A 72,089-nucleotide genomic window follows, 5' to 3' on the forward strand; every position below is an offset into this window, starting at 1 on the left:
TCAAATTCGGACTTAGCATCAGTTTTATGGGAAACCATTGTGCATCTCATCGCGGTATCACGTTGGTTCGAAACTTTACTGCCGGCTCTCCAACCATATATGATGTTGTACTGTTTAGGTACTTCTGTGTAAAATTAACAATTAATATTCCATTTTTAACAGATTCAAAATACTCTATGCTCATATCACGTTCCCATAAATCCATAGGCACAGCTTAATCGCATCCCAAATATTAGCTCAGCCTTAGCGCCGCCCCAGCGCCAAGCACCCGCGTTTTTGCTACAACCCCCCTTAACACTACTAACTTACACGTGCATCTACAGTAACAGAACTCACTCGATAACCTACCTTATTATAGTACTTTTAAGGTACTCTTATACTTTTACGAACGGTGTAAAAATTTGTATTGGTTTTGTAAAATGTACTGATTTTCGTTTGTTTTTTGGCTTAAGTGGGTAGACGGTGATTTGGTTGCAGTGTCAAGAAAAGGTGTCTTTATTGGGATTATTTGCACATTTTAATAAACAGTTTTGGGTAGCTTTTAGCGACCGGTAAATATTATTCGTGAATGTCAAAATCATTTTTTTGTCGAAAAAACAAATTCTCCTTTAGCTTTGATACACAAACGCAAACGTTTGTTAAAATCATCATGAATATTCCGCAGCAAAAAAAATGTCAATGTATATTTTGGCCATAATGTAAGTACATACATAATTATATCTGTAAGCAAGGAGGATATAATAAGATAGAGTGGTACTGTCATAGTAAATTTTGTAACCACTGTAAATTCACTGCCATCTATCGACATACTTTAAAACTAAAAATGAAGATTTATAAAAATACGTTAAAATGTATTTAAACATGGATACATTTTTTTGGATTTTGACCCATGTTCTTTCACTGATATGCGTTAAAATTATAAATAACAAACGAAACCGTCAACGCCCTCTATACGAGAATAGGCCAAAACTAGTGGCGCCATCTGATCGAGAATCAAATTTTCGTGATTTTCGAGGCACGTTTTTTCCTTAGACTGTATCCATCTATTACGGAGTTATCTATCTTTGCTGTAAGTCTATGGTCAAGAGCTGTCCTGTTAATCTGCCTGTTACACACCCGCCGTATAACACTACCCAACTACCCCTTAGGTTATTGTCTATGTTGTATAAGCCCTAACATGAGACTCGGAAAATCTAGACGGACTGATATCAGCCTTTAGAATTTCACGGCGGGCGGCGTAGCGTGAAGATACTACGAGTGATAAATTAGCTAGGGTTATTGGCTTGAGCTGATGATAGGTAGGAAGATTTTAAACAACTTATACACGATTGGACTATAAAATATACAGGATGGTCCAAAATACGTTGACAATTTTTTAAGGAATATTTTTCTTACACGAGTACACTTCTTTTACAAAATTTAACTAAAAAATGTTACGAACATCGTTTAACAAGCGCAAACATTTGTTAAAATTATCAACAATTATGTACATACAATAAGGAATCTTTGTGAACGTATTTTTGGCCACACTGTACGTAACATTCTGTTTCTTTGTGTGTAGAAATTAAGAGGCTGCAACTGCTGCATCTGATCATTAAGTCCCCGGCAAGCTCGGTTCTCCATACAAACGTAGTTACGCTCTCATTTTAAAACGACTTGCTTGATTGCTCTGAAACTTTGTACTTACAATGGGATAAGGTATATCTAGATCCGTAATTAGTTTATGTACCTTCAGATACCATAGTAAAAAAATACAGCCAATTTAAGTTTTTCATGCAAAACTTGTTTTTGCTCTATTTCGTTTGTTTTAAAAACTGGAGCTATAGAAACTTATTACACACCTAGATATACCTCATGTCATTATATTTGCAAAGTTTCGTTACAATCCAACACGTAGTTTTAAAATGAGAACGAAACTCCGTTTGTATGAGAAGGTGAAATTCGGCCGAGCTTGCCTGGGACTCTTAAGGCTTTTAACATTTACAAATAAGTTCCAAAAGTCCAGAATCTCAATCGGGCCACACTACCGGAGCCTGATTCATATTTAACAACTTGTTAGGGTTTTTGATCTTATTTTGATACGGCATTGAAGATCACTGACGCTGATGGTGCGAGTGATCTTCAATGCCATATCAAACCGCTGGTGGAAGCGAAATGAAGTGAAAGCTGTGCGCGAGATGCGTGCCAATCTGCCAATCACCATTCAAGACGCTCCTCAAAGTCGTATCAAAACCATAACAAAATGTTAGATTAGAATCGACCTCAATGCGCCTGTAGGCATGCTCAAATACAGTAAGAAATCTTATAATATTATTTTGCTTTCAACCATTTTATCACGATCACTTCAATACTCGTGACAAACAAAATTATGAAAAATAAAATCAGCATAACTGCGCCGTGTGCGCACCTAATGCGTATTTGCGTACTCGGGTATAGCAATAATGCTCTACCTACTTACTTATATTATACAGGCCAGCTATAACGCTTTTCCCACATTATACAGGCCGGCAATAAAGCTTTACCTACATTATACGGGATAGCAAATACTATACATTAAACAGGGCAAAGCTAATGGGTTCGAGTGGCTTTAAAATGATGAACTTGGAGTCATGGATGTCCTTCGTTGTTTTACGTTGTAGGTATCGTTTTTCCAGCACTTACCCTGCTGCTGGGTTTTCTTTTTTTTCAATATTATATTATTTATATTATTTACACACTTTGTAACTGCGAAATGACGGAGTTTACCTTATTAATTTTGAATGCAATCTTAGTACTGGTATACCGTTTGTGTCCGTATATGATTTACTGACAAATAATAATTGTCAAAAGTAATTGTCATTTGATCGCGTCCAGCAACACGTCTGCGGAATGAGCCCGACCGGGCATCAGGCGGAGATGAGAGACGTGTGCAGGGAATCACGCAATAGCATTGTATGTAATCCACAAATCCACATCTCTTCTCCGCTCTGCTAGATTACAACTGGACGTTGTGACGGAAGGGTAACTGAAGATGTTAAACATACTTACATAATTTTATTTTAGTCAATCATAACTTTTCATTAAAAAAAATTTAATAGCGGGTAATTGTGTATTGGGACTATTGGGTGATATTTAAACCTGCGGGCGGGGGGTATAATTATGGAGAAGGGATAATTTTCAGCGACATGTGAAAGATAATTATCTGTCGTATGTATTTGGACCGTTTTTCGAGACATTAGAGCTTCATCTATATATATTCCGTCGCCGGCTCCAACATATTCAAAGAAAATAAAATAAAATCTTCATATTGGCGCGATGATTGTCATAATTTTCACATACGTATGCCAAGAAGCCCGTTATGTAGCTCGCAATGTTCCTGCTGATATCCTCCCAAATCTATAGCTTACTGCTGACAGAACATCGAAGGAAATGTTGTCATTATTTAGATTTTAATGTTTTTTGATATTCGGTTGAGCCGGCCAATCCCAATATTGGAAGAAAATCGTGTCTACGTTGGTTAGGTATGGCTGTTTTTCTATCCGACTAACGAACAAGTATAGAGCCTGAAACCCTTCTACGGGTTTCTTTTGTTACCGGCAATTTTTTGGCATATGGTTAACATATATATCTTTATGATTACTGGATACAGGCCATATCAGTTGCCATAACTGCCTGCCTGCTTATTAAATAATAATATATCCTAAAGGTTTATCCTAGGGATTAGAAACGAATTGATCGAGAATTCATGGCACCTAAGTGACAAGCTACCTAACGGTGAGACATTCATAATAAGAAGAAGATTCGTTTCCCTAATTCCTTCTGGTTTTGAATGAATGAAATCGTTTATTCACAATGAACATATGGTAACATAAGATCTTAACTTATATACATTGCTTCCCACTATACATTCAGTCAAGATAGACATGTGAAAATATTTGTCAGTGATATATATATGTCACTCAGTCTGATAAAATGTGAATTAAATACAATTACACGATTAATTACAATTTGGCGCAAATATTTATAATAGTACATAATTAATTTAATAAGAGATCAATAGTGATGATAATCAGATTAACAGAAAAAAGAAATTACAATTAAAATTAGAATAAGTCAAGTTCTTTTAAATACATGTAAATTAAATGTCAGTCAATATTCAAAATGTATACAATAAAAATTCGCTAATACTATAAAAACATTTATCAATCAATATTTTATACAATTTTGTTTTAAATTCGTTTATAGGCGATGTCTTTATGTCAGCTGGTATTTTATTAAATATAGTAATACACATGTTGTGAGCGCTTTTTTTTCTTAGTACTAATTTGCTACTAGTTGGTAATGCTAACCTACAGCGTCTATGTGACCGTGTTGTTTCGCCAAAATGCCTCGCCTTTTTACTTAGTTGAGCCAATCTCGTAGTAAATTTCCATGCCCTACACATACAAAACATCAATAAAACTCCCGTACCCGTCACCGTATATTTGCATTCAACCCCCGTTTCGATTTCCCCTGCGATACACCTAGTATACCTAGTATCGAGTATGTATACCTAGTATTGAGTTTCGAGTACCGGTGATATTCCGAAATTGCCCGCCCGCCGTATCCAAATCGAGAATCAACTCTTTTTATTCAGTGTATTGGGGGGAGTATTCTGGAAGTATCGGTTGACGTTTTTCTTTTTTTTTTCTTTCTTGTTTATTACAATAAATTGTATAATTTTTCTAGTTAAGTTAACTTCTAGTGTTAACTTCTTGTTTTTTTTGATGCCAAATCTCGTAGAACAAAACTAGAGACAGGTAAAACCTATGCTGGCGCTATCTATGAAAATATTTGAACCCCATTTGTTATAATAGGTATGGTATGGAGTAGCTGTAGGTTTCGTAAAAATGTTGCTTGCAACAATGTCGAAACGAAATATCCGGAACCTATTACAACAAAATTGCCGTTAAATATTCCGTAATTAATATTTTGCATCGCCAACTCCATGTTAGTAGAGCAACTATCATAAAATACGTACCGAGTTTTGTGAGTTCAAGTGTAAATGTAACATGGTAAATATATAGTTTTTGTAATGTAACTGATTATCTTAGCTTGATTTTATAAATCATTTCTAGACGGTTTATTAAAAAAAAAACCGGCCAAGTGCGAGTCGGACTCGCGTTCCAAGGGTTTCGTACATTAGACAATTTTTAACAATGCATTTTTTTATGTGAAACGTGAGTGAATTGCCTTTAAAAAACCGGTAGGGGTCGGATCAAAAACTAAGTAATTAAGTCCGACTCACGCTTGACTGCACATTTCTAATAGGTTTTCCTGTCATCTTTAGGTAAAGAACTATTTTGTATATTTTTGTCAAAATTTTTGACTCAGTTGGTAATTGTTTGACTATTTTCATGAATAACTTCTATACTGTTTAAAATAAAATTATAAAAAAAATATATCTGAGATACTCACAATAAGCCCTTTCATTTGATATATAACACGATATATGTAGTTTAAAAAACTTTATTTTTTAATTTTCTCATTTTCTCCCCAAAAGTGGTCCCCATGTTTAAAATTCATTTGTTTACGTTACATGTCGATCTTTGGGTCATAAACTTACATATGTGTACCAAATTTCAACTTAATTGGTCCAGTAGTTTCGGAGAAAATAGGCTCGAACTGAATGACTTGATCGGATTGGCTTGAAACTTTCAACCACGCAACTACCCATGTCAGAATACTACCGCCAATTCAGCTGTAAACGATTTTTGCGTATCAAACGTAGGCGTATAAGATTTTATTACCGAGCCGGCGTTGCCGTTTAACAAAAGCGATCGTCTAATAAAACAGTTCCAATCATTTGCATAGTAAAATGTTTTAGTCCGGGGAGACTAGGGAGTTCGATTAGAAATTGCTTGGATTTAAATGATAATGGTTGCGGATATAAAAGAAAATAGGGTAGGTATTTGACTACTTGTCAAATCAGTTTCTTTTTTCGAACTGTCAAAACGATTATCTCAATAACCGTGACAGCTAGACAGTTGAAATTTTCACAGATGATGTATTTCTGTTGCCGCTATAACAACAAGTACTAAAAAGTACGAAACCCTCGGTGCGCGAGTCCGACTCGCACTTGGCCGGTTTTTTTTCAGTTTGGTTCTCGCCGGTGGCTATGCCGTGTACATGCCTACAAGACCTACCCAAGGCATATATTTGACTCCAGAAAATTTTAGAATATTTAGCATTTATTATATTGATAGTGGCCAACCTCTGTATTTCCTAGTTTTATTTGCAAGGTGTAAATTTCTGTTGCCGAATTATCCGCTAGATGTCGCTGTGCCGTTCGTGAAAAATCTTAGTTCGCGGTTTTTCCGGGAAACATTGACCTATGGCCGGTACTTCAGAACTATCAGGTTTTTACTTTATTCGATTTATTACATTGTTGTATGGTCAATAAGTGCTCTTAGTTTTAAGCCTTTTTTAGGGTTCCGTAGTCAACTAGGAACCCTTAGTTTCGCCAAGTCTGTATGACTTTTCATTAGTAGCTATCATTCTGCCGATCTGTAGTCGTTTGTTTATCAATACAAGTTTTAGTCGGCCGTGAGGTTGTGAGTGTCGTGACACTGTCGCTTATCACAAAAATAGCCAAACGGCAGCCGCGACATTTTTCGTCACTGTCGAGTCAAATAAACCTTCAGTAATAAAAAAAAAATTGTTGTTCAACTCCTGGCTTTTTTGACTTCTTTTAAGTAACACCCGTAAGTCGTATTTAGAGAGGATTACTTTCTTTTCAACAGTGTATTTATTGAAAGCATGATAAAAAGTCCAAACCATTTGGATGGTAAAATGTTTGAACTTTGTTCAGTGTCTAGGGAATAGGGATAAAGAAGGGAGTAAAGATTGGAAAGTGACATGTAAATTAGATTGGGATTGGGAATGGAAAAATACAGAGGGTCTACCGCCGACATCAATGCTATTTGCCTCTCTGTCGCTCTTGCATATCCGAGCGACAGAAAGGCGATAACGTTTTTAATTTTTCGATGTTCGCGGTAGGAAAACGTCTCCTAAGATCAACTGTGAATGGTTTCAAAAGCTCATGTAGCAAAAACTTTGATTGATAACTTCTGAGACAGAAAGTGGGTAACACATTTCGGAAAAAAGTCACTTCTGTGGACAATACATTAAAAGTTAACGACCCAGGCACACAATATATCACCTTTTTCTTAGTTGACCCTTAAGTACTAAAAAATTATCCTGCCTTTACAGGCCCTTACGGGTGGCTTGGATTCTCTTAACTTTGCGATGTCTACAGGAAAGACACGAACTAGTTAGGCATAGTATAAAATGTGTATGATCATTATACCTAAAACATAAATCAAGTCCCTTTGAAATAATCTTTTTACTTATTACAATGAAGAAACAGTAAGGCCGGTTGTAGACGTCCGGTGTTTTAGCCGGACAATTGTCCGGGTTCGGCGACGACATCTTGTTTTCTTGGGTGTAGGTAGCTGTCGGCATATACAAAATTGGACGTAGTCGCGTAACACGGTCCGGTTTCCGGCGAAAACACCGGACGACTACAACCGGCCTAAGACTGTCCGTACACCGACTGCCATAAACAATACTAGATTCGCCGGTTTCACGCCGCGATGACGGACTCCGCTTCCGTTTCCGGATTCCTACCCGAGGTGTAAATCGCACTTATATCGCAATAAATAATACTGCAGGACTACGATATACAATTTAAAATAATATAGGTATAAGAGGCCTGGTTCCCACTATGTCCTATAGACGAGTATTCTTGCCAGACCCTTATAGGCAATATAGGCATGTTCAAACTTTCTATTTATGAAGTACAACTATGAAAACGGATTATATAAAAAGTTAGTTTTGTTAGTAACATTTTAGCCTTAATATTATGTTAGTAACATATATCTAATTAGATCTACCAATGACTACTTCTGTCCAGTACCTAATAAGCGGGCAGTCAAGACGCTTATATCGATTATATCGCGTATATTGAATTTATACTACATCCCGACTTCCCGACGTTTCGAACCGTTTACAGCGTTCGTGGTCAACGGGTGACTGAGCACGAACGCTGTAAAGGGTTCGAAACGTCGGGATGTAGTATAAATTCAATATACGCGATATAATCCGTTTTCATCGTTTTATTTCATGAGTAACTACCGCGGTAAACGAAGACAATAAGTAATATAAACTTTCTATTTATTTTAAGCCGATGAAAGCCTTAGTATGAATGTACAGTCAGTAGCAGAAGTTGCTAAGCGGGCGAGGTGTTCAAAATTACCTTGACACGTTATTATTCTCTTAACAATAAAGTCGCGTCAAGATCATTTTGAACACCTCCCCCGCTTAGCAACTTCTGCTGCTGACTACCCAAATCGTTAACTTTCGTAATGTCTACCGGAAATATGCTCTTAGCCAGAACGTTTTTGACCCAAACATACGTTTCTCTTCGTATCATTTTTGACTCAAACAATATACTTACGTTTCCCTACGTATCGTTAACAAAGTTACTTTGCATTTATTTCAAAAGTTACCCACAAACTAAACAGCTGTGACTGTTCATACCATAAACTTATACTTATGAGCTGCTAATTAAAGTTTTTATTCGACAAACGTTCTTCAAGCTATTGTTAACACCGCCGAGAAATGCGCGGTTACTTATCAATATGAAATATACAAACAATTAAGACGCTTGAATTTAATTAAGTTAATTAAGAAATTAAGATAAACAAATAAAGGTTCCGACCGACCGTTCCGTTCTTATTCTCTTAACAATAAAGTCGCGTCAAGATCATTTTGAACACCTCGCCCGCTTAGCAACTTCTGCTGCTGACTACCCAAATCGTTAACTTTCGTAATGTCTACCGGAAATATGCTCTTAGCCAGAACGTTTTTGACCCAAACATACGTTTCTCTTCGTATCATTTTTGACTCAAACAATATACTTACGTTTCCCTACGTATCGTTAAACAAGTTACTATGCATTTATTTCAAGTTACCCACAAACTAAACAGCTGTGACTGTTCATACCATAAACTTATACTTATGAGCTGCTAATTAAAGTTTTTATTCGACAAACGTTCTTCAAGCTATTGTTAACACCGCCGAGAAATGCGCGGTTACTTATCAATATGAAATATACAAACAATTAAGACGCTTGAATTTAATTAAGTTAATTAAGAAATTAAGATAAACAAATAAAGGTTCCGACCGGAAACAGTCTCGGAAGCGTTGTAACAAACTGAAACGTCAGAATAATAAATGTATTACTATTGGTTTGACTTTGCGAGTGAGTTTCGATCGAGATAGGTACAGCGATGTCTTTATTGCAAATATTTAACTGAAAAATTAGGTTCAGTTTCGCTCTATAATTAAATTTATTTTCATAGTTTAACTTAATTAGGTAAAATACCTTGCCGCTGCTACGTTTTTAACCTAGATACCCAAAAAATGTTAAAGGCGGAGGTTCGGTTCAATATTTTTTTTCGTGAAATGAAATGAAATGAAATTTATTATTCATAACACACAGTTATAGGTCAATACATAATTAGATTATTTCACATTTCACGTTTGGTATAAAGTGTTACGATTATTTACTATACCAAGGTACGGTTTAAATGCTAACTGTCACAGTTGAACCTCAAATATCACAATATATAGCTGTTAGCATATGAGTTATGAGGCATCTTTTGAGTCAACCAATGATAGAAAAATCATTTTATTTGTTTGAAACTAATCGAGGTGATAGGTACGTAACTTGGTATTAAAAATTTGTTTCAAAGGTATATATTTTTTGTTTTAGATTAAAACATATAAACACTTGTATTATTCTACATGCCTGTACCCGTACCATGAGTCACTGACAGTGTCAAAACTGACATATTATGCGCTAACGTCTACGTAATTTACTTACATCTCGCTCGCACTAATATGCGAGTACGAACGAGATGCATATATAAAGTAAGTTACGTTCTCGATAGCCCTTAAGTCAGTGCCAAACTGGTGGTAGCCACAATGTTATTAGATTGAATCTAACTGAAAAGTCACAATCTTACTTTCGAGTTTCAACAGTACCACGCCCCACAAAAGGCCTCCGATCATAAATTTCAATTAGGGAACCGTAGGTGTCAAAAGGTGATCAAACCTTATCTTGCATCTGTTTAATGCCGACTTATTCGACCAGTGGCTAAATTTAGAACTAAACCTCAATATCATTTCGACGTTTGTAAGTAAGGGCGATATTTATCTGTATCTGTAGTACTTTTTTTATAGTGGGGCCTTAGGGCGCAAAGTTGATGTTTGTTCATTGTTTGTTTATTGTTTAGGTTTGTTACAACTGTCAGGCGGAACGTGTAGGGTAGATTAGAATGTCAGTCATAGTGCGTTTGTGTTGTGCAGTTGGTGTTTTGGAGTTACAAGGTTGGTAATATTGTGTGTTAGGATCGTTGCTTATTTTCTATGTATTTAACTAGATTTTGTTATAAAGTTCAACATTGTGTCATAAACAAAAGTTCAAAATAAATGAAAATATAGCTAAAACCATGAAACTAAAATTATAATCATTTTAATTCAGTACAATAGTAACGCGTCTTCTAACTCTCTAACAGATATAGGTCTCTGATACTATTAAAAAATATGTGTTGTATCTTTCTACCTCTATCAGGGGTGCGAAACTCTTCGCTTCGGGCAAACTCGGCTCCGTTCAGCTCAGCATTGCTCCGAGCAATTATTAGGGTTGGCACAACTTGACGTCACTTTGCGTGCACGACCACAGATAAGATAATGACCCTAAATAGCCGAAAGGGATAGTGCCATATATTAGAAAGGGATAGCATGATTCGACCCTGAACCGCTGTCAAGCTTCGGGTTTGTAGGAAGTTTCCATTCTGTACGGTAGTACTATTATTTATTCTGTGCCTCTATTGTATACTGTTGTGTAATCTCTATTTCAGTGAAATGTCTACTAACCAAATTCAAACAAAATAGCAGTTACTCCTAACGGCGCCTTCCAAATTTAAATGGCCATAACAGTTCCCAGTAGCCCCGCCCCCCGCACAAAGTAATCGGTATTGTACAAAGTCGGTATACCGGTACGCGGAACCGGTATTACCGCGTACTCGTAAAGTTCAGTCGCCGTCTGGGTTTAACTATCTGTTGAGTTTTCAGTAACTACAAAGAGGTTGAGACGTAATGTACAATTGTAAGGAAAAGTGCTGCTAAATTTCAGTTTGTAATTAATTTAGATATCCTAATAAAAAAAAGTACAGTTTAAGTAAACTGTATCATATCAAAAACATTTTCATGTAAAATGTTGTAAAGACGAGAACATATGGCTCGCACTGTCAAAAAGTTATTAGAGCCAAGGTATTAACTAACAACTAACCTAACTCTACAAGCCCTAACTTCACAAACTCTACAACTTATGTCGAGAACGCCCCAAATGTAAACACATATTACTTTATACATTATTAATATGACTCAATTCGCGACACCTTACTCCAAGCCAAATATGTGTTGTGGTCACATGGGCGTAAGGTAAAAAAAATATTTACTGTTCTTTACTTTTCTGCTATACAATAATTCTTGTAGTAACAAAACCGCCAAGGTACTTATTTTGAAGAAGGTGTAGAGTTTGTGAAGGGATCCCTTTGTTTTAAAATAATTATTGAAAGTCATAATGTTATGATTGTCAAATTATCATTAGTCATAATTCTGAAACCGTTAAATTTTCAAGATTTTTGTAAGGTTGTCCTTATAGATAGGTAAGGTTAGGTTTGTTTTATGGCAATCCTGAAAAGTTACGCGTTTCTGAGAGAAAACAAATTATGACTAACGAAAATGTGGACAAACAATACAAAATTAAAATGTTATGGGACACAATAGAGACCCGTTTGTGAAGTCCACTATACTCGTACCAAAGAGGATATAATAAGATAGAGCGGTACTGTCATAGTAAATTGTGTAACCACTGTAAATTCACTGCCATCTATCGACATACTTTAAAACAAAAAATGAAGATTTATAAAAATACGTTAAAATGTATTTAAATATGGATAAATGATTTTTTTATTTGCACTAATTATTTTTATATATTTTTGACCCATGTTCTTTCACTGATATGCGTTAAAATTATAAATAACAAACGAAACCGTCAACGCCCTCTATACGAGAGTAGGCTAAAACTGGTGGCGCCATCTGATCGAGAATCAAATTTTCGTGATTTTCGAGGCATGTTTTTTCCTTAGACTGTATCCATCTATTACGGAGTTTTATCTATCTTTGCTCGTACAGGTAAAGCTTTCGTGCGCGACAGTGCGCCAGGGGGCGGGGCGAGCGCCGAGTCGTTTTACAGCGTTTCACGGTACGGCTGTAATTGGGCTCGAGTCAAAGCGATACGTCTGAGCTTGTATAGCGCAGCGTACTACGTAGGCGAACAACACGCGAACGCGAAGCGCAGCGATGCACAAATCAGCTTCGTGCAGCAGCCAAGCCTTCAGCCATTTCGTAGCTGACTATAAAAACTTACCAATATATCTATAATTCACGTATGTTTTTGCCACAAACTCAATAATAACATTATAACATACAACCCCAAACTACTGCCACACGACAACTTCCGACGGATGATTCCTGTCGTGAATCATGGCCGCCCCCGCCTATAGAAAACTAATTCTGATAAGGGTGACAACGTTTTAGGGGCGATAGTCATCCTTGCAATGTAAATTTACAGGTATAGTTATGCATTCTTGGCTAGTTTTACATGATATTTAAGTAGGTATCTAAGTAAAATAGGTATATATGTAATCTTTTTGTCCCAAACTCAATAATCACAAAATAAGACGCCAACTTCCGACGGTTGATTTGATTCCTGCCTTGAATTATGGCCGCCCCCGCCTATAGAAAACTAATGCTGACAAGTGACAACTTTTAGGGGCGATTATCATCCTTGCAATGTACATTTACAGTTAGTAATGCATTCTTGTCTAGTTTTACATGATATAACTACTTATATCATGTAAAACTAGACAAGAATGATGATGATGATTCCTACGTATCTAAGTAAAATAGGTATATATATATAATGTTTTTGTCCGAAATTCAATAATAACAAATTAAAACGCCAACTTCCGACGGATGATTCTTGCCTCGAATTATGGCCGCCCCCGCCTACAGAAAACTAATGCTGATAAGAGTGTCAACGTTTTAGGGGTGATAATCATCCTTATAATGTAAATTTAGAGAAATAATACATTCTACCCTGGGTTTGCTTGACGCCTTAGAAAATAGAATAAAATTTGTCTTTTATTTCAGTTATTTTAAAGGTGTTCGAAATATACCTGTGTATATTTTTCCGCTACATTTAACATATTTTTTGACTCGAAAACGTATTTACATCCCTGAAACTATATATTATTATTATTATTCCAAGTTTCATATTCGAGCTTTAAAACAACCCTCCACTACCGTTGTGTCTAGGTTTCTACATAATTATATTACTCTCCTTGCCGACCTTGCCACTACATATATATACCTACTCTTACACTTATGAAATAATTATACAATTTGCTTTGAATTTACTTTAAAACTCTCATAACATAATTAGCAGAGCTCGCCTAAAGCGTAGAGAAATAAGTAAGCTTATAGTGATCACTCCATACATAGATAAAAACAAATTTATAATAAGTTTTAAGCGAGCTTTTTTTGCCAAGCCGAAAATTTTATAACTACATCTTATAAAACATAATTTTTAAGAAAAAAAAACCGACTTCAATGGGGGATGCCGCTGAAAGCATTCTTAGATTCCAGACAATGAAATGAAAAAGACAGCATCTTTTGCCTAATTATGTAGAAAAGGAGGTAAACCGACCCACTTTTCTAGTAGCATTTCGTTTTTGTAAGGGTCGCAGTTCTAACCTAACCTAACCTACTTTTCTGTTAGCATTTCGTTTCTGTAAGGGTCACAGCTCTAACCTAACCTAACCTACTTTTCTGATAGCAGTTCTGTTCTGTGAGAATCGCAGTTCAAAACACACCCACCCACCAAACCCACTTTTCTAGTAGCATTTCCGGGTCCGGGTCTGGGTCCGGATCCGAGTCCGGGTCCGTGTCCGGCTGTCCGGGTCCAGGTTTGGGTCAGAGTTCGGTCCGGGTCCGGGTCCGAGTTGGGGTCCATGTTCAGACCCGGGTCCGGGTCCGAGTCCGGGTCCAAGTTTGGGTTTGGGTCCATAAGGAAGAGAACAAATCGCCAAACGTGAACTATGTGTCATTGAATAGTTCCATTCTGATCATCATCAGCAGTTCCACTTCATCAAATGTCACTTTTTTAAATGTAAATGCTGGATTTGTTGATGAAAATACAAAAATCACTATATGTATGCCTTTCACATTTGAGGAGTTCCCTCGGTTCCTCGTGGGTCTCATCATCAGAACTCGAGCTTGACAAAAATATGTCTTAAAAACTTAAGTTGCTTAACAAACATAAAGAAGTGGACAAATCGCCAAACGTAAACTATGCGTCATTAAAGAGTTCCATTCTGATCATCATCAGCAGTTCCACTTCATCAAATGTCACTTTTTAAAATGGAAATGCTGGATTTGTTGACAAAAATGGCTATATGTATGCCTTTCACATTTGAGGAGTTCCCTCGATTCCTCATGGATCCCATCATCAGAACTCGAGCTTGACAAAAATGTTTCTTGAAAACCCAACTTGCTTAACAAACATAACGAAGAGGACAAATCGCCAAACGTGAACTATGCGTCATTGAAGAGTTCCGTTCTGATCATCATCAGCAGTTCCACTTCATCAAATGTCACTTTTTAAAATGGAAGTGCTGGATTTGTTTATAAAAATACAAAAATCACTATATGTATGCCTTTCATATTTGAGGAGTTCCCTCGATTCCTCATGGATCCCATCATCAGAACTCGAGCTTGACAAAAATGTTTCTTGAAAACCTAACTTGCTTAACAAACATAACGAAGAGGACAAATCGCCAAACGTGAACTATGCGTCATTGAAGAGTTCCGTTCTGATCATCATCAGCAGTTCCACTTCATCAAATGTCACTTTTTTAAATGTAAGTGCTTGATTTGTTGATGAAAATACTAAAATCACTATATGTATGCCTTTAACATTTGAGGAGTTCCCTCGATTCCTCATGGATCCCATCATCAGAACTGCTTTTTGACAAAAACGGGACCAATCTGTATGTATATACTTACAATCAAAAAAAGAATTTTCAAAATCGGTCCAGAAATGACGGAGTTATGGAGTAACCAACATTAAAAAAAAAAAAAAAACAAAAAAAAAAAACAACCGAATTGAGAACCTTTGAAATCTTGAAGTCGGTTAAAAAGTCCCCGCGCCGCGTTTCTCTGACTGAAACTCAAAAACTACCGAACGCGGATTTTGGTGCGGTTTTCACTTCTTCAGGAAGGTTTAAGAGTATAATCATGCGTCATGCGCGGGGCGGGTCGCTAGTTTGTAATAAAATTTAGGCTTAATAAGTACCTTAATATGGGTATAGTAGTTACTATTTCTCTATGCCAAAAGCTACAATAATACGTAAGTAAGAAGGCGTAAATATTCGGTTATCTCTCCATGGGTCATAAAGCTTAATGTATGGCTCACTTAGCGATAAACCAATTCGGGGCAGGTTGACGGGGTAAACAGGGGAGGGGAAACAATGTAAATAAATTAGGGGCTACGGTGATCTGTAATACTAGGTACTTAAAATAATAGAGTAAAAAAACAAGGTCCTTGAAATAAATAGTAGGCTAATTGGAAATATGTAGTTATTTAAAAAGCAGCTGCAAATCCATATTAGTTTTATTTATTAAGGTCGATCATTAAAGTCAGGAAAAGCAAATTTAAATTTGAACGTATGGGGTCCAAATTCCGATACATTCCACGATCCTTCTCTTTCCGAACAGACTCTAGACAATATGGTTTTATTTCATTTGTTTTAAAACCAAACGAAACAAAAGAAATGCTACTTTGTACCAACTGAAAATGGTCTAAATTATATTAAAAGTATTCAGTATTCAGTATTCAGTCATTTATTGCCTTCATAGGTACATAATAAGATGTTACATAATAATTTTGATCAGCTATGAACCCTGTAGGGCACTGCAACTTAATACTCACTAATTAACTACATTCTTACCTACGTAACTTACTAACTAAGTAATTAGTAATAAGTAGCTAAGGATCACGATTATAGGTTACAATACATAATATATTAATTTTGACATTCCAATTAAAGATTATATTACATGTTATTGAATTTCACATTAGATAAGAGATCAAATATTATTAAATTTACATTAAAATGGAATTTTACATTGCGATTGGAGATTAAATATGGACATATTAAATATTTTATTATATTATATTTCATAGTTTCATTAGTTATTACATTATATTTCATATAGTTACATCTTCATTTAAGAATTCTAGTACAGAGTAAAAAGCTTTTTCAATTAAATATGCTTCGAGTTGGGTTTTAAATGCACCTATGTTACTCAGTTCTTGGATCTTATTTGGGATTTTGTTAAATATTTTTATTGCCATGGCAGAAGGACCAGTGCTAACCATCTTCAAGTAATTCGTTCTATGATTAGGATCGTGGGCTTTAGGAAATTTTTAAAAATATACATCATTGAATGCCGCTTTAAATTGATAAAAATCACACTAACATAGCTTCCGTAATAGCGTCGAGTATTGAAGTAGCAATGAAATATGATCAATTTTTTTATGTACCTACCTAAAACTCACTGGAAAAATTGCATTAAACGAAACGCCAAGCTTCAAACGCCAGTGCAGGAAGGCTTTGGATATGAAAATGTCATAAAAAATTCACAATAGGCTATTGGCACCCGTCACGAGGGGCGGGGATAAAAATCAATTTCCTGCGAGGCTTGTTCGATTGTTATTAAAATATGCTGCTGTAGTTATTATTGGTCTAGTACGTACTTGATTCAGATGGTTGGTAAGGTAATGCGGATGTAAAAAAGTAGATTTTATTTTACCGCTTTGTCGGAATAATTGACTTATACATATATCCAGGCCAAATTGCAGCTTTCTAGCACTAAAGATCACAGAACAAAGCCTCGGACGGACAGACAGATAGACAAACAGACATGGCGAAATTATAAGGGCTCCTAGTTGACTACGGAACCCTTAAAAGAAGCTTACATCTTACATTACATGTATGCTGCATTTTCACATGCCCTAAGGCCGAACATATCATTGGGTCAATAATGTACACTTAATAATATCTACTTTACCATATGTTCTCGTGAATAAACTTTCATTTCATTTACAGCTCTTATGATGGCAGAATTTCTTTGTGTGTAGATAAAGAAAAACCTAAATAGCCATTCTTTTTCAGTTTTTCAGGAAGCATATTCATTGAGTTTAATATAATAGAAAAAATTGAATTATTTATGTATTTCATAACTGGTTTTAACTACCTTTAGTATTTTATATTTACTTTTCTACAAAATTTCGCTTACCTATAAAATGTTCCCCTGTTTTCCAAACAATAGGCGTGTGTGTCCGCCATGTTGTTTTTTCCGGCCACAAATTCAAGTAAGTGGCCATTCGTATTAGAGGGGAACAGAATACCTACGGCGCCGTTACGGCCCACTCTTCCCTTCCTACCTACGTTACCATTAAAAACATTTTCATTGCTTCTTTAAAGTAATAATTTCGTGAATATTTATGTAATAATGTACATAAATTGCTGTCTCTTTTTAACCAATCTTAAAAAAGGAGATTTCGTCCGTATTTTTCATGCAAAATAGGTAAGTATTCGAAGAAAGTCGAATAGCAAATTACAGCTTAATTAGTTTTCGCATTTTTATAATAAATTGATAAATTGAATTGACTTCTATCAAACATTTAAATACTTACGATTTACGACTAAGTATTAACATACATTTAGGTGTTTGAGTTTGTGAATTTTTAAACGGCAAGGAGCATCAAAACATAAAGCAATCGTTTCTTAGGATAATTTGATAGTTAGGGGGTTTACGTTAAAATAATAAAAAAACTCCAGGTAGGTAACATTTCGCTTGCAACCGACAACATTCAAAAGCCATATCAAATGTCAACCTTTCAAATCAACGTTCGTTTTTAAATTTGGAACCGCCGAAAAATGGCCGCCAGACATCGCGCTTTCCAATTTCCACGTCTAGGCATATCACGCGTCCACGTGGCTGACTTGCCCTGTTCTCCCCTATCAACTAAAGGCTACAGAATAGTCAATGTCAAAAATATGTTCACACGTTTGAACCTTACGTCATTGTAATAAGACTTAAAATGTAAACGAAACTTTTGGGTTGATTTTAAATGTTGTGGCGTTTACGCTGTTTTAATGTTGGCTGGATATTTTTTCGCGTTTTATTGCAATCGCTGTCGTTTTATTGACGTGTGTGTGCGTTTTGTTGTTCGGTTTTGGGCGTTAGTGTCGCTTGACTAAAATTGATAACTCTGATTCCATTGTTCCGTGCTTGAATTACTGCAGACATTGATGCACACTATTCGTCAGGCATCTTATAAAAACAAATAAGATACGTAATAAATATTAAGGGTCAAAAACCGGTTTCTTTTCTGTGGACAATTTTGTGTTGGAACATGCCTAAAAGGATCCGGCAAGAAAATTAAGTTTATTTATTTTAAGATACCTATCTATAGGAAACATTAACCATAACTCACACTAAAGATATTTTGCAATGACTGATTTTTATTTCATAAAGAAATAATAAAACTTGACTAAAATATCGTATACTACAAAAATTACATTCGTTTCTCATACACCTACATAAAGGAAGTTTAATTATTTTTCCAACAAAACGACAAAATCAAGCTTAATCACCCTTTGCAATATTTATCATTCAATCTCACACCAAGCATCGCCAAAACGTCAAACTTATAAAACAATAATTGACACTTACGTCATTTGTAAACTAAACGCGGCCTCATAAAGCCATCTCCCCACATTACAAACACGCGGCGATAAATAGTTGTAATGCAGGAGTCAGATCGCGATATCGCGCGATCGCATTACCGAGCGGCGGGCGATAATACGCGGCACGCGGGCGCTTATGAAATCTGAGCTTTGTGGTGATGGGGAGCGTAATAGACGCGACAGTGCGAATGGCTTTGACTAAGTAGTAACTTTTAACCCGACTAAGTTTTGGGTTTGGGCCGATTTTTTTTACGTTGTAGCTTTTTTTCGTCTGAATCTGTACAATATAAGCACCATTTCACCGTATATCTCCGTAATCTAAATTGGTACAGAAGGCCTATTACTCGGTGAATGAGACCTGACATTTAAAAAAATAAACTTTTATCTTTACCCAAATTGTCATTGTAATTTCTATTAATGGAATTCTGTATTTTTTATTCTTTACTGTTAAGTGAAATGCCAATACATATACGATTATTACTGAATAAATTATATGATATGATATCCAAACAATCTTACTCTGAGTTACGAAAAGTATGTAGGTACCTTTGGATCAACGAAGAAGTTACATACACTTTGTTCGGGTCAAGTTTTTGATTTCGTATTTATTCCGCCCACAATGACAAGCTCTTCAAACCAGACAAATATCCAAATCTAACATATTTTTTTTACAATTTTTTTTCTTAAAATTATTATTATACAATAATAATTTTAAGAAAAAAAACCGACTTCCATGTGGGATGCTGGTGAAAGATTATTGTTGATGGTGGACGATTCCATACAATGAAATGATCAAGACAGCATCTGCTTGCCTAATTATGTTGAAAAGGAGATACAAGCAACCACTTTTCTAATAGAATTTCGTTTGTGAGGTTCGCCGTTCCAACCTAACCCAATTTCCTGATAGCAGTTCGGTTCTGTGAGATCGCAGTTCAAACCTAACCTTACTCACTTTTATAGTATCATTTCCGGGTCTGGGTCCATGTCTGGGTTCGAATTCGGGTCCTGAAATGACGGAGATATGGAGTAACAAACATAAAAAAAATATACAACCGAATTGATAACCTCCTTTTGAGATTTGGAAGTCGGTTAAAAGTCGGCCCTAATGCCTCTCAGAGACTGCCTCGCGTATCCACAAACCTAATCTAACCGAGGTTGAATGAACTACCCCTCGTTAAGCGCCCCTTGTAAAAGCGCGTGAATGGGCTAATCCCTATCGCCTAAAGTGAATCAATTAAAGATAAGCAAATATGCCATTGTGGGGATATTTGTTGGGAGAGGAAATTAACTTTTGCGCGATCCGTCATCTGTGACGCACCCTTTGGTTTAGTGTTATTTGATAGTGCTGTGATTTTTGCAAGGAAAAGCGTATGGTTTGTAATTAATGTAGTTTATATTCATGGTGAAGTGTTAAGACAAAACATACAAAACTTCTACTCGCTCTATTGTAAAAAATATACAAAGATTTTTTAGCAACGAAAACTTAGTGGATACTTAGGTACCGGACAAAGATATATCAATCAATCAATCAATAATAATTTATTTCGAACAAAAGTAGTATAGGTATGTTATGTAAATCTTCATGCAAAGTTTCATGTAATTCTAGCCTGTCGTTTTAAATAACAACGTAACTTTCACGCCTCTATTGTCAAGGCGTTAAGTACGTGTTCAGATATTTTTGAGCACCTCGGCCGCTCCGATATATCTGATGGCGACTGTAGGTACATTAATAAAATAAATAATTAAAATAGCCTTTATTACTGAGATAGGGTACAGTTATTTTTAAGTTTGAACATTATTAGATTATATCTCGCAACTAAGTTTGCCTCCAGGCAAAGGCCTCCTCTATATCTCTCCATTCTCTCCAGTGGGTCCTGTAGAGTTATTGAGCCCAAGTAATGTACCCACTTTTTTCTGCCTAAACATAAACTCTGTTAAAGTTTTAAATGAAATTAGCTGGAAGATATTTGATGAGAAACCTGTCTATCCAAAGCTATAAATCTAAGCGAGAGCACATCCACCATATTAGCTTTCCGCTTTCTTTGATTAGCGTTTCGAGCACCTGTCGAAGTCATTAATAACGTAACGTAGATGCGTTCGTGATGTATTAGCAGGCGTACCTTGTTTCCACTGGCACACGATAACCGTTCTTTTTCACCACACCAGCGGTGGCAGCATAGTTGCATTTTTATCATCTGTCATAGAGGCATAGAGTGCCTATCACTTTCGCACTTACATACTTGTTAGAACGTGACAGGTGCCGGTGACAGGCGATAAAAATGTGACCGTGCTCAGCCCGCTGCTCGTACAGGCTTATTATATTTCATAAACTGATGAGAAAGTTGAATTTTATCCACAAGAGTGGCCAAGTAACCTGATGCTAATTTTGAGTTGTTTTCTCATTTTGACTGATAGTATTAGCTTTTAAGTGATGATTTTAATGATAAATATTTAATAACGTTCATTTGAATAAGATTTGTGTTGTCTCAGTTAATATTTCTCTCGCGTTGATGTGGTGAAAAATTTTGTGTTTCACCCGGGAGCAAAGTTTGCGTAACCCTCATGACTTGAAACCCTCGAAAGATTCCACTTTTCATCTATCCATCCACTCATATCCTCTTAAAGCGGTCTGTGCAAAAAATGTATTTGAATAGACTTATATTGACCGGGATATAGACCGTGATTACCTTATCGGGAGCTCATAAATAATACAAAAGGCAATCACGGTCTATATCCCGGTCAATATAAGTCTAGTGAAACTAACCGTGAATCTTTCAAAACTAATTGTAATTGAATAAATGTCAAGATATGAGTGCGAACACACACTGCGATTTTTCTCCGTCAGTAAAACGCGATATGAGTATCGCAACGCTACTGCTTCGCTGGCGCGCTGATGGATTCAATACGCGTGTACGCGGTTTAATGACGCGGAAGTGCTTAGTAGGAGACAAAGAGAATATACAAATAAAAGATTTTGAATGAAATCATGCGGAAAAAACTCACTTGAATAAAATAACACACTACAAAATATTAAACACATTTTTCGTAACATCTGTGGTCCCGACACATTTTTTCTTTTCGTTTGGCGTGTGTCGATGTAAGTACGATTGTCATCTTGGCTAGGGCTCGTCAGTCGTGAGTCGTGATTTATTTCTTTCTTTCTAGCACCTATTCACCTAGCAAAGTATGGCCAAAAGTAAGTAAAGGGTAAAATACTTTTTTAATGTGAGTTAAGGTGGACATGACGTCACATCTGTCCTGTGGACATCATAAAATAAACGGACTTAAAAGCCTAATATTCGTACTTTCTTCTTATAGGCATGTAAAATGTATCGTTAACTTTTGTAATGTCCTCAGAAAAGACGCCGGTTTTCCCGAACGTTTTTGACCCACAAATTTTGGTCCAATACCATTAGATTAACTATTTTATTAGTTTTACTTTTATTATAGTTTTAAGTATTTATAATTAGTCTGATATGGGTGTACTATTTACTGTACGTGTTGCCTGAAAATAAAACTTTATTTATTTTTATTTTATTAGAAAGAAATATTCTCCTATTTTTTTAGTTATATAACATTCCTAATGTTGGGGCCACACTAACAGGAAACGCCGGGAAACGCGTTAATTATCGCGTTAGTTCGACGTTTTTCATACGGCCACACTGGGATTATCGCGATAACCAACCGAGTTTCCCGCCGTTTCCCGAGTGTGGCCCCGGCACGTGACCTAAGTATCGTAATCTGGAAGAAAATAATATTTCATCTCTACAATAATTAATGAAAATCTTATTAATAACTACGGTCATCACCTACATTTCTTTAATTGTAAAAAGTTACCCTAATTAAGTTATTACGATATAAATCTCACGTCTAAACTATAAGCCGACCTCCATTAATAATTCATAACCAAATTAATAATAATAACAATAAGCCTATTATTACTATTCGTTATCCGTGGGGGATTTATTAACCGATATTAATAAAAAATTCAAATGAGGCTTACAGGCGTAAGCCGGGATTTTAGTTGTTTGGTGTTCTCACATTAAAAAAGTAATAAATTGTAATTTGGTGGTGGGTGGTGTGTGTGTGAAAAGTCAATAGTTGGATCCTGGGGGAACGTTTTATGATTTTGTGTCATTACGATGTTTTTGTAATGTTAGACCCATAACTTTGTAAAGCCATTGCTATTAGGTGCCGTGAAACTGTACAATTTTGGCCTGGAGGGTAAATTTAAACTTGATAACAACAAAGAACCAAATATTAAACGTTAAAGGTATAGTTCAAATTTAGACCACACCTGAATTACTGCTGCAGTAATGCGGCGCGACATTACTGCCGACTGTATTGCTCCCGCAAATATCAAAAATCCGATCAGCAACATCGGTTTTGAAATTTGCGGTAGTAATACAATCGGCAGTAATAATGTGCGCGCTGTTGTGGTACTGCTGAAGTTTATTTAAGCGCAAGGGATTCATGGCGAGCCACGATAGCTAAAAAGTTCGAATCCGGCCTTCACTTCTCTTTAATATATGTATGACATCTATGTTCGCAATGTCCTATTTATAATATTTATTTATACAACATAAACATATATGTATACGAGTATTTAATATAAATAATACGTAAGCATAATACATACATTTATCCCAATTTTTTTACATGCAGATACGTCTGATGCGAGCCCACATACATACATACATTACATTTACACATTTATTATAGTATATTAAAAAAAATACATAGACATACACATACCTACATAAGAAATCAGATGACACAAATGAAAAAACTAAGAATTTAAATACCATTTTTTTTTTATGATATAGGAGGCAAATCACCTCCATCACCTGATGGTAAGCGATTACCGCCGCCCATGGACACCCGCAACACCAGAGGGGTTGTAAGTACGTTGCCGGCCTTTAAGATGGGAATACGCTCTTTTCTTGAAGGTTTGAAGGTCATATCGGTCCGGAAATACCGCAGGCGACAGTTCATTCCACAGTTTAGCTGTGCGAGGCAGGAAGTCAGAAAAGCCAGAAAAGTACTTTTAATAGGTAGACTATTCCACCATGAATGAAGAATGAACTGGACATGTAACCTGTTCGGTGAGATGGTATAGACAGGGAAAGGTTGCCAGCAGAGTGAAGTTGACGAACGCGAGAAACTCCATAGAAGAAGAAACCATGGTTTCACACGTGTATAGTTTACGCCGTCATTTGGGGGATCTAATGCGTTGGGCAAATTTGGCCAGCGGCCACCCGCGGCGCTCAGGTGGCCGTTAAAGGCAGACATGCACTGTGGCTGATTCCACATATACCAAGCTCTGCTCGACTTTGACGTGATCAAGTGTGTGAGTGTCATAATAAACGCCATTTATTCATAGAAATTAAAAAAGATAGCTCGGTCCGACTCTTGGAGGTACTCGGAAACCTCATTTGTTTCAAACCGTATTCGTATCATACATCCGGGAAAGAAAAGGATTTCGTTTCCACTGAAGTACCTACTTAAGGCCTTTCCACTGAGATGGAGATAAGAATAATCAACTAAAAGCATTGGTTGTAATCCGCATCTCTTCTCCGCTCCGCTCCGCATTGGTTGTCATTCAGCGGAGCGGAGACGAGATGAGGATTGTTTGGTTCTGCCTGATTTGATAAAAATAATAATACTCTAAATAGACATAACTTCATACAATATACACTAGTAAAATAATCTTTCTGTTTAACCTTTTGAACGCTTTATATCATAAACAAAAAAGTCACTGTCACTCCAGGGTAACGGGCGCAAGCGAGCGAATGTAAACTTTACTTGAAAGTGTCAAGGTTACTTTGACAGCGTCCGCCATAACACCTATAGTGGTCTTTGGCGCTGTAGGCACGACTAGTAACAATCACTTTAGGGGTTCTTGGCGTCCATAGTCCAGTAAAAACTAGTCAAAAATGTTATATTTGCTCCGGCTTACCGTTTTCCTGTACGTGAACAGCCCACCCTACGCTTATTGTCCTATTAATGATACTTGTGGGACCACTCGAGGTGCTAACGACGCATGCATGGATCAAACAAACAGACAAACATGCATGCTTTCACTGCAACCGGTCGGCGGCGATAATTTATCGTACGTGTGATTTTATGTTTTGCGGGCTTTCTTGATTTAATCAATAGGGAATATTACGCGAAACTCTGCGTAGGGGGCGCCACTACCACAATCTGAGGGTCTATCGCGAAACAAGAAAATCGAAATTTCGTTATCTAACGTCTCTGTCACTTGCATATTCGAGCGATAAAGAGACAGCTAGTGAAATTTCGGATTCGCGTTTCCCGGTAGGTTCTCTGTAAACAAACCGCCTTGATACATCAATGTCATATTTTATTATCTCTGAAAACAGTAAGTTAAGTTACTTTATTCTATGGCAAAGATTTATATAACTCCGTATAAGATGGATACAGTCTAAGGAAAACACGTGCCTCGGAAATCAAGAAAATTTGATTCTCGAACAGATGGCGCCACCACGTTTTACCACCTTTGGCCTATTCTCGACTTCATACTTTGGCAACATTTATACTACTGTAACGCTTACCAAGGCATCTTGCTTACTGTTGCCAAAGTTGAAGTTGAAACTGTTGAAAGTGCATCTGTCTTGTAGGGTAGATATTTACAATTTTCAAAATTACCCCGCATTCGAAGTTATCACAATGTAAGGTACATAGTACTATTTGCCACGGAGGCAAATATCTCAATATATATTTTTTGGACTGTAAGTCTTGGAACACTTTTAAATGTAGGTACCTAATAGCAGAAAAAATATAGCTTTTGTCTTTCACGCTATAACTGAAGATTGTTTGCACTAGGTAAGCCACAATTGATGTAGTTGAATTAATTAATAAACTTTCAAAATATCGTTACCAATTATATTTTCAATAAAAATTCATTATTGTTGTCTGACACCCCTTAATATTTTTAAATCCTTGACATATTATTATTAAACCCTCCCAACTGATTTGTTCCCACTGATTCAATTCAAATCCGCAACATGGTACCCTTCAAACATGGAATATCGTAGAAATATATCGTTTAAATTCAACATAAGACATAAATAAAAGTCCGGCCCGTCCTCATAAATTCAGTATCGTATTTGATACAATAGGCGTCTTGGAACAAGCTTATTCCCTGCATAGCGATGCATCCATATCATAAATACGGAGATATCTGAACGTAAATATACGAAACAAAGCGATACACACGTATAAACGGGCCTACATCTCTTAATGATATGTAGATTCTCTGCATTAGTTACATGACTCTGTTCCCAGTGAAAACATCTCGCAAACTTGACCGAGGAACTCTTGAATCAACTTAAACGTACACTTCAAGCCAAACTAAACTGTAAATCTCTAATTTTAAAGTTTAGACTTGCTTGTGGGCTTAGTTGTCTTTAGGGCTTTATAGACGAAAGCCCATTCCAACTCATTAAACAAGACATAATTTAAACGCAACCCCATACGGCATTGGAATTGCAAATGAACATGAAAGACTTACGTTTCAAATTTGAATGAAGAATATAATTTGACTTACGACTTTTTTGTGTTAAAGCGTCTAGATCGTGCAGTTGTCATAGCGTTGGATATTACACCTAATTGATAAGAATTTAGAGTTGTATTTGACTTGATTGATAAAGGAAATTGAGACATTAGAAATCTCGGAGCGACTATTACCGTGTTCTTTTAACAAATGCACGAGGAGAGTACAGAGTAAGATGTAAGTTTGTGCCGACGGGCATAAATAAGGGCCGAGGATCGGTTATTCCAATGCTTGGCCCCAGGTGGGCCAAGACCCACAATATATCATCAGCAACAATTATTAAATTATCTTTTTCGTTGACATTAAGTAATTGTTTCGGTCGGACATGGCCGACGGCAAGATACGATTTTTAAGTTGCTTAAATTCCTTTGTTCCGATGTATTTTTAATGTTATTTAATACACGTATTGTGGCTGCGGTAATTTATTGCGGTGTTAATACACGTAAACAACTTAATTACAGAGCCTGGAGCTTATTTACATCGAAATTCTCTATCAAACATAGTATGACACGCATTCTTATGCCAAAGAGAGAATTAATAGGCATCTTATATTAAAATAATATTTCTATATAATTTACTTTGTAAGGTCATATCAGCAATCTAATCAAAATGAAGATATAACAATTTCGAAAACCACATTGGAAACGAATTTGTAAATGCACTAAAGGTAGGTACTTAAATACAGTTGAGTTCTACAAAATCGAAGCCGGGGTCAGTCGCGGCAATCCCCAATGGTGTTGGTGAGATGATCTCAAAGCTTTTGCTAGGTACGGGTGGGAGACGAGTCAAGACCGGTATACGTGGAAAGGTAAGAAGAAGAATAGTCAAGTCATCCCCTACTATGTCTGAATTTTATATTCATTCATTATTTTAAAATTATGGCCTTAGTCCAGTGGGACTATTTCACCAGTATCAAGGTTTTAGGAGCTTTAAATACGACAGAAATTGTACGTTTAGTACAAGATAGTGTACGGTGATTTATATGCTCTTGTAAATCGATAGCTGGACTTTACAAGAAGCACGTGGACTAAACGCTTTTCAAGATTAATCTTCCATTCACTGCAAGTGCACACTACCACATTAGTTTACTGTATAATAAGCTATCGATATTACACTTTAAACAATATTAATGAGCATGAAACAACTATCAAGATGGCGCTCGAACCGGAAGATGACTGAATTTTATTCTCACGGAATTAATGTAAACAAACAACTATCACTGTCAAAGTGACACTTGCAGGCAAGTCAGGGGTTCTCAGAGTAAGGGCTCACAGAAAAACTAAAAAAATAAATACTTACAAAATAACGATCAAATTGATAACCTCTACCTTTTTGAAGGCGGTTTAAATTAAGGCTATTAAAAGCGATTACGGGAGTACTCAATCTCGAAAGTTAGTGAAAAATTATGTTGAGCAGCCCGAACTTGGTGAATCTACTACCCGACAAAGGCAGCTTTTTCTTTTCCATTAATATACCAAAATGTTTTATGTTAAAATTTAGTTTCCCTTTAGCAGTCAATATTTCTGGAGTAGAATATAAAAATAATAAATATGGAAAATATGGACAGTTTAAGTACCTTGAATGCTGCATAAGATTTTTGTCACCGGCCACACCTTTGTTTACATTATTTCCGTGAGAATAAAATTCAGACTATACGTTAGGCAACTAGCATAACGCCACTGTAGCTGCCTTACTGTTGTGGCGTCGTGTTTGCCGCCGTTGTATATGTCAATTTCCTTGATAAAATGAGTGGAATGAACGTCATAATCGTAGTGGTGTTGCGACTGCAAATGTCACTCATTTTATCAAGTAAATTGACAGATTCAGCGACGGCAATAACATTGCCGCAACAGCAATGCAGCTGCATCCGAACCTCACCTTTATACCAGCACACGAGTAAGGTAAGAAAAATCTTGAAGTATGCCAATACCTTTTTAATTACGGTAATCCAAATCCGAATATAAATGTACCCATTTTTTTTTTTTTTATACCATAAATGTACCCAATTAAGCCATAAGCAATTACACTGTAATGTAGAATAAAATCTTGTATATTTAGTTGCACCATTAATCATGCTCGCCAGTGTAGCAATGAATCAAGGCGTAATTAACTTGGTAATACACTTATCGGGTGTACACATTAAATTGGAATGGAGTGTATGCCTTGGCTAAATAGTTTTGTAAGTGTTGGGGCAGATAAAGCTGCGTTATACTTAGTGGATTGCCAATAGTATTTAATGCCGCAAAATAAGCGCGGACGTGGCAGGCCCAGACGGAGATGGCGGGACGACTTTGGCATCTTCATTAAGAGGCAACAGGAGTGGTCATTTCTCCATACAAACGTACTCGACTGTTTCCTCCGTGGTTTTTGAAGCTATAGCAATGATTTTTTCAACACAGATTATTATTATTCATATTTGTGTCGGACTGTTTTGCTCGTTTTGATATTTTTGTTTTTAAGGCGCTAGAGCACTTCAAATATTCGCAAAACGGCCTAATTTACTAGGCTGCAAAGAGAAGCATGGTACTTATTTAAAACTGACATCAATTTGCCTAAAAAGCAAAACAGTCCAACACAGATAATTTCATTACCATTTAGATCTCAAAATTTCGTTACATTTGGTTAAGTTTTGGAGGAGGAAACAGTCGAGTACGAAACCTTGTTTCTTGAGATTTTTACGCAGGATTTTTCGCCTAAGCTGGCGTTGTCCTTATCGCACTAGTTTTAGGAGCCGCTTACGTTAGCGAGACGGATATATTCACCTAAAATATTTAAATCACAGCTCCCGTATCCTACGAGCTCAACAACGGGTCGTGGAATTCAAGGGGAGAGGTCTTTGCCCAGCAGTGGGACACTATCACGGGCTATTAAAAAAACCGACCAAGTGCGAATCGAAATCGCGCACGAAGAGTTCCGTACCAATACGCGAAAACGGCAAAAAATTATGTTTGTTGTATGGGAGCTCCACTTAAATAATGATTTTATTCTGTTTTTAGTATTTGTTGTTATAGCAGCAACAGAAATACATTATCTGTGAAAATTTTAATTGTCTGGCTATCACGGTTCATGAGATACAGCCTGGTGACAGACATACGGACAGACAGACAGACAGACGGACAGTGGAGTCTTAGTAATTTACTTTAAAAGGTAAGCTGTGAGTAATAAAGTTCTGCATTATTTTATAGCTATGGATCTGTTAATTATTCTGATTACCTTCCAGTTAGGTTTTGCTTCATTTACGGTTAAATTCCTGGGTTCATCATAAGTAGATTACAATGTATTGAATGTATCGACTTTTATATTGGTCATGTTGAAAAATTGCCATTGACATTTATATCTGAATAGATCACGCATGTACAGTCGATGAGTCGACGTCAAAGATATGTTTACACTTGTGCACCTTACCCCTAAAAAAGAGATAGGTAGTAGTAGGTAGGTACTTTAATTTGTGTAGAATAGAAGCCAAGCATTCCAAATTGTACAAGTGTACGTACCTATGTATAATTGATAGATTAATAAATATTTTAATGATTGAATGTGCCTAATAGAAATGTGCTGACGTGTCCGGTATCAAAATCTCCTTACGTTTTAGGCAATAATAGTAAAATACATTTGAAAATATATACTGAAAAAGTAATCGCATTCAAATCTATTTTTTTTTTATATTATTGATCATTTTGTGGAACGTGATCAAGATTTAATTATTTTCAACCAAAGGGGGTGTATTAGTAGTCTACTTAGATATATATCTCTCTAGAAGTCATATAAGTACGAGTACTTACACTGTTTAATTCTAATAAGCCCACAGTGTTAGTGTCGATAAAAATAAATCAAAAGATTATAATATCATCATTACTGGGTAAAACGCGTTGGGCTCTCAGCTACATTTTACTAGTATATCAGGTTTTATCTAGAAAAGTGGCGCTGTCTTGTGTCGGAGGCCAGAGGAGTAAGTATAGTACAGTCGCCATCAAATATATCGGAGCGGGCTAGGTGCTCACAAACATCGGAACACGCCTCTATTGTCAAGGCGCTAGAGTGCGTGTTCAGATATTGTGACCACCTCGGCCGCTCCGATATATCTGATGGCGACTGTACTACGAGTAACATAGTAGCAAAGACTATGTCACTCCGTATTATATGGATACAGTCTAAGGAGAAAACGTGCCTCGAAAATCAAGAAAATTTGATTCTCGAACAGACGGCGCCACTGCGTTTTACCACCTTTGGCCTACTCTCGAATGAATGGCGTTGACGGTTTCGTTTGTTATTTAACTATTTTAACGCATATCAGTGAAAGAACATGGGTCAAAATCATATAAAAAAAATATCCATATATAAATAAAAAAAAATATATTTTTATTTTTAGTTTTAATCGGGTGTCGATAGATGGCTGTGACTACAAAATGTACTATGACAGTACTCTTTCCTTTATCCTATTTCCTATATCCTCTTTGTACAGAGTACACATTTCAACACGGTATTTGCAATTGTTGAGATATCCTTCTTAAATACTTTTTTTTATGGTTAATTATTAGCCTCAATCATATTAAATTAATGATTTGGAAAAAAACGTCACAGTTTACGATTTACCGAATTCATTTTACGGTTAATTGTATGAAGGAAATACATACCGGAAATACGACCCCTGCTATTAATTACCATAATCATATAGTCTGCATTTTCTCAAATGATTTTTACGCCTAAGACGGTTATCTGTTAAACAAAAGCCATTGCTTGTTTTGTGCAGGCAGTCGGCCATTGAGTGCCATTGTGGCTGACAATGGCAAGCGCCGTGGCACGCGTTTAAACTCCATGGCACACACTGGCCGACCGCTCGCACAAAAGAAACAATGGCTTTAGTTTAACAAATTAGGGTCTTAGACGTAAAAATTATTTGAGAAGATTCATACTACAGCCTGGTTTGACCGCCAATTTGGCTTGACGTTTAAAAAGCGTGAGGACAAGTCAAAGTTACTAAGAAGTCGACGTCAATAAATTAAAACGCAAGATAGTAAGATAATGACAATTTCAGCAAAAAAATTGTTTAATATTAATGTTTTTTTCTGCTACGATTAAGAGGATATATCAGCTGAGCCCCTTCTCAGATTTGAGAATTTTAGGTAAATATCTCCGTCGCGCTGACGGGGACGCTCCTAAGATTAGTCCGATAAGAACAACTGCAGCTCAGGGGAAAAAACCTGCGTAAAAATCTCAGAAATCGAGATTTCGGACATTTTCCTCCTCTAAAACTTAACCAATAATAACGTACCTATAGTTTTGGGCACGGAATTAGGTAAGATAAGATAAAAGATATTTATTCGTGACGATCACAACGCAAGTACGAACATGTACAGACAACAACAGCAAGAAAAGAAGAAATCATCAAGTGTGCACGAAATGGACCCAACTGAGCATAATGCTATAAATGCTATAAAGCCAGCGCTGGTTAATTAGAAAGAAATTATCTGTGTCTGACCGTTTTGATTTTTGCGTTTGTTCTTGCCGATTTTGTATTCTGGCGTTCTGTTTACGGCGCATTTATTTGGCCGTTTTTAGCGCTATTTGAAGTAACCTATAGGCTATAGTTCTTATAAAAACAAGAATATCAATAAAAGCAAAACGTACAGACACAGATACTGGTAATATTCAACTCATATAAACAAAATATTCATCTAGGGCCAAAATCCAAAAAGGAAAATGTCGAGAACGTTTGTATGGAAAACTGACCACTAAATTGTATCCTCTTAAGCCAACGTACGGATTCAGACTGCGCTAGTATTACTGCTGCAGTACTGCCGACTGCATTGCTGCCGCAAATGTGTAAATCGATGTTGCTTCCCGTAATCATGACATTTGCGGCAGCAATGTAGTCGGGAGTAATGTCGTACTGCAATATAGATACACAAAAGCAAGAGTTTCCACAGTAAAAATATTTGTCAGCGAATTTTTGCCAACCCTATATAAGTGAGACCTAATGTTTATGTATGACTTGTATGAGATAATATCAGCATACACCTAGGTATTGTCTTAATTGATACGTTCTCCACACGTGGCGTTACATAATGTACTATTTGCATATCGGCCAGGCGGCCGGCCTATCAGCCTTGGATTGTAGGCCATCTAACATTTGTGTAAATTGAATTTGTTCTAAGTACCTTTCATTTAAGTATTCACAGTCGAACATATTTATAAGCTAAAATAGATGTCATGGACTAAACAGTTGCGAAACTGGTCAATTTGTCTTATAATGTTCTAACTATAATTATAAACTGATATAGATGTCATATACTGCAGTGCTGAATTGAGCGAAGTTCTCCGCCGAAAACGCATAAATATTTGTTGTATACAGGAGACGTAAAGGTGAAGAGGGATATGGAAGAAGCCCAAATCCCGCCTGAGATGACCCAGGACCGAGAAGCCTGGCGAAATATAACTCGGAGAGCCGACCCCAAATAATGGGAAAAGGACAAGGAGCAGAAGAAGAAGAAGATAGATGTCATATACTAAACACAACACAGCACAGGCGTCACCAGGCTGGTAGCCTGGTCTCAGATCCAGAGGCTCAACAAACCCATACAAAATTATTGTATGGGTCGCACGTATACGACTTATGCGGCAAAAAGTGCCGTGCAGCGATAGGCTTGTATAGCCATAAGCGAAAATGCATTGGCCGTCTCAACCGCTCTTGACAGCGTTGCAACAATCATCCGTCAGGGATGCAGTGGCCATTGATGATTATGATGATGATGATGATACTAAATAAAAAGTGTACCAAGTGGACGGGTAAAAACCTAGAGGTCCATGGCGATAGTTGCGTAAGCTAAATACGCCATTCGAATCCGACCTCCAACAGTTCATAAGATAGCCGACTGATGGAAGTGATGGACAGATAGATAGAAAAACGAATGGACAGCAAGGGCTTAGTTCCAGCAAGGCAAGGGTTCCTTTTAGTCACCCTTCAGGTACGGAAGCTTAAAAAATTACAACTGTCACTGTCACGTTACGTTAACTTATTAAAAACCAATATTGAATTAAGCAGATACGTCTGTGAACGATAGTAAAAAATTTATACTAAAGGAGAAATTGATAAAGTCACCGCTTCCTAAGCCTACTAAAAGCGCGCGAATCGTTCCATTCCTTCCTATATTTATACACGCCTCGGGGTGGCGCCTACCGACATCTACCGAAAGACTGATCCATCTTAACGGCACTGGAGTCTCAAGAGAATTTGCGGAAGCGGTGAATTTTTCTATTTTTCCTATAATATAAAATCTTATCAACATGTAACTGTCTTTGCGCGACGACTAAAAATCGCAACGATTCGACATATCCTTTTGAGCTAATGCGTCTGCGCCGACGCTAAAATGGCGTCCTCGCGTACATCATAAATTTGAATATCGAACGAACGTACATAGTGAAATACGAGCGCATTGTGCCGACGCAAAAACGACAAACGGTCGATAAAAGGAGATAAAAGCTATGGAAAAATCACGGATTCTGTGTCCGATTGCACAGAGTAGCTTCGACGGAGCTTTCATAACCTATAATTTCGTTAATACGAAAACAGTACTAATATGAATAAAAAACCTACAGAAATTACCTAATGTATAATTTGTCAAAGGACTGTCTCATTTCAAACATAGACAGAGAGAATCATCTTTGTCTTACACTAGTACTAGCACCCAAAAGAAAAGGATAAGTATAGTTTTTTTTGTTTTTATTTACTGACAATTTGGTTTGACCAACTATAATAAATATTTACGAACGATACCTACTTAGTGCCAGTTGTACCATCCGCACTTGACAGACTGATCAACATCACCACGGAAATACAAGCTCGCGTTTCTAGGACACCGCTCTACCACTCTGAGACAGGTTAAGTACCTACATCATATAGGTATGAACATGACATAATGTGCAAAACCACTTATCTCTGACGACTTACTGACTGTTATTGACAACTGGTCTGGCCTAGTGGGTTGTGACCCTGCCTGTGAAGCCGATGGTCCTGGGTTCGAATCCCGGTAAGGGCATTTGTTCGTGTGATGAGCACAGATATTTGTTCCTGAGTCTTGGGTGTTTTCTATGTATTTATGTATTTGTATATTATATAGAAGGCTAACAAAGAGAGTGTATAAGGGAGAGGTAGAAACGGGAGTTGGAAGGGGCAGACCTCGGCGGACTTTCTCTGATCAGATCGGGGAAATCCTGAAGAAAGGCCAGGTCAAGAGCACCCTAAACCGCCGAGCGTGTATGAGGAATGTTATGAAAGTGAAGGAAGCGAAAGAGGTATGCCAGGATCGTAGCAAGTGGAAATCCGTGGTCTCTACCTACCCCTCCGGGAAATAGGCGTGATTATATGTATATATGTATGTATGTATATTATATATATGGTGGTCCGAGTACCCGCAACACAAGCCTTCTTGAGCTTACTGTGAGACTTAGTCAAACTGTGTAAGAATGTCCTAGAATATTTATTTATTTATTATTTATTTTTTAATTATTTATTTATCTCTAAGATCTTTATTATAAGTTACTCTGTGTCGAATTGAGACATCGCAATCGTTGCCCAGGCGCGGGCCACAGCACGCCGACACAGGAATGTTAATATGCAAACAACTATACAGGATATATTATGTTTACGTAATATACCGTCGACTAAAATCGCAAACTTCGTAACCATTACAAGGAAATTGAGGATTTGCTATTTTAGCCATCGATATTGAAAGTTGCAAATCTCTTTTAACTCCTATCGGAAGAGATAAGAGGTTTGCGACTTTAGCCGTAGATATGTAGATAAATATGTCCCTGTAAGACTGGTTGCAGCCTGGTCACCTGTTTAGTACCTATTGATGTCTCCAAAATTGCGAAATCTCAGTAGAAATAACTTCTCAAATTTTTATATGGCAATTGAAATTTTCCAAAATGAAAGTTTCCTTAGTTTCTGCGATTTGTTTCTGTTTCCGAGAACTTTTCTAGCTTTTTTGAAACTGTCCGCAACATACACATCTTTATATAGCCACAAGTGAAGGCTCGAAGAGGTGCGCTCAAAAAATTGTGACTGCTATTGCTAGAAAAATGCAAGCACTTCTTGGTAGATCTTCACAAAGTCAAGCTTTCTACAGAGTGATTTCGGGGTCGTGTAGCAAGAGAATACACAACCAGAATACAGAAAACAGAGAGATACAGAATTCAAAGATGAGCATAATGAAGTTGTTAATTATTGTTTATCACCAATAATGATGATTATTTTTCAGATGACAAGTAGAAACAAACATTTATGCGTACGATTTGGTCACCTTACTCAATGTGACGTCTTGTCCCTTTTTATAAGCGTATGTCAAAAGTCATAGGGTGACCATGGTTAAGTACTTACCTTTTTTTTGTTGACGGAGTGGTAAAATGCGTTACGCATTCCCCCGGCCTGGGGAGCCATTTGGGGATATGTGGGACTCTCTCCTGCAGCCATCCTCTCCTATAGAGAGGAGGAGAGGAGGTATACCCACTAAAAGCCACTCCGTCGTCACCCGTCTTACCGTTTTGAAGGAGCCATGGGATGATTAAGTACTTACCTAGTATAAGATTAATTTTAAAATATTTAGACTACAACGGGTACACTCACTTGAACGGAGTGCATCCGCCGCGAGCACTTGTGCTTGAGGAAGGACCCCCGACGGGCCCGAAACATGTCGCCAATAGCGACTAAAAATTCAAGTAAGTAATTGTAGTCTAAATATTTTAAAATATGTCCCACGAAAGTTTAATTTCGAAGATTAATTTTCAATTCAATTATTTATTTCAAATCATTAGATCCATATAATGTTAGTAAGTACAACAAATCTTAAAATTAACAAAGGTTAGTGATATACAATTACAATTTACAAAATCAAATAATTCAATATACACGTAGTCACGTATATAATAATATACTATAATATTTTACTTACTATTTTGCTTACTATAATCTTTTACTTGAAAAGTAAGAAAAATTAAACTAATTACCTTTAATCAAATACTATCATATGATAATGTAGATCATTTACAGTCAGAAAAAAATGGTTTTGTATCACGAAATTCACGAACCAGAAATCATCCTGTATAATTTGTTAGATTGAGACATCGCAATCGCTGCCCAGGCGCGGGCCATAATAGCACGCCGACACGGAAATGTTAATATGCAAACAACTATACAGAATTTGTATACATATATACTGCAGGACATGTTGGAGCTAGGCCTGAAGGGATACGCTCAGGAAATGCTGAATTGCTGGCTGGAGACTAGAGAAATCTTGTATCAGAAATACAAGAAAGAATACAAGTGAAATGAAAAATTCTTTATTTTCAGGCAACTAAGGGCCATAGATATAATTCATAATAATTCATAATTCATAATTTATTTATTGCATCCATGGTTTACATTTGGTGGTACATACATAGTGGGTTTCACATGGACCCTGGTAGGGCACAGCAATAGTCTTAAATCTAAAGTATGCTAGGTATTAGTATTAATGTAATCATTATATAAACTTGGTCTTATGACAATGGTTAAGACATTGTAATTTAAAATTATATTGCAACAAATTTATTAATGTCTTGGAGATATTATTAACAATTAAATTTAACATTGAAAATGTAGGGTATATGTATAATATTTGTTTATTTAATAGTTATGTCAAGAATGTCAAGATTAAGAATTTGTATGTCATGCAATGTTTAATAAGAATTGGTAAAAAATAAATCGAATAAAAATAATAATGTGAGTAATAATTAAAACTAATAATTAACAATTAACATTAAATTCCATTAAAAATAATACCATTCGTGATCATTAACCTTAACATTAAATTCAATTAAAACTAGTAACATTCGTGATCATTTTTATCTTCCAAGAAATCATTCAATTTATAGTAGCATTTGTTAACTAATAAGTTCTTCAACAGTTTGTTAAAATGTTTATCTGATGTCTGAAGTTTAATATCGTCGCCGAGTTTGTTATATATTTTAATGGCCATCATTTTTGGGCTTGTTTTGTGTAGGTGTAGTACTGAACGTTCGGGTGGTGCCAGGTTGTGCTTGTATCTACTTTCATATCGTCGAGGACGGTCGGCAAATTTTGGAAAAAAATGTGGATATTTCCTAACGAACTTACAAATCTCGAATATGTAGATTGATGTTAATGTCAGGATTTTATATTGAACAAAATAGGGTCTACAACTGTCTGGTACCTTAATATTAGCCAGTGTTCGTATGCATTTTTTTTGTAATACGAATATTTCTTCTATATCTGTACTGTTTCCCCAAAGGATTATCCCGTAATTAAGCCACGAAAAGGCGTATGCGTAGTAAGCCGCTAGAGCGCATTCGAAGTTCGTTGATCGTTTTAATTCTCTTAGAGCATATAAGAATGTCGAAAGTTTACTGGCTAATTTTTGGATATGTGATTTCCAATTAATGTGCGTATCAATATTTAAACCAAGGAGGGTGAATGTATCTACACATTCTATTGTTTGTCCGTTAAATGAGTAATTTATATCCAACGCGTCTTTTTGGTATGGTCTAAATTGCATAATTTTGGTTTTTGAAAAATTTATATCCAAATTATGGTCAGTCAACCAGTCTGTCAGTTTTGTCAGTGTATTAGTTATGTTATTTTGTAAATTTTCGTCGTTCTGACAAGACGTCAAAATCGAAATATCGTCCGCGAAGAGTACACATAGGTCATCCAGATTACTAGGAAGATTGTTTATATATATTAAAAATAATAAGCATCCGATACACGATCCTTGGGGAATGGAATGCTTGACTGATCGGAAGTCCGATTTAATATTGTCGATCATTCCAGTTTTGTGGTCTAGGTATTGTATCTCGACGTATTGTTTACGGTTCTCTTAAGGACTATGTACATTGTCTGATTGAGACATCGCAATCGCTTTTAAATCTTTCGCGACTTGAACACATATTAAATCACATTTACAAACCTGTGTCAAAACGTCGGTAAATAAAGGTAACAAAATAAATTCGCGATACACCCGATTGTAAATGTGGTTTAATATCGCAATCGCTGTTCAGACTATAGTTAGGTGATTTTACGTTTTAATCAAAAAATATTGTGACCCTCTGGTGGGTTAGAGACCCTCGAAACCCAGGATCTTTAACCCCGCGTTCTGACAGAGATTGCAATTGCCGAGAAAACTTTAAGCTCACTTCTTTGTAATTCTTAAAAAAGTCAGGCTATGTATATTTTGTTGGATTGAGACATCGCAATCGCTGCATAGCACGCCGACACGGAAATGTTAATATGCAAACAACTATACAGGACATACATAGGTATACATAATATGTCCTGCAAGACAGGTTACAGCTGCTAGGCTACTGAATCGCCAACTAGAGATTTTATATGAACAGAAGTAGTTACCGACGATCGGAGGAATTAAAATGAAAAATGAGTTGAAATAGGTATTTTCTTTATTCGATTTTCGCGGAAGGCCCTCAGTTTGGTACCGTATAAGTTTTCAGTGTCTGGCATTGACAACTTATACGGTACCAATTTTCATACAAAAAATTTCACAAGCATTTCACCGGCTACGGTTTTTGTAGTGTGTGTTACTTGTGACACGGGTACACAACGCATATTTCGTGGTCGGCCGACCTTGTAATAACAATATATTTATTTGGTCAAGACACAAGGTATATATTTTTTTTTAAACGCGCAAACATACTTTATATTTTATTCCTTCAGGCAGTTCTTTTAACACATCCTTACATTATATCCTCCCATGTGTCCAAGGAGTCTTCACGATTGATGCTCGATCGAATCATGGTCAGACATCCAAGGATTCCCTACCTGCCTTGTGTCTTGGTGTACCCATAACCTAATCGTTCAAGACCGCCTCTCGGGCCAACGAAGATACGATAGGTATTTTATTTACTTTACTGTCCGAGGAGTATATGTCTATCTATGTCTATAGATAGGCACTTAATTACATTTTTCATTGTTTTTTTTGTCCGTTTTCACCTTTTGCTATAGCACACACAAAAAACAAGGATCCGTCATTTCACCATAAGTTCTCTGAACTCACTGTTTATCGTCCTGCCGAATTATTCACTTTCACTGCTTTTAATTGCCTCGAAATGTGTACTCGTACGTTTCTGGCGGACGCGGCACGCCGCCAGTGCAGCGCAAGGCCGCACTGGCAGGATCGCCATGTAAGGTGTGGCGTCAATGATACAACTGTTGGTGTCTAAATACGAATATATTCTGTTAAAATAACGCGTACATGCTATTATTTACTACAGCTACGTGCATGTGGTGGTGAGGCATAGTACACACACTACAGTCCCGTACAAACGCATGTTTTTCGGTGTGTGATACCGATGATTATGTTTTTGGGTATATTTTTGGCCATTTGTCACAAAAAACTTCAGTACCTGCAAATCTTTAGAAAATTCGCATTTGTACGGGTCAACGGTAGACTTCTTGGAATACTCTAAAAGAAGATGCCAGATAAATGCCAAAGGTCAGAGCAAAAATGTCAGAATACGAACCCTGGACTCTAAATTAGCATTCTAAATCAAAATTCAAATTTGCTCACTTCTAATACATTCGCTCTAATCTCATCATAGATTCATATCAGAATAACACTTACATAAAACTAACAACTATTAAACATTATCATTAATCAGCGGAGCCATATCAATAAATATTCGTTAATTTAATCTCCGAACAAATCACTAATAATTCGTTTATTCAAACATATAACTAGAATAAACTTATCAGTTTAGAAAATCTCTAGTTTAGTTACGTATTAAGTGCCTCCGTTTTCCATATAAGCTTATTTCTTTTTCGTCTGAATCTGTAGATCTGTCCTCGGTCTTGATTGAACATACTAGTATATCTATAATTATCACGATCTCGTATGTAGCAAAAGATATTGGTTTGAAAATCAACTCTATTCCAAGATGTTAAAATCGTTTTTACATTGTCGTAATTCTATAAGAAATTAGCTTTATAGGCAATATATTGTTCTCATTAGAAACGTTGTTTTGATTTTGAACTTATAATCGGGGTAGTAAGGTTCATATTTTGTGATAGATATTTATAGACTATTGTAGTTTTATACGTCAAAGAAACGCAAAGGGTTAAAAGGCTGGGCATAATTAGTTTGTTCGTTATCTTGATTTTATTCGCAATTGCCTATTATTGGGTAGGTTAGAGGGGTTAAATACCCCATTCAATTAATGAAAGGAAATAATTGTTTTACTAATTAATTTTTATAAAAGAGCATAAATATTATTAAATATACCTACTTATAATGTAGAAAATATTTTATATCTTCTTATTTACTTTAATATAGAACGTGTTTTAGAAAAGCCGCTTAATTTAAATTAAACATTATTAATAAAACACATTTTTGCCATCAAATAAACTCTATTTTGATTCTAGTTGTAATTGTAAATATTAAGTAAAAATACGGCCTATTACTACAGTATTGCATTGAGATTTGAGGCATCCGGTGTAGTATTTGTTTAAATGTTTAAGTTTTAATGTTTTATTTAAATACTTACAAAAATAATTAGTAATGTTATGTAAGTTTAAGTATACCATAATTCATTAAATAATAGGAAAATAATTTAAAAATATTTAAAAGCGGTAATGAGTGTAATACATATTTGTTAAATAGTTGCTATACAAAACCAAGAATGGACATGAAAATTCTGTGGGGCAATATGGCGTCGACTGTGTGATATACGAGTGTGTTTTGGTTAAAAATACATCAATATTCGAAGCAGTGAATAGTTGTATCATTTCTTCGCGTGCATAAAAATATTTTATAACACCTTCAACAACACCAAATAATGTAAACATTTGTAGACTACAATTTTTGTAACATTTTATGTACTTTAAAAGAGTAAAATTTAAGTTTTTTTTCTATGTAGAAAATAATCAACCACACAACGGAACCGGACTGGCCCCGATTCAGATTGAACTTGTTATGGTTTTAATCTTATTTTGATACGACCGGCGACCTTACAGATCGCTCATGCTGATTGATGCGAAAATTACGAAATAAAGTGAATGTCGTGCGTGAGATGCGCGCCAATCACCAAGATTATGGTCAAAGTATCAAAACCAGTTCAAAACAGTAACAAGTTGTTGAATCTGAATCGTGTCTAATATTCGAATTACCCACTCTTCTTACTTCTACATCCCGCTTATCAAACCATCGCGACATCTGATGTGCCTGATGAATGAACGTTTTGTGATGCTAATACGCAGATTACGCATTAAAACTACTAACTATACACTTTATAACGTCACAAATGTCTTACCAACTCACTCAAAAACCAACTGTAAGTCTGCAGTGTTACAGTTCAATTTAGATTGATGACAAGATGTGTCTTCAAGTCTATACCAGTCTAATCGAAAATGAACTTTAGTGTGAACATTTTAGAGTTGGTTTTAGGTTAAAATAGTCTTGTATAGAGGGTGTTTGGTATTGTTAGAAAGGTAATGAGATGTAGTTTAATAGTACACGTGTTGTTCTTATCTGTGATTAAATGTCGTCAAACGCTTTAAGGGTCTTTGTTGCAGGGGTTATATTGGACGGGGTTAAATTGGACGATGATTTATTGGGGTGATCGGTTTAGGGTTGACAGTTGTTTTAAATTTTAATGACGGAATGATTTGTTTGTTTAGCCGGATGCTGATAATGATCATAGGAAAATAAAGTAGGTAGGTACTTATTAGAAAAAAAAAACATATTCCTTTATTGATAAAATTACAAATTTAACATGTCATAGGCACGCACTTCGCGTAAATTGACATTTTAACTTAAATTTGGGTCTTAAATGTGCATTTTATTGTTACGGTCATCCTCAACCTATGTATACTATTTTATTTTACTGGCAAGGAGACTCTTTGACAACAGACGACGAAACTCATGACGGCAAAAATGACATTCTAAGTACAAGCTTTTATCGCTGACTGTACTTTTCTTTCCACAGCCAACTAAAACTCATCGAGATAATTCTGACAACCCCAAACACAATTACTTTGTGTTGTTTTATCACAGAGTTCCCATGGCCATCTCCATCTCCATCATCAGATCAGCTCGATGCCTCATCATAATATTGCATTGTCATCCGATTTACATATGTAGGCAAAATTTCAGCTCAAATCGGAAATCGGAAAGTGGGGACAATTTAGCTTCCAAGATTTGACCCACCCTAACCAACAGTATATACTAACAGGGCAAGTTAAATAAAAGCTTGTAACAAAGGAAATATTTCGCAATTACCAACGATTTTACCATAAAAATGGCAAAACAATATTTTTATTTCATGAAAAACCATCACAGCACCGAAAACAATATTAGCTTAAACTAATTTATATAAAAGTAGATCCTACGAGATAATGTAGGCAGAGTTAGACCAGGACAAGTCAGCAACGATTTTGATAGCACACGCAGTGCAAGTGTTATTTTAAACGTCAAACTTCTATGTCAAACGTCTTTCCTGCTACCCAAAGGTTGTCTGGAAGAGATCGCTTTTTAGCGATAAGACCGTCTGTTGTTACCTAGTCTTAAGCTTGCTTTCTGTGTATTTTTTAACTTTATGGTGCACAATAAAGAATATTTACTTACTTACTTCTATGAAATTATGACGTATAAATAACACTGGCCCTGCGTATGCTATCAAAATCGTTGCAGACTTTTCTTGGTCTAACTGTCCTAATTTAATAACTATTTCGCGCTATTCGGCTTTCCCGCGGCGCAGTAATTCGGGCTAACGGGTAATATCATAATATGGCCTAATGCGAGTAATCGCGCTATTACCGGGTCAATCGGACCGCCTGATTGCGCTTGTTATACACACGGGCTAGAAGGATCGCCAATATTTGTTGTTATGTACTGTATTATTTCGCGCCGTTCGGCTTTCTCGCGGCGCAGTAATTCGGACTAACGGGTAATATGGCCATTGGGCCATATTACCCGTTAGTCCGAATTTCCACGAGAAATCGCTCTATTACCGGGGTAAAAGTTCCTTTGGTAAATCGGTATACTTATTTGTAAAAGTGGCAGTAGGTTTGATGACGTTTCCGGGTATTTCAAAGATTAATAAGAAAGATAGATCGATGAAAAGAACCTCTACTAAATACCTCAAAATCGATTCTGTTTCGTTAACTATCAATGTTATTACAAGCCAAACAATTTGAATTGGTAATCTAGTGACTACCATACTAAATATTGCATGCCTTTCTACATAGTCTACCAGCATATAATTTTCAACATAGTTGTTGAGGAAGTATATAAGATATTCATAATTTTAGAACACGTGAACCTCTACAATATTTTCTGTAAAACACCTATATAGAAATATCGCCAAGCGCCGAGCAATTTTACTGTTCAACCGGCTCAACCGCTCTGTCAGTAACACCCAGAGTAAATCACTTTATCAGAGGGCTATTCGGGTGCGATTTCCGAAAATCAATCGGCAGGGAGATCTGATAGCGGTGATGTATCGTCGCCATTTTACCCGGACCTGGACCCGGTTTCATTTAGTGTTTGTAAATTGAGCGGTAAATGCCTGATTGCTCAATTTAAAACTTACAATAATGAATGAGTTTGGAAAAAAATGAACCAGGATAATGACACCCAAGGCAGAGAAAGATGCCTGTACAAAATCGTGTTTTTTTTTTAAATTTCTAATGCAATATTTATAAGTATATCATGGTATTATATACTTATTCCATCATTTATTATACATATTTTACTTGTTCAATTGGGTATATTAGAAGTTTATTTAGTTGTTACCAAAAAGAACTTCGATACGCGGTTTTACGACCATCAATTAAAATTGTCATTTATTGAGTCTTTATGTAAATTCGCGGGAAATACCTTTGATTTCATATTTGTCCGCTCCGAAGTTTAATGATTATTTTATTTGCGATCGATATAAGCAATCATGATGATAAAAACATCAAAGCCACAATACCGCATAAGATTGTATCATAGTAATTTGAATTACTTAGTTAAATAGTAAAAACGTTTTAAACCACATATTTAACAGGCTACTTTCCTACTAGTCAAATCAGCTTCTTTTTTAAAACTGTCAAAACGATTTGCTAATATCATAGAGTAATTTATACTAGAGCGGTACTGTCATAGTAAATTTTGTAACCCCAGTAAATTCACTGCCATCTGTCGACACAATTTAAAACTAAAAATAAATATTTATAAAAATACGATAAAATGTATTTAAATATGGATAAATGATTTTTTTTATTTGCATTAATTATTTTTATGATTTTGACCCATGTTCTTTCACTGATATGCGTTAAAATTGTTAAATAACAAACGAAACCGTCAACGCCATCTATACGACAGTAAGCCAAAGCTAGTAGCGCCCTCTGAACGAGAATCAAATTTTCTTGATTTTCGAGGCACGTTTTTTCCTTAGACTGTATACATCTATTACGGAGTTATATCTATCTTTGCTAATATGGAATTTTTATGAAAACGACTATTGTGACGTCACGGTCAACTCACCTACTTTTTGTTATATTTCTATCCGATTTATTAAATAGAAATTGTGTAAAAATAACTGCTATCTATGTTTTTATAATAATTATCTGGTGCTTTATTTCGTGCACGGTGTGAAATAATTTATTTGAAGTAGAGGAAACTACCCTATTGGCGTGCATATCACGCATGACTCATTTTATCTAGCATACATCAGTCAGCATGAGCGATCTTCAAGGTCGTATTGAAATAAGACCAAAACCATAACATTAAATTTTAATCGGGCTTAAAGACAAAGTTCTTCCAGGAAAATGTTAAGAAGCAATTCCCAGTATTTTACGCAAACGGTGTATCTTATTATCCCAACATAAAAAAAATCATAAAAGTGTTAATCCACACTAATCTTAATTAAAACCATTACATAGTAATGTTTTGTCGTTCGCTCCGTTTTAAATTTTTACCACGTTCAAATAAAAACATAATTTTAAAAGAACCGGTCCGTCGGAGATTATAATTGTAGTTTTATCACTCTTTTAGCTCGTAAATAACATAGTAATTGCTTAATTATTTAACAAGGTAAATATATAATAGTGGATGTATGGTAATAAAGGTGAGTTTGGACAAAAGCGGGGAAAATTAAGCAGGTTATTAGTTGAAAATTACCGCGCGGGCCGTAATGTCACTGAGGAGGGGGAGGGAAATATCCTTGCTAGATGTGACTATTTTTTATTTCCAATGATTATTAAGAATTTACATATTCTTCGTAGTTTTATCCATCATAACTATTTACTATGTTTGTGGATGCTGATCGTCGTCGTCAATTAAAATTCGTGACATCAGATTTTTGTAACAGGTCTATCTTTCTCTATACCTACCTATAAGGCTACATTTGAAGGGTACACGGAAAGAACATATCTTTTTTTTTTATGATGAAGTTTGACCACGATCCCACCTGATGGTAAGTGATGATGTGGTCTACGGTGGAGCACGCTTACCTATGAGATACCTATTAACTCTTGCCTTGAAGAGCTCCAAATTGTACTCATGCGGAAACACAGACTCGGGCAGGACGTTCCACTTCTTGGCAGTTCGCATAAGAAATGTGGAAGCAAAACGCTTCGTGCGTATTTTTGGAATTCCTACTATGAAGCGATGCCGGAGTGCCGTTTGTCGTGTGGTCCGATGGTAAAAATGGGACGGAGGAATAAGGTTGTGCAGTTCCTCGGCACACTCTCCGAAATCTAGTCACTTTAGTAACATTTTGAGTAATCGCGGTTTTAAAATTTGGAACCATGTCAAAATGTATGGTAATTCCGTGACCAGGTTTTTTTAACTAAAAAAAAGTTGTGTTACATATATTATACAGTGGTAGCAAAAAATATAACTCGTTCATTAAGAGCTCTACATTTTGCAACGAAAATCTCATTTTCCGAAATAAGTGACTAGACATGTTCTTTCCGTGTACCCTTCATTTATTTATGCTATGGAGGATTGGCGCGCCTCTCACACATGACATCCAGTAAATCCACTTCATTTCGCATGCACATGCACCAATGCAGCGATCAGTGTAAGTTATCTTCAAGGTCGTACCAAAATGAGATCAAAATCGTAACAAATTGTTAAATCTGAAATGGGCTCCAGTTACCAGATTTATGATATTATGATCGGCTACGTGATCTTTTGCTATTAATAAACTTTCCAAATTTCCTCCAATTTTATCAGCAAGCCCGAAATACAATACAAGTACTTCGCTAAAAGATGCGAGAAAATTACCGAACACGTTGAGAGCTATGTCTTTACTTGTAGCTTAATGTCACCGAGTTACATTAATTGCTTCGTTTAAAGAATTGTTTGTTTCGAGGATAGCTGTAGTTATTATAGTTTAGAGAGACCTCAAACTAGCGTCTTTTGAGCGTCGTTGTCTAGTCAGCTTCAGCGCTATGGAAAATCGTGTCGCTGTGCTGTTGCGCTTATGTTACGTCGAGCAGAGTTGACTAGACTAGTGTGGGATCTCTTTAAGAATAGAATAGAATAGAATTTCATTTAATCAAGTAGGATTTTATCTCTCTTTTTAATCGTCAAAAGTACATTACAACTAAATTAATTTTTTAGATTAAAATGTTGCTGAATTGGTTTCCTACCGTACCGTTTCCAGTTTTTTATACACAAATTCTTCTATTTACAAGATGGAGATGGAGGAATTAAGAAAATCAGTCACCTCTGAGAAACAAAATAAATGAGGTAAGTCCAATAATGTCACATTCAGCGACAACGTTTTATACTCCGGTTGGGGTCCCCCCCTTGTGGTGGGGGTCGGGGGTCGGCCGGGGTTTGCCTTAATTACCGCCGCCTTTATAGTTTTAATGAGTTCATTTCGGCCCCAGCTAACAAGCGGCGAAATGCCTATTTAAAGCAATTTTGAAATTAATAACGAAGGACGGGGCTTTGTCGATGTTTTTGGAATTTGTTTGTTAATATAAATTTTGCTGAAAATGGATCGAACTGTTTTATACAAACTAGTCTAACCAACTAGTCTAGTCAGCATCAAAAGTTAATAGCTTAACGAAAAGATATATGTGTTCATTATATCAGAAGTATCAGAACAGTTAATTAGTGACACATACTTTTAAACACAACTGTAGAGATATCTTTATTTGGAAATGTATTCCAGGGTGGCAGATAACTTTGATGCGTTGTTTCATCCGATCCTATTGATGATGATTGTCCAACTTATTTAGATTCTGTGATTTGTGTTTCTGCTTGTTAAAAATTAAATTAGATTCTGTAGTTTTTCTTTCATGTCAAAAGTTTGTGACATGAGTAGTATAATTTTCTACCTTCGTCTTCCATGGGCCTATGTGTCCCACACCTATCGCAACGTGATGGAGTACGTTGGAGCATATTGGAGATCTGTATGCCCCCTAACGTGCTCCAATGTGGTAGTCCTTTGTACGTTTCAACTCAACTCTTCAATCTTTACCAGGCTGTCCGGTTGCCATGAGTTCACGCATTCAGTTTTTAGGGTTCCGCACCCAGTCTGTCCGTCTGTCTGTCCGTCTGTGACCAGGCTGTATCTCATGAACCGTGATAGCTAGACAGTTGAAATTTTCACAGATGATGTATGATGTTGCCGCTATAACAACAAATACTAAAAAGTACGGAACCCTCGGTGGGCGAGTCCGACTCGCACTTGGCCGGTTTTTTTTACTACTGTCTACGAGTTTCAGAACGCTCTCGCAATAACTATCTAACCAAAGACTTGTGGCGTTTCCTCTGTCACTGTTAACGTCTCGCCACAAGGTAACTACATATTTTAAACCCATAACAAATTGTTAAATTAAAATCGACCTCCAGTACGGATATGATGGTCGTTCTTGTCTACGTGACAGCGTGATAAAACGGTGTCCGTCACTTTCTATCCCACGGTGTTAAAAAGTGACAGTTATTTTGTCACGTGGATAAAGCCATCCGTAATACGCCTGCTGGTGTGTTCGATGTTACAACGCACATCACTACGAAATTTTATCTCCTCCAGCGGCCAACTCGACTATTTAGTCGATATTAATTAAAAAGGGGTCTTTACAAGTTAATATTAAAGAAAATTAAGCAATCTCCGCCTACAGAAGTTTATAATGAATTTTAAGACAAGCCAGTGGCCTTTAAAGGGGAAAAACGGTTTCATTTTGTATAAAATGAAAAGTTTTTGCCATCGCCGCAAAAAGTTAATGATACCTACCAGTATTTAGAGCATTTATAAAATATTTACACTAGTCTCAGCCCGCGACTTCGTTCACGTTATTATTTTTATGAGACCATATTGTCCCACTGCTGGGCAAAGTCCTCCTATTCTTCCTCGTATCCCTCGGAAGTCTCCGGGCTGTTTTGACCCACAGCAGCAACGGCAGCTGTGTCCTACTCTTGGCGCCCCTACTTGGCGATTCTACGCCCCTACCTATCGTTCACTTACAATCGCCATGAGATAAATCGGAGCGGCCGAGGTGCTAAAAAATATCTGAACACGCACTGTAACGCGTCGATAATAGAGGCGTCTTCAGATATACATATACAAATCTTTAAAAACTCTCAACCCAATTTTCACCCCCCAGTGAAAAAATATCTTGTGGACCTCTACAACATAATGAAGAATATGATTTTAAAATGTTTAAGTAGTCTCTTCAACGGTTAAAGATGTCATTCGATTGGGAACTACAGCTGTATTACTGATGCGACACTACTGCAGTGGCGTTGACACTACTGAAGAGTGAATTATTTAAATCCTTGTCAATAGATATACATCGAACGATTAAAGATCTTCTGCGCAAATGTGGTATTTAGAAAAATATTGTATGTTTCTACACTACACCCTTTTTTCAGAACTATTCACCAAATCCATACAATATTTTTGAAACAACTTAGCCCATACAAGTTTATTCTGAAAAGTGATTTTCAGTTCCGGTTTAGTCCCTTGATTCAATCTCAATATTTTAGAACATGCCTTGAATACAAATATCAAAATCATAATCAGTTTAAACAAACATTGCCCTATAAATCTTACACGCGTTCATATTTTCATATGAAAAACGTCTATTGCAGCCAAATTCTAACCTTAACACAATAGCAAGGCTGAAGACGCAAAAGGGTATAAAGGTATGATTTAAAGAATAAACTTACGTCCTTCTACTTTTGAATTGGCGCTATCACAGTATCCTGCGAATTCCGTAATGACCTATATGCTTTCCTACGTTCTTACAAAATTGGACTTTACTTGAATTAGAATAAGGTTAAAAGTGAAATGTGGTGGGTATATTAAGTTAAGATGTTTTAGTTTTGGTGTGTGTAATAGGGCTGGGGGATTGTAATGGGTTCGCAATTATCACCCTATTAAGTAGTTTAGGGACGCCATTCGGTGTGATGGCCCTGCGGGGTGCAGCGTTGTGGTTACATACTCGTACTAAAGTATGTATAAGTATACAATCTACATAGGTGTTAATTGCAGCTGAATTACTGTTACGGCGTCGTCGCTGCAATAGTAATGCAGGTGCAATTGACATCGCTTATCACGGAAATAGACAGCAATTTCCGTGATTAACTCAGTGAGAGTGACGTTCGCTGCCGCATTCCTGCCGCGATTATGATGTTCATTCCGTCACTCATTACATCAAGTATATCTCGCGGGCCTTGCCTCTCTGTCGCACTTGTAAATTCGTACGTAAGTGTGACAGGGAGCCAACAAGTCAAACGTGGTTCGCGGTAGGCCCTTAGATACGTCTGCACGCGATACCATTTTTTATTATTAAAGGAAAAATTTAAAAATTCACCACTTCGGGCAATAGTTGAACATACTTTAATAGGCTTCGGTAGCTCAGTTGGTTAAGAGCGATTGGATTAAACCGGTGTTCCAAAAGCTCACAAGTTCGAATCTTGCCCAAGCTGTGATATTTTAATTTTATATTTAATTTAAAAGTTTATAATGACATTACTGCCGACTGCATTGCTGACACGAATGTCAAAATCCAGACAGCAACTTCGATTTTGCAGGAAACGTCAAAAAGGTCAAGTAATTTAGATTAAATTTGACTGCGTCTGCGTCTGTAGCAGTATTGCAGCGCGACATTACTGCTGAAAACGTCGATGTTGCTGCCCGAATTATTGACATTTGCGGCAACAACGCAGCCGGCAGTAATGTCGCGCTGCAGCCTGCATTACTGAATCCGAACGGTACCTTTAACTACTCAACGGTGAACCTTATGTCCTTGTAGTTAGGTATACAAATTATCAGTTACCTTCGTGGACAACGGTATACAATATACAATCATCATTTTACGTTGCCCAGACTTTCGCATGCCAAACAGTGTGCTCCTCTTTTTTCATACAAACAGGCTCCCTAACTACGACTTATCAGATCCTCGTAAGAAAAGAATGCTAGTATGCAAATTGAATATAGCAGCCACTTCTTCTTACTTTGTCATTGCATTTCAAAACTTACCACCTTATGATAAAGTTCTTTTTACTTTGAATTTAATCTAAGGTTTCGAGACGGAGACGAGCTGATATTCGAAACGGGTAGCGAGTGTATGCCTCAAGTAAACCAGTGGAATAGTGAGCTTAGGATTCTAATAAGAATGCGTAACGCTTATTCTAGTCTTTTCCTGAGGCAAAAACTCGCTAGATGTCGGTTAGCGATGTAAATAGCAAACAGAACCTATTGTTATGACTTCATTTTGCTGCATTTTTTCTCGATTTTTCCTTAGTGTTTTTTATTTTAGTATTGATTTAAAGTGGGCATAAGTGGGAACGCTAAGAATGTTTACGACCGAACAAAAGGCGAGGATATTCCGCTTGTATGCTGATCGCGAGTTTACATATTTTGGATATTTTCTGAGCAAGGTACAAATAAGTCTTATTGGATTGGAAAAGAATATTTAAGGCTCCGTAGGTAATAAAGGCACAGCAGATCCTTATAGAAGTATAAGACGGTCAGACAACAAACGTGATGGAGCATGGAATCATCACGTTCATTCGTCTGTCCGTCCGTCTGTCACAGGAAAAATTCCTGCAATGCTCCCGTCTTTTTATTTGTTTGATTTGATTTGTTTATTGTTTCATTCTCAATTGATCAACGGTTGACTGGAAGAGATCCCTTATAGGGATAAGTTCGGCTTTGTACATTGTTTTTTTTTCTTTTGTTGCGGTACATCTTTTGTATCGCATTTTTGATATGTTTATAATAATTATGACTATTTGGTTTCTGAATAAACGAAAAAAAAAAAATATTTTGATTGTGCTTGTAATCTGTCTTATGTACCTACAATAAAGTGTTTACATACATTCATACTTTATTCTTAGGATAGTGGATTCTTATGAATCACTCCGAAATATATGTAATGTTTTTTTTATACCTAACTACAATATACGAACAACGATAGCCTATGAATCCTTCCAAGTCCGTAACCCGTGGACTATTGTCATCAAGGACATTGACATGGTTACATGGGTTGTCAACCCTTCAAAAATCTGAACGTACCTTTTTTGAAAACACTAGCTCCAACTTGGCGAGGAACTTTATCTTGGCAAGGAGTATAGCTCCAAGTGCTCCAACTTGGCGCGGAGCCTGCGGTGCCCCTGATACTGTAGTATCTTGGCAAGGAGTACATTCCACACAACATGTCCAAGACCGATACCGGTCTATTTGCAAGATGAAATACTCACATGTAAAGATTTATTATTAAAATGTAATTGAACAAAGCAATCCCCCGTGATTATCGGTAGGCGTTTATAGCAAATTGCCTTCTGCGTGTTATCACGAAGCTATGCACGTCTACCAACGACCTCTATGTGCACTAGTAGACTAGGTTTTCTTTTGTTGTCTGTTATCGAAGGCTGATTTTCTAACAATTATAGCTAGTTAGTATTTTAACCAGTACTGGAAGTTAGGCATAATCGTTGATTTTATTAAAGTAAAATACAGGGTAATTTTTCAACGTTTAGGCTATCGAGTAGTTGGGGCTGATACTATAATTAGAGATTTTCTGAATTTCCTAAATATACAACCTCACAAAAAGCTATTTGCGCAGCGCCAACAGCTGTCATCAAGCAGCTGAAAATTCAAATGAATTAAAATTACAAGCATGTAACTTACAATAGTTGTTTACGGGTCTAACGGGTTTATATTAGTAGGTTGAAGCGGGTATTTAGGGTTCTCAAGTGTCGGCAATGCTTAAGTGGCTCCTGTGATGTTGCTTACGTCCATGGGCGACGATGACTGCTTCCCATCAGGCGGCTCGTTTGCTCGTTTGCTGACTATCACATAAAAAAAAAGTAATAACACCAAAATGTAAAATAATATGTTTAATATTTTTGTGATAAATGAATGTATGACTAACTTTTTAGGGTTCCGTACCCAAAGGGTAAAAACGGGACCCTATTACTAAGACTCCGCTGTCCGTCTGTCCGTCGGTCTGTCTGTCACCAGGCTGTATCTCGTGATAGCTAGACAGTTGAAATTTTCACAGATGATGTATTTCTGTTGCCGCTATAACAACAAAGACTAAAAAGTACGGAACCCTCGGTGCGCTAGTCCGACTCGCACTTGGCCGGTTTTTTATACATATGAGCTGCCAGCCTCCGCGGAGGTGTAATTCAGCTTTTCATGCAAACAATAGAGCATGTATCAGTAAAGAACAAACAACATAAGAAATTGCAGTTCATAGATGCAAGTCTATGCCCAAGGAGCATTATCAAGTCAAGTAGGATCGCGGTATGCGAAACGCGCAAGCTATTGGTCAAAGGGGAAAGATGGCTTTGACTACATTCGGTTGAATACCATTCACTATTCGTTGTATAGGAACGTCGTACTTTTGTAATGTATGTATTACTCGTAGTTAGATGTGTTATTTATACAGAAAATATGTGAGTGTACGCTATGTTACCATTTCTTATTTGTATGTCCTAGTATGTCAAGAATGCATTTGCTGTCCAGACGATTAGTGATAGGACGCGTGGGTTGCGAGAGGCGATTAGTAGGTATCTATACCTACCTAATGATGCTAGGCTTTCATTCGGATGCTGCGAGAGTGTGGAAGAACAATATGTACGATTCTATCTACCATTTCATCACACATTGCTCATATGCCTCATAGCCTACTTATAATAGCTGTGTAACCAACACAACAAATAATGTGCTTTTATTCACGTTTGACAGAAGTAAAAATAACTTCAAATTAATAAACTCTTTTTCAATAAATTGGCCAAATAAATCTAAACAAAACCATAATCCAAATAACCGTTTTAGTGCAAATTACCAGTGCATAGCCCGCGTATAAAGTTAACGCGGCGGCGCGGGGGGCCAATTGCCCGGCGATTTCAGCGCCGCGGGGCCCCGGGGCTAATGTAAGTGTTTTGTTTTATAAGTGGCCAGACATTGTACACATTATATTAATATATTAGCTTATGGAAAGTGGCAAACGATCCGCCTAAGCTAACTGCATCTGAACACACTTTGCAGCAATAAAGAATGCCAGCACACATATTTTCATAGTAAATATTCTTAAGTGGCGAGACATTATACACATATTTTCTTTATTTTTTTTTTATTTTTCCTTAGCCCGGTATAGTGTCCCACTGCTGGGCAAAGGCCTCTCCCCTTGATCTCCACAACTCCATTACCTTGAAATACAAATATTAAATTAATATAAGTACTTAATTATATTAGTTCAAGGAAAGTGGAAAAAGAGTCCCTCAAAGCTAACTGCATCTGAACAGAATGCCAGCGTCAATCACATACATACTCGTATTTTTATAAGTGGCAAGACATTATACACATATTATAAAGCCATTATACACATAGCTTATGGAAAGTGGCAACAATTCGCCTAAAAGCTTAATCTGCAGTAACAAAGTGTAAATTGTCATATTTATTTTATTGTATATTGCTATTGATTTATTTTATTTATTCGTAGACGATAATATTGTAGTTTTAGTAAGTTTGTCTAATTCGAATTTTCCACTCATTAACTCTAAGGTTAGCTAGAAGAGATCCCTTATAGGGATAAGTTTGCCTTTGTACCTAAATTTCCATTAACCATTTTTTTGTAAAAAAAAGTGATGTATTACTAGGTACTAATACTATTAACAATTGAATAATTTTTCCAATGGCTTTTAAGCATACTAGGGCAGTTTTGTATGGGTGCGGTTGTCCATACATCACTAAAGTCCATAAGTTTCAAAAATACACAGTTTAGGTGCCATACCTCAAATAAATCGGCATTTATCTCACAATCTAAATAAAAAAACGCGGAAGCATACCATAGACATTAATAGATAATAAATTTGTTTTTAATTTCGCTACCCAGGGTTCCTCCGAAGATAATAGAGCCATCATCCGAGCTTTTTCGAAGAAAAAAGAAATATTTAATTAGTTTACTCGCAATAGTGGTGCGTTAAATTGATTTATTTTCATTGTGAGATAAATTGATTTGATACAGTTGATAGATAAATTGATTTCCTAAAATAGGTATGGTACAAAATTAAGAGTAGGTACCCCTCGCAGTACCGAAGCATGAGGGTATTTAAATTTTGCTATAGGCTACATACACCAAAGGATCTCCACAACGATCGATGCAACTTCTTGTTGGGAACCATTATATTTCTCAGCCAAAAGAGATGCACATTTGGATAAAGCTCCCTTGTGGATGTCTTGAACGACCGATCTTATATGATGCCTTTTCCGTAAGGATATCTGTTTCTTTTTAAAATTATCAGTCTGAATGATGGGTCGTATAGAAAAAAAACGTCCCTTCGGTAGGTACTTACATTGTCATCCTAAATCCTCCAAAACCCCGAATGCCCACCAATATTTTCACAGAAAAGACAAATGTGAATGATACTAAACGTGTATACATATAGTAAATCTATAAAACTATATATATATAAAGTTTTATAGATTTACTTGACAGCTGTGTTGAAGAATAGCTTTTGCAATTACGAACTACAATTCTGCATGCAACTCAATCGGAACTAACACAACTAAAACACCCACCCACACACATACACACTCAAACGGACATGACACACAATAAGGACCGCACAATATTTTATTAACTCTGCATCAATGAACAGATAATAACTGTTTAATGGCCAACGATTTATCTCACACTAACACAACTAAAACAACATCTCACTCACAAGAATACAAGTGAATCACAACCTTATGACCTTGTCTTAAGATTGTAACTAGATTTAAAGAGATGCATAAGTTATTATGGTATAATTCTAAGAGTCATATCATAGTCATATTTGAATCGCATTCCATGATTCGGCAGTTTTGTTCGAAGTAAAGATGGACCACCAATGAGCGGTTAAAAACGTACTATAGTGATGTGCTTATTGAATATCGATAAATCATTACCAAAGTATCAATCGATCTTAATCCATATTAAGGAAAAAGCTTTAACTGTCATATTTAGTAGTAGTGACGTCTGTGTGCCAATGTTTTATGTTACCCTAATTATAAAAGTTTTCCTTTAGATTGTCAAAGATCGATAATTATTATTAAAATGTATTAAGTATTTCTGAAATCTGAAATGTCCCATTGTGTAAAATCTTCTAATTACATGATTCGTGATATTATTGTCCTTAACTGGTTACTCGTGTATTATTGGGATATGTTATCTACATATTTTCTTGTCAAAAAACGGAAATTAGTCTCTATTTATTTAATTGGTTATATATCAACGTAAAATAGGTCGTTCATTCCATAGATATCTAAAACTAATCAAAAGCAAACCTGCCTTATTATAGTAACATCATCAAAGCTTCTTTCCATAAGTGCAATCACTAGAAGTTTGGATAAACTACCAAATTCTAGCAAACATGTTTGTCAATAAAAGTAGAAAAAAGGGGGCTCTTTTAGGGGTTCTTATGCTAGTAAGTATTATAGCATAAGAAAACGACAGTATGATGCTCCACTGACAAACTACTCTTGCGAAACTATAATATTCCATATCATATATTATAGATCGATAACGATACCACCCACACCCATGCCCATCACTAGCTAACACTAAAACCCGATGCACAATCAGCACACATTGATTCCTTTATGCCGGCAAGTGATTTATTGAGCGTCTCTGTCAACACCGCTGGCACTTTACACCGCGGTGAATACTTCATTTGATCCGGATTTTTATCGATAATAAAACGATGAGCGCGTCTCTAATTTTGGATTGATGATTAGAAGAGGTGAGACGATTTTGGGATAGTTGCTTCCTTTTTAAATGAGAAGAAATGGACTTCTCGGGTAAAGTGATTCCAGGTCGGCGTGGGACTTCAAACCAAATAAGTCGTGGGTTCAGATCCTGACGAGCAAAAAAGTTCTAGGAGCTTGAGTCCCGTTCAGTCACCTTCAATATGAATATTCCTTCTCTATCCTCCATCAATCCAGTCACATCCACAGACACTTATGACGCATGTAGTTGTGCGTCATAAGTGTCATAACCCCAGCACTCGTTAAGTGTATTAGTAACAAATGAGTGTCGGTCCGTCTGTGTTGATTGTGATATTATAAACTGAATAATGCGTCCGAATAAATAACGGTCAAGCGTGAGTCACGCTAGAATCGAAGGTTACGCTGCAATAAAAGTCTCTTTTATATTTCCATGAAGGTTAGGATCCCCTTACATACTAGTAGGTAGAATAAGCAGGCCAGTTGCAAATTTCAACCTCGAGGGGGCACTGCCGCAAATGTCAAATTCGATGTTGCTGCCCGGATTTTGTGACATTTGTATCAGAATTGCAGTCTGCAGTAATGTTGCGCTTTGCGCTGCAATTACTGCAGCAGTAATACTGATGTAGGTACTCTGATCCGAACGGTATCTTAAAGCATATGGACAGCTTCACTATCTCAATGCGATAATCGATGTAGGCTATTGTTACCTATTCGTGTACCTACCTATCAATAAGTCGCAAGTGTTGATTTATAATAAGTAATAGAATCACAATCACAGCGAGTTTAATATAAGAAGACTTCTTTACAGTTCACGAAAAGCTGAGGCCTAAATGTTAATCAGTAAGTAGGATGGTGCTACGGTACCCTAAAAAGATCCTTTTCTCGGGTGCATCACAAACTACGCTTTTATATATAGTTGAAAGCCATAAGGTCTATTTTTCCATTTACTTGTTCAAGTGTTTTGATTTTGTATGGGCGGTCGGTGTTTATAATCATTCTTTTGAACATTCAAAGGATCAATTACGTTTTTATTTGTTTGTGAAGCCAATTATAGGTCAAATGGACTTATTGAAATCAGGGACCGGCCCGCTATCCCTTATCGGGGTTTTATAAGGGTATTGCATAAGGCTTAACTCACCATACCCTTTGCCAGACGAAACCCTTTGTTTTGGTTTTAAAAACCCTTATATAAAACTACCACATTTGAGTAATCGGTAGCCCAAATACCCTTACAAAACCCTTATCATCCGCTCACCAACACCTTGCATATTGCTTATAAGGGTTAGCCTTATAAAGGGCTTCCCTTTTAGCATATAAGCGTGCTAATTTAAGTCTTCTACCTTGTTCATAAAGCACACATTACTTCGAATTCGAGCGATCGTCGGCGGCGACGGCGGCGTTCTTTGACTAGGCACGTATTTTCTTTCCTTTTCATACACTACCGTAGATATATACTAATCCTGTCTCTTTCACGCAAAGGGAAACCTTTATAAAAAGCGCTTAAAGATAAGGGTAACCCTTATTAAGAGCTAGCCTTATTTTTGGTTAGCTTTTCGGTACGGGTTAGTCAAAGGTAAGGGTATGAATGGGCTTGCAGTTCAAAAGGGAAAGTCTTTCAATGTGTTAGCCGTGTTTAAGTGTCGCCCATTGAAAGGGTTTTATCGCGGAAAGGGTTGTCCGGTCCCTGATTGAAATCAGTGGACTTATTAAAAAAAATCGTAAAACTGCACGAGGCCATGCGCTTGGCGAAGAATAGATGCCTATGGAGGAACCTGGTCTTCAACAGAAAGACATGATGTCACGATCCTCAGTATTGAGTTGAGGGACCGACTGAAGAAGATTAAAAATTATTATCTATTTATAGTTTTCTATCTTGTAAGAGCTTCTAACGATGTCACCATGAGATTGAGAATATCTTATAAGAAAATTAAATAATTCAGGTGATTTGCAAATGCGTACAGATGTTTGGGTATCTATTAAATAAGATTTAGTAGCTTATTGGAAATATATAGCATAAACCAATGGTATTTGGGAACTTGTACGAAATACCATTTGATACTTACGAGTCGCTTTTCAGTGAAGGATATAATTGTAAAACTGGAATAAACGATGACTTATGCTATAGGCGACTTCGTTGTTTAGGGTTCCGTACCCAAAGGGTAAAAACGGGACCCTATTACTAAGACTCCTCGGTCCGTCTGTCCGTCTGTCACCAGGCTGTATCTCATGAACCGTGATAGCTAGACAGTTGAAATTTTCACAGATGGTGTATTTCTGTTGCCGCTATAACAACAAGTACTAAAAACAGAATAAAATGAATATTTAAGGGGGCTCCCATACAACAAACGTGATTTTTTTGCCGTTTTTTGCGTAATGGTACGGAACCCTTCGTGCGCGAGTCCGACTCGCACTTGGCCGGTTTTTTATGCTGGATGACCTGTGATCACTTGGTGCGTTCTACATATAGGAAACGAATTATCGGATGCCTCGGATGACTTGCTAGCGTTAGTCATTCTTAATCCTAATCAGGTCTGGTTTCCCCTCTCGATTGAAAGATCCGTATTTGACCTTTCAATACAGTGAACATTGTTGCGGATGGCTAAATAAGTAAATTAAAGCTATAAAGATAAGGGAGACCTAGGAGAGTTGAAACAAATTTTACTTGTTAGGTCATTAACTCTGTTGTATTAGCAAGATTTGCGAAATTTTTGTCATCTGGCAAATTTTATAACCATTTACCATCCAAATAGAAACACAATTGGTCATCTGAGGCCTAAACCATGTATTATGAAGTTGGTTAGAATTGGAAAACGCTTCATTTTATTTTGGTGGTCATACTTCTAGCATCTATACATAGTTAGTTAACGAGATATGGACTATGTGAATTCACCTCGGTCTCCCCTACCTTTGAAACACCTTAGAAAGAATGAATCTACTGGGTGGTCTGTATTAAGCGAGAAGAATGCAGTTTTGGTTTGGCATTTAGCAGCACAATCATGTATGTGACCAAGCACGAGGTGTTAGATGGGATAATCTTTCTTTCTTTATCATTTTTTCTTTCTTTCTTTTCTTGTTTTCACTGAACTTAGGAGTCCCCGGCAAGCTCGGCCGAATTTCACCTTCCCATACAAACGGAGTTTCGTTCTCATTTTAAAACTACGTGTTGGATTGTAATCAAACTTTGCACATGCAATTACACGAGGTATATCTAGGTCTGTAACTATATTGTAGTTCCAGTTTATAAAACAAACTAAATAGAGCAAAAACAAGTTTTGTATGAAAAACTTATATTCGCTGTATTTTTTTAACTATGGTATCTGAAGCTACATAAACTAATTACAGACATAGATATACCTTATCCTATTGTAAGTATCAGACTAGCAATCTAGCTAGTCGTTTTAAAATGAGAGCGGAACTACGTTTGTATGAAGAACCGAGCCTGCCGGGGACCCTTAACGTGTACTAAAATCAAAAAGTCGTTGTACAAATGTTAGTCAGTTTGAGGAGTGCAGATAGCCTACAGTTGAATTTTTTGCTCGTGTTACAGGCCCCACCCAGTATATTCCGTTGCTGTTATTTTCCTCCCTAGAGACTAGGCTCGTGGCCGCACTAGCCTCCACGCTGTCTTACGTGAGCGAACAACTCGCGAAGCGGCGGGCCCACGGCGTTCGCAACGAGATCGCTCACGTAGGACACCTCTATAGGTATCAAAACTATCAAAGGATTGATTCACCCCGCGCCGCATCGCTTCGCTTCGCGTTCGCGTGTTGTTCGCCTACGTAGTACGCTGCGTAATGGCTCCCACGTTTGTCAGCGTAATTGCTTTTATTTACGGCTATATATACTTAATTGTTCCCGCACTTTTTACACTATCCCCACACTTTTTACATTGTTCCCCACTTTTTACCACGCCATTACGAATATGTCTGTAAAAGGAGATATTCCCCACATCAGACATCCATTATGGTATACATTCTTAAGGCGCTGTAGGGTCGACAAATGTGGCTTTCCATCATAGAAGAGTCCTTATGCTGAGATGAGGCAATTTCGTGGCACTTTAATCTTATTTTATGTTTTCTTGTGCTTACGAATAAAATCTTATTCTATTCTATTCTATTCTATTCTTATGCTTCAAGTGCAATAAGGTCCTTTTTTAAATTACAACAGGAATTATGATAGAAAGGTCCTTATTGCAGATGAAGCATAAGGACCCTTCTTTGATGGAAAGCCACAAATGTTCGTTTTAAGGGCTCCATGGCCGAGGTGCTCATAAATATCTCACCACGCACTCTAACGCCCTGACAATAGAGGCGTGTTCAGATATTTGTGAGCACCTTGCCCGCTCCGATATATCTGATGGCGACTGTACGTAATTATGTATGTTAGGTGAAAATGCAGCTTTAGTCACATCGAGCTGATCTGTTGCTGGACACAGGAGGTGGTCATAGGAATTCTGTGATTAAAAATCTATTAGTCCTTAAACCTCCTTAGAAACGCACCTTAAAAATTTGTAACAATTTTTGCATAGAAGCTAAAAATATAGAAACTGCTTCTAAAATGCACAATTTTTTTTACTTCTTGTTTTCCTTTAAGTACTTAAGTCCACAAAACAACCTGTACCACTTTCCTCGGGGGAATCACTGAATCCTGAGTCACAGGCTATGTCTTATCTCAGGAAACAGAGGCTCAGTCCTAATGGTTTTGTTACAAACCTAATATAAGTTTTATTTTGTAATTTAGTGTAAGGCTTACATACTGTATTAGGTTTCAAGTAAATAAATATCATTTATTATTATAATTATATTTTTGATCGAACTCATTCATTACTTTTTTTTTGTTAAATCTTACAAAAAATAAAAATCCAAACATATTTTACTTATCAGCGCTCCCACGCACAGTCGTCTCGCTCAGACTTACGCTCAATGAGAGTGAGATAAGAACCTTAACCCACGGTGCCTTAAGCAGGGATAACTTTGTTGCATGTCAGTTAACCTGGATAAGCAAACAGGGCGTTTCACCGTATCTTCATAATTTATTTCCATGTAATTGACTCGTTGGTAATCATTAGCATCGTATTTTGCCTTTTCGAGTTCGATAAAAAATAGAATACGATTAACTTAATTCACTACTCCATATCTAGAGAGAGACGTAAATAGAACGACTTTAATTGTCGCGCGACAAAATAATGTCGTCTCTTTCTCTATAGTGAAGCGGTTACCAACCTACTAGAATATTAAAAAACCGGCCAAGTGCGAGTCGGACTCGCGCACCGAGGGTTCCGTACTTTTTAGTATTTGTTGTAATAGCGGCAACGGAAATACATCATCTGTGATAATGTCAACTGTCTAGCTATCACGGTTCATGAGATACAGCCTGGTAACCGACAGATGGACAGATGGCCAGACGGACAGACGGACAGCGGAGTCTTAGTAATACGGTCCCATTTTTACCCTTTAGGTACGGAACCCTAAAAAAGTTCTAGAAATGGACAATTAGCCTCATGCATGAAGTTTATATCTAAACGAAATATTTTTTATTCGGATGTTTGTTACCGTTATATAACTCTACGGAGCTTGACTAAATCTATCGCTTCGCCAAACTCAATGGATGCATCGCTTAGATAAGTTTTTATCGCGATTGTGGATTGATTAATGTAGCACTTGAGAAACGATTACATAAACGCTAACTCCCTAATTACCTAGACGTGGAAATTTGCCTTTCTTATTGCCTTTTATGCCTTTTTTTTATAATCGTGCAAACATACATATTATCAAAGATAGATATAACTCCGTAATAGATGGATACAGTCTAAGGAAAAAACGTGCCTCGAAAATCAAGAAAATTTGATCCTCGTTCAGAGGGCGCTACTAGCTTTGGCTTACTGTCGTATAGATGGCGTTGACGGTTTCGTTTGTTATTTAACAATTTTAACGCATATCAGTGAAAGAACATGGGTCAAAATCATAAAAAAAAATAATGCAAATAAAAAAAATCATTTATCCATATTTAAATACATTTTATCGTATTTTTATAAATATTTATTTTTAGTTTTAAAGTGTGTCGACAGATGGCAGTGAATTTACTGGGGTTACAAAATTTACTATGACAGTACCGCTCTAGTATAAGTTACTCTATGATATTATACATGCTGCATACCGTGCTGTTAAGAGTGGGCGTAAAGCCATAATAGAAAAAAAAAGAAAATATAGTGCAGGTTTATACCCTGTACCTCAATATAAATGCGTCTGTTTAAAATTTTGCACCATCTGTATCCATTGTAATATTTGTAATAAGTGCGAGAGAGATGCCTACTGACACAATTCTGATTTCATGAACAGCAATGAGTGTGAGCGATCGTCAAGGTCGTAACAAAACAAGATCGAAATCTTAACAAATTGTTGAATCAGAATCAGCCTGCAGTACACCTCTAGTAGCGTTGTTTATCTTGCTAAAAATATTTCGTGTGTGATGTACGAAATATTTTTATTCACACTTTATTCAATTTATTCGTGGTCATATATAACATTGTAGTAAGTATTTTAAGAGCCCGGCAAGCTCGGCCGAATTAAACCTTCCCATACAAACGTAGTTCCGCTCTCATTTTAAAACTACGTGTTGGATTGTAATGAAACTTTGCACATACAATGACATGAGGAATATCTAGGTCTGTAATTAATTTATATAGCTCTAGTTTATAAGGCAAACGAAATAGAGCAAAAACAAGTTTTGTATGAAACCTTAAATTCGCTGTATTTTTTAACTATGGTATCTGAAGCTACATAAACTAATTACAGACATAGATATACCTTATCCTATTGTTAGTTCAAAGTTTCAGAGCAATCTAGCTAGTCGTTTTAAAATGAGAGCGTAACTACGTTTGTATGGAGAACCGAGCTTGCCGGGGACCCTTAATTGTATTGTATTATCATAGAGTAACTTATACTAGAGCGGTACTGTCATAGTAAAGTTTGTAACCCCAGTAAATTCACTGCCATTTGTCGACACACTTTAAAACTAAAAATGAAGATTTATAAAAATACGATAAAATGTATTTAAATATGGATAAATGATTTTTTTTATTTGCATTAATTATTTTTATGATTTTGACCCATGTTCTTTCACTGATATGCGTTAAAATTGTTAAATAACAAAGTAGGCCAAAGCTAGTAGCGCCCTCTGAACGAGAATGAAAATTTCTTGAATTTCGAGGCACGTTTTTTCCTTAGACTGTATCCATCTATTACGGAGTTATATCTATCTTTATCTATATAGGACAGTTCTTTGTATAAACAATTTCTTACCTTGCACGCAGTTTGCCGTAAAAGTATTCAAAGGTATTAAACCAAAAAAAGATAGTCATTCAATAATCAAGCGATCAATCTAAATTTCCGACATTTATCAAATTGCGATTTCCCATAACCTTTTTGGCAAATCCATCACGGGTGTTAAATTTGTCCGTCAAGTTGCCATTGTCCGCCATTTTAACTCGAAAATGATTGACTCCTTTGTGAATAGGCCACGGGTACTGTGGCGTACAAAATCCAATTTTATTGGATAATTTTTGAATGTCTATTGTAGGTGGATGAATCGTGGTAAAAGGAGGTAAGTTAGAAATTTTATTATTCGTTAGCAAATTTTTTTTCTATTTGTGTGACAAAAATCAGATTTAGATTAGAATTTTCACTCTGCCTTTTTAATTTTTAGTTCGTTACATTTTTCCTTGAACAAACAGGATATTATTATGACTAGTATATTTTTCATTACCTACTATGTACTTTGCTAACTACATTCGGTAACAACAGCAAAAAATGTTAAGGTGCAAAAAATAATGTTTGGCTACCCGATTGACTCAAATTTCAACTGTAGGTAATTTAACCAAGTTTGATTATTTCTTATATAGGTAGACCAAATGATTTAGTATACTATGGTTATGATAGTTGGTATTAATATTGTTATAAATATCATCATAATTGTTATAGGTAAGTATTATATATGTACAGTGTTAATAAAGTACAGTGGTTGTAATAAACTACTTTAATTTAAACCATTTTTTTCGTCATCTGTAGCTCAGTTAGTTAAGAGCAATGTTTCCTTTCCTTTAATCAAACATTTGTGGTATAAACTCCTCTATCCATTAAAACAACGTTTACTATAAATCACTCAAAATTTCATTTCGAAAATTAAATTCCCAAAATGTCAACTTACCATCCTTCGTCCCGTCCACCAAAAGATTTGACAAAAGCTTTTATTGTGTATTGTTTACAAGTAAACCCATGTTTGTCTGAGTGACAGGGACTGGGTGGCCGGGCACCAATCAATGAACAATGAGTAGCGCCACATGGCACGGAGTTCATCTTTATCACATTTACGGTGGAGCGTGAAATGCGTGATGGGTGAAGATGGGACAGGTGGAAAGTTCAGTCAAATCAAGTTGTAAGAACATGTCAAGCGCGGCTAAGACATTGACGCATAAGAAAATTATCTACTACCCTGCCACGCATGACAACTGTAAGAATATGACGCCGATAGTCCTGGGTTCGAATCCCGGTAAGGGCATTTATTTGTGTGACGAACACAAATATTTGTTCATGAGGCATGGGTATTTTCTGTATATAATTATGTATTTATCTATATCGTCGCCTAGCACCCGTAATACAAGCTTTATATGTGTAAAATGTCCCCTAATGTTTATTTATTTATTGACTAAAGGCAGAATGTCAGACCTGCCCTCGGCTGCGGGAATCGTCATAAGGGTTTTCTTTGACCTGAAGCGGACAGAAGAATTACATTCTCACCGACAATATTATATCAGTCACATCTTGAAACATGTTTCTAGAACTATTTTAACCATTGAAGAAAATGTCAAAATCCCTGAGAACTCAACACTTATATGTAATTTATAACTTATTTTATCACAATATCACAATGTAAGTAGCATTTAATACACGTTCGTAAACGAAGCCTAATCTTCAGTATGAGGGTGGATACAAATTATCGCAACATTAATTACGTGTTTAATGAACGTAATGGCACAGTTGCATTATTTATGGGTCTACCCCAGTTATAAAGTCTATCATTTATAAATAACACGAAAAAACAATTCTGCTGAATTTTTTATGTACTCAATAAGGTATCTACTTACTCATAAAAGTCATCTTATTTTGATTGCTGATAAGTAGGTGATATATACATGTACAGGTAAGTAAACGTCCAGGTACCTAGACATAAACACACCTGAACAAGAGACAGCGGCTACGCAATGGCGTAGTTATATGCGTTGCAATTTTGCCATAAATTGTGTAAATGGTACCTATAGATGGTAGTAGAACAGTAAAAAGAATAGTCAAATTAATTGACAAGTTACCTATCTCAAAAATTAACGCCCGGACAAAATATATTTCAGGCAATCAATTATTAATACCGCAGGTTTGTAAATTAAAGATGTCTCATCTAGGGAAATGAGTTTGAAAAATTCTTAATAAAGACGCTATCTACAGATCCATTCTTTATTTATAGTTTAATACTTTAGGTATGTAAATACTAAATAAATTTACTTGGTTGTATGTGGTGTATCTGTCCGTTAAAAGGGATTACTACATGAGATTATCAAAATGTTCATTATGCATCCATTATTTTGCTTAAAATACGTTCTCGGAAACTTCTCCGAATTTCATTCAAACCACTCCAGCCCACCTTTAATTTAAGTGCTACAAGTAACATCCAATTTGGCATAAAGCAATTATGTTCCGTCCCATTGAAGGATGCACCAAACGTCAATTCACATGTCAAAAGTGTCACACCCGCTGCTTTCAGTTGTTATAATACTACCAATTTATTTTTACAGTTACCAAAAACAGGAACCACCCATATTGCCTTACCATTACGGTCGATAGCTATATTTTTAAAAGACAAAGATAACTTTGTAATGCGATAAGTCAATTATGGACACCAAACGATCGAAATCGGACTTAGCAGTGTTTGCCACAAGGTGTGGTAATCCTAAGTTATCCGCTTACATTTTTTTTTGTTTTCTTATTTTGTGTTCGAATTTGTCGAGTGGATTTTGACGTTTACAAGTTTATCCCTTGGGATTATTCGTTTAGTTTTACACAAAATATTTTTTTTTATGTGGGACAAAAGAACTGTATAATGTTACAAATGCTAGTGAGTTAAATATAGTACAAAATCAAAAGTAGCGTATCAAACTATACGTATCGTAAGTAAGTACATAGATATCTACCATTCCCTAATATCTTAACAATAAGTTTTTGGCAAAAAACTCATTTTTGGTACAAGCTATTATCGCTGGCTGTACTTTTCTTTCCACATGTAACTAGTACTCATCGAGACAATTCTAAATACCCCAAACACAATTAGGTTTCGTTGTTTTATCTCAGAGTTCCTATGGCCACTTCCTGTCTCCATCAGCAGATCAGCTCGATGGTATCATAATATTGCATTACCACCCGACTTAAAGTCGTTGTCAATAGAACTTGCAAATAATGGAAACAAAACATTTTACCTTCATTCCTTCGTAATCTCGCTCTTTCAAATGATAACCATGACCTTATCAACAGTCTTTATACTTAAATATTTTATTTATATAAATTTTTAGTTAAAATTAATGTTAATTATTAATATGTCAGGGAAAATAACGTTCGTAAAAATGTTAGGTTATGTGTCAAACGCTAACAAAATCTATCATATTTGTCTACATTATTTGCAAGTTCTATTGACGACGACTACATATGTATGCAAATTTTCAGCTTCATTGGAAGTCGATAAGTGGGTAAAATTTAACTTGCAAGATTTGACCCGTACATATACCCACATACACACTCACATAGGTACATTGCAAGTTAATAAAAAGCTTGTAAAAAGAGATAGACATGTCTCTATATGTAGGGCAATAAAATTAGATTGTGGAAGAAACTTTTAAACGAGATATTTTAATTTGGGAAGTCGGGGGTGGCAGATACTTTTGTGGCGTTGTTTCACTCGCTACTATTGATACTTACTGTACAGTATAGTATTGTATTTAGAATTATGAAACTAAATATATTTAATATATTTAATATATTTAATTATGAAACTGTTCTTCGTTCTTTGTTCTACTTACTAGTAATTTACTTCTATTAACCTATTTCTGTTTTGCGCGTAATTAATAAATTAATATAAATAAACAAAAAAATAATTAATAAAAACCATAAAACAGACAATAATAAATTTGCATATAGTAAATCATATAAAGATTAAATAAATGTATACAGAAAAAAATGCAACATAGAGACAATAGAAGACATAAAAATATATAAAAATATATATTAATAACATTATATTAACAAAACTGTCTTTGGGTCCAAACCGAGCCTCCGACCGACCGACCTTGCATTAAGCCTGTACCTACTTGCAACTAGTGACGTCGCTGTGGCCATAAAATGCTAAAGGAACCCAGATTGTTATTACCCTGCAATTTTGTAGCATTATCCGATTAATCGCATTACAGCGGCATTCATTGTTCGTGCATCGATTTCTATTGTAATTGCTACTAATTACAAGCTTTTATTTTGCAATTAAATTGAATAATTCAGTAATCCGTCAATTACACACGAACGATGAGTTACTGCAATTTGCTTTTTCCTGGTATCGGTACACTGTAACTGATATGTGACGTTTTCAATCAAAAGGTACCACATTGTCACTTACCATACGGACGAAATTGGATTGTATCTTTATACGAATAACCTGTCAGAGCGTCCTTATGGCATGCGACAATGTGGTACCTTTTGATTGAAAACGATACATATGGTTACTTTGTAAGTTTTAATGCAGCCACAAAATTAACAAATTGTTCATTCTTAACTTGACCTGTTCGTTTCGGGTCATACACATTGTATGGTAAGCTTATAGTCTGCATGTTCTCAACTTAAATGACTTTTTCGCCTAAGACGGTAATCTGTTAAACAAAAAACCGGCCAAGTGCGAGTCGGACTCGCGCACCGAGGATTCCGTACGTTTTAGTATTTGTTGTTATAGCGGCAACAGAAATACATCATCTGTGAAAATTTCAACTGTCTAGCTATCACGGTTTATGAGATACAGCCTGGTGACAGACGGACAGACGGACAGCGAAGTCTTAGTAATAGGGTCCCGTTTTTACCCTTTGGGTACGGAACCCTAAAAACATTGTTCCTCTGAGCGGTTGCCCATTGTGTACCATTGTCTCTGACAATGGCATGCGTCATAGCATAGCACGCGCTTAGACTCAATGGTACACAATGGGCGACCGCTCGCACAGAAGGAAAAATGGCTTGTTTAACAGATTACCGTCTCGCGAACGTCATTTGAGAAGATGCAGACTATAACTAGTTCGCGTCTTTCCTGTAGACTACGTGAAGTTAAGGGAATCTATGCACCCTGGTATTACATGCGAGATACATTTTTTCAATACTTGAGACTCAAAAAGGAAAAACGGGACGTTATAATCATGTACTTACCAGAATGATTAACTTTGTATGGTCCACAGAAGTGACCTTTTTTTAAATGTTTTTGAGCCTGTTACTAGTTAGAATATTAAAAGTAAGTTAATATTTACATGCTACCAAATCTCGCACAATATAACGGCTCGAAGCTGAAATTTCAGTCGCCCCTGCTTTTTTTTTATGAAATAGGAGGCAAACGAGCAGACGGATCACCTGATGGTAAGCGATTACCGCCGCCCATGGACACCCTCAACACCAGAGGCGTTGTAAGTTCGTTTCAAAGCCAAGCAAAAGTTTTACGATATTTCCTATTTACTTGTCAAGAAGTGCCCTTTTCTTTGCTTATATTATGTATGGGTACGTTTGTTCTTTATTTTGTTTTATTTTCTAACTACAGCTCTCACGTTTCAGTCGGCATATATGGTAAAATTATACATTTTATACATGCTATGTATGTATGTATGTATGTATGTATGTTTATTCCAGGCATAATACTTCACTTTAGCAAATGATGATTTGATTTGTATCGATGATTCCGATGAATTTTTCATTAAATAGGGAAACAATGCAATCGTAGGTACGTCGTAATTATCTAGTGTGCTAACGTGTGTTTCCGTATGAGGATAGCAATTAGTAAGTGCCTATATTTTTTAGGAAATACATTAAACATTGTAGAGTCCACTGTAAAGTGAATTGACCCCTTTACATACCGAGTGTGGCCTGTAACACGAGTAAAAAAATAATTTGTAGGCTGTACATACCAGCATTTTGTTCGGCGACTTTTTAACATAATAAAGACATTAGACTTCCTTTTTAGGGTTTTTTTTTTTTTTTACTAGAGATAAATCACAAATTTTACATGGTAATTAATAAAAAGTATCGTTAAACCAGAATGGTTTGTCTCGATACTCCATTCCGCAGTACTTACATAATCAAATATACAATACGATACTTAGGTACACATCCAGTTCGTAAACAACACAATAATTGCAAAGAATCACAAGTGAGCGCATCTCATCACACCGGCCGCGGCCGGTCGAGCAAAACTAGAACCGGTCGGCGCCTACTCGATACAGGCTGCTCCATTTATGCTATACGAAATAACATAATTATTCAATTTAGTTAAAATAATTTAATTGTTTAAGCATTTCTTTTTTAAGAAAATTTCCTATATTATTTGGTGTTATCTTATCTTTCCATTCTTTAGGTAACTTATTTATTAGGTCTGGTATGATGTAATCTGATGTTCTTCTACCATAAAAATTATTGAATTGGGGCTTTCGAAGCATTTGATTTGTTACTTGCCTTGTATTTATTGGATGAGAGATTAAGTGCTGAATTTCACTTCTAAAGTATTGCTCTTTTAACATATGGTATTTAAACTTTCCGTACCCAAAGGGTAAAAACGGGACCCTATTACTAAGACTCCGCTGTCCGTCTGTCCGTCTGTCTGTCTGTCACCAGGCTGTAGGATTCTCATGAACCGTGATAGCTAGACAGTTGAAATTTTCACAGATGATGTATTTCTGTTGCCGCTATAACAACAAATACTAAAAAGTACGGAACCCTCGGTGCGCGAGTCGTACTCGCACTTGTCCGGTTTTTTTAGGATTTCGTACCCAAAGGGTAAAAACGGGACCCTATTACTAAAACTCCGCTGTCCGTCTGTCCGTCTGTCTGTCACCAGGCTGTATCTTATGAACCGTGATAGCTAGACAGCTGAAATTTCCACAGATGATGTATGTCTGTTGCCGCTACAACAACAAATACTAAAAAGTACGGAACCCTCGGTGTGCAAGTACGGAACCCTCGGTGTGCGAGTCCGACTTGCACTTGTTCGGTTTTTTTGAGTATTATAAGAATTAGGGACTAAAACGTGTGTATAAAAGTCTTAAGCATTCTATAAAATGTGTATGAGCCGTATACACGGATTTTAGTGACGAAATGGTTGTCCAGACATTACTATCACTATGACTATATTATTTAGCCGTGCCCCCAATCGGCTCGGCACAAGATGGCCACATTTATTGCTAATTAAGCGTATCAATGTGCCGCTGATCGCTGATGGCTGTCAACCTGTCAGCTGTTAACCCGTGCGCTGCGACTGTTGTCTAACTTAACCCAGAAATCTTCTTTAAATTATTTTGCTATCACCGTCTCGTTTCTCCATCGTAGGGAACAAGTAACATGTGTGGGTCTATATTATTTCCCATATAGTTTTAAGTCATAATATATTGTTTGTCCACAGTTTCGTTAGTCATAATTTGGTTTTTCTCAGAAACGCGTAATTTTTCAGGATTGCCATAAAACAAACCTAACTTAACCTATCTATAGGATAACCCGAGGAAAATCCGGAAAAGTTAACGGTTTCAGAATTATGAGTAATGATAATATGACAATCATTACATTATGACTTTCAATAATTATGTCAAACAAAGGGACCCCAACATGTGTGTTATAGTTTTAGATATTTCTACTGCAAGTTTGCCATGGTCAACTATTATTTTTAAATGGTATTGATATTCAAAAATCTGCAAAAAACTTCAAAATATGTGGGTAGGTATTAAAAAAACGATTTAGTTTTTTTAGGGTTCCGTACCCAAAGGGTAAAAACGGGACCCTATTACTAAGACTCCGCTGTCCGTCTGTCCGTCTGTACGTCCGTCTGTCCGTCTGTCACCAGGCTGTATCTCATGAACCGTGATAGCTAGACAGTTGAAATTAAGTATTAAGTAACTTTAGATTTGAATACATCTATTTCCATTAAAATATAACATTTAAAATGTAAAGCACCGCCCACACCATCACAGA

The sequence above is a fragment of the Cydia strobilella genome, chromosome 20 (assembly GCF_947568885.1).
Source record: "Cydia strobilella chromosome 20, ilCydStro3.1, whole genome shotgun sequence".
Classification (NCBI taxonomy): Eukaryota; Metazoa; Arthropoda; class Insecta; order Lepidoptera; family Tortricidae; genus Cydia; species Cydia strobilella.